This window comes from Scyliorhinus torazame, chromosome 1 (assembly GCF_047496885.1).
Source record: "Scyliorhinus torazame isolate Kashiwa2021f chromosome 1, sScyTor2.1, whole genome shotgun sequence".
NCBI lineage: Eukaryota > Metazoa > Chordata > Chondrichthyes > Carcharhiniformes > Scyliorhinidae > Scyliorhinus > Scyliorhinus torazame.
This window is the reverse complement of record NC_092707.1, coordinates 277,003,802-277,075,890: the sequence shown is the minus strand read 5'-3', so window position 1 is coordinate 277,075,890 and position 72,089 is coordinate 277,003,802. Positions and strand designations below refer to the sequence as shown.

The 72,089-nt window shown below is 48.9% G+C and overlaps 1 long non-coding RNA gene across 1 annotated transcript; it reads left to right on the top strand.

Annotated features, from left to right (window-relative positions):
• The first annotated feature begins 23,949 nt into the window (after positions 1-23,949).
• On the top strand, positions 23,950-67,584 carry LOC140426791 (uncharacterized). Its single transcript, XR_011948358.1, has 4 exons — positions 23,950-24,107; positions 24,489-24,587; positions 45,425-45,465; positions 66,788-67,584. It is a non-coding gene; the product is annotated as an uncharacterized lncRNA (long non-coding RNA).
• The last annotated feature ends 4,505 nt before the right edge of the window (positions 67,585-72,089 follow it).

Genomic DNA, 72,089 nt, shown 5'->3' with positions numbered 1-72,089 from the left:
GAGCATTACGAGCTTTGTGTGGGCAGGGAAAGTTCCGAGAGTAAGGAGGGGGTTCCTTCAGCGCAGTAGGGACAGAGGAGGACTGGCACTACCGAACTTGGGAGATTATTATTGGGCCGCCAATGTGGCAATGATACGTAGATGGATGATGGAGGGTGAGGGAGCGGCGTGGAAAAGGCTGGAGAGAAGGTCCTGGAAAGGGACGAGTCTAGAGGCGCTGGTGACAGCACCGCTACCGCTCTCACCGAAAAAGTACACCACGAACCCGGTGGTGGTGGCAACACTGAACATATGGGGACAGTGGAGGCGACAGAGAGGGGTGCGGGGAGCCCTGGTGGGGTCCCCTATCAGGAACAACCATAGGTTCGCCCCAGGAAGAATGGATGGAGGATTTCAGAGCTGGTACCAGTTGGGAATTAGGAAGGTGGGAGATTTATTTATAGATGGGACTTTTGCGAGCTTGGGAGCACTGGAGGAAAAGTATAAATTACCCCGGGGGAATTTCTTGAGATATATGCAGGTGAGGGCGTTTACTAGACAACAGGTGAGGGAATTTCCGCGGCTCCCGACACAGGGGATACAGGACAGGGTGCTTTCAGGGGTGTGGGTCGGAGAGGGCAAGGTGTCAGAGATTTACAGAGAGATGAGGGAAGAGGGAGAGGAGTCGGTGGGCGAACTAAAAGGAAAGTGGGAAGAAGAACTCGGGGAGGAGATAGAGGAGGGTGTGTGGGCTGATGCCCTAAGCAGGGTAAACTCTTCTTCCTCATGCGCCAGGCTTAGCCTGATTCAATTTAAGGTGCTACATAGAGCACACATAATGGGGGCAAGATTGAGCAGGTTCTTTGGAGTGGAGAACAGATGTGGGAGGTGTGGCGGGAGCCCGGCAAACCACGCACATATGTTTTGGGCGTGCCCGGCACTGGTAGGATATTGGAAGGGAGTGACGGGAGTGATCTCGCAGGTGGTGAATGCCCGGGTCAAACCAAGCTGGGGGTTAGCTCTATTTGGAGTTGCGGAAGAGCCGGGAGTGCAGGAGGCGAAAGAGGCCGATGTCGTGGCCTTTGCGTCCCTCGTAGCCCGGCGCAGGATCCTAGTCATGTGGAAGGAGGCGAAACCCTCCGGACTGGAGGCCTGGGTAAACGATATGGCGGGGTTTATTAAACTGGAGCAGATAAAGTTTGCCCTGAGAGGATCGGCTCAAGGGTTCACCAGGCGGTGGCAGCCATTTCTCGACTACCTAGGGGAACGTTAGAGGGAACACAGATGACCAGCAGCAGCAACCCAGGGGGGAGGAGGTTTAGTTGAGTATAGGTCAATAGAGTATGAGGTTTTGTTACTTGTGTATTATTATTATTATTGTTAAAAAGTTAAAAATTTCTGTTTTGTTATTGTTATCGTTTTGTAAGCGGGAAAAATGTTGCTCAGGGAAAAAAAAATTTCAATAAAATATATATTTTTAAAAACTCTAGTACTCAGTGCCCCGGCCGATGAAGCCAAACATGCCATATGGCTTCTTGACCACCTTATCCACCTACATTGCCACTTTCATGGAACTATGGGCCGAGATTCTCTGACTCGGCGCCGCGATTCTCGCGTCCCCCCACCCTGACATCGGGTTCCCCATTCTCCGGCACCGGTTCTTGGGCACCCGCGGGATTCCCGCTGCACCGATCGGGGTCCGTTGACAGCGCCCCCCCCGGCGATTCTCTGGGCCCCAATGGGCCGAGTGGCCGACGACTTTGGCCGAGTCCCGCCGGCGTGGGCTACTCTGGTCCCACACAGCGTGACCTGGTAGGTGAGTCTGCAGGGGGCCGTCCTGGAGAAGGGGGTGGGGGGATCCGACCCTGGGGGGGGGGGGGCTGGTTCCGTGGGGGCCTATTTTAATCCGCGCCAGGCCCCTGTAGGGCTCCATCATATTGCCCGGGAGCCGGTGCAGAGAAGGGAACCCCCACACATGTGCGGAATCACACCGGCCGTTCCGCGCATGCGCGAACTTGCGCGGGCCATTCTGCGCCGGCTGGAACTGCGGGGACTGCTCCGGCGCCAACCTAGCCTCGTAGGAAGGGGAGCATTCCCCATTATAGGGGACCGTTGACACCGGAGTGGTTGGCGCCGCTTTTCATGCCGGCGTAGGGACATAGCCCATTGGAGAATCCCGCCCATGGACCTGAACACCCAGATCCCCCTGTACATCAATTCTCCTAAGGGTTCTGCCATTTAAAGATCCTTTAGATAGAGGATCTGGATCGGCGCAGGCTTGGAGGGCCGAAGGGCCTGTTCCTGTGTTGTGATTTTTCTTTGTATAATTCACACCAGAATTAGATCTTCCAAAATGCATCACCTCGCATTTGTTCGGATTGAACTCCATCTGTCATTTCTTTGCCCAATCTCCAATCTATCTACATTCTGCTTTGACAAAGAGTCATCGGACTCGAAACGTTAGCTCTGTTCTCTCCCTACAGATGCTGCCAGACCTGCTGAGATTTTCCAGCATTTTCTCTTTCATTCCCAAAATGTTCCCCTTCTGAAACTTTAGTTACCTGGCCAAGCTCATTCCCCAATACCAGGTCCAGTAAGGCCTCTTCCCTGGTTGGACTATCAACATAATGTTTCAAAAACCCTCTTGGACCCACCTAACAAGTTGCTCTCCATCCGAACCCCTGGCACTAAGGGAGTCCCAGTCAATATGGGGGAAATTAAAATCACCCACCACAACAACCCTGCTATTTTCACATAATTCCAGTATCTAACTACATCTGGTCACCTGTATCCCGCTGGCAGTTGGGAGGCCTATAGTACAACCCCAATATTGTGATTGCACCCTTCCTATTCGTGAGCTCTACCCACAATGCCTCACTGCAGGATCCCTCCAAGATGTCCTCCCTCATCACAGCCGCGATATGTTCCCTAACGAGTAATGCAACTCCCCACCTTTTCTGCCCCCCCCACTGTCTCATCTAAAATATCAATATCACAGAACGTTAAGCTGCCAGTCCTGTCCCTCCTTTAACCATGTCTCCAGAAAAGCAACAATATCATAATTCCCCACATTAATCCAGGCTCTGTTCATCCATCTTACCTGTTATACTTCCTGCTTTGAAGCAAACGCACTCCACACCTCCAGACCCACTGAGTTCAGCGACCTCCCCCTGCCTGCTCTCTCTCTTAGTTACATTTGTCTTAGTCTCAGGCTCTTCCCCAGTCCCTATACTTGCTGGCCTGCTGCTCCAGTCCCCCCCCCTGTCTTCTATTTTAAACCCTCCTCAACCACATTAGCAAAGCTCCTGGCCAGGATATTGGTGCCTCTCCAGTTTAGGTGCAATCCGTCCTTCTTGTACAGGTGCCACCTTCCCTGGAATACATCCCAATAATCCACATATCTGAAGCCCTCCCCCCTACACCAGTTCTTTAGCCACATGTTCAACTGTAGTATCTCTCTGTTCCGAGCCTCACTAGCACATGGCACAGGGACGAATCGTGAAATTAGGTCCTGCTTTTTAGCTTACTACCTAACTCCCTGTAATGTCTTTACAGGACCTTGCTGCACTTCCTGCCCATGTCATTTTTACCAATGTGGACAATGATATCTGTCTGTTTGCCATCTCGTTTCAGGGTGCCCTGTACCTGCTCAAAGAAATCCATGACCCTGACACCAAGGAGGCGACACACCATCCTGGAGTCTTTTTTGGGACCACAGAAGTGCCCCTCTGTGCCCCAGACTATCGAATCCCCAATTAGTATTGCTCCGGTATGCCTTGCCTCCCTCCTCTGTGCAGCAGGGCCAGCCATGGTGCCTCCACTCTGGCTGCTGTTGCCGCTGTCATCTGATGGGCTATCGCCCTCATCAGTATCTAAAAGGGCATCCTTGTTGGAGAGGGGGACAGCCATAGGGGACTCCTGCACTGACTGCCTGCCCCGTCTCGCGGTCACCCATCTATCTTCCTGGTTGTGACCACAGCTCCATAACTTCTATCTGTGATACTTTCCGCCATTTGGTTGCTCCGTAGTACCTCCACCTGCTGCTCAAACCAATCCATTCATTCAGTCAGCAAGTGCAGCTGGATACACTTCCTGCAGATGTTAACGTCAGGAATGCTGTCAGCATCCATGATTGGCCACATGTCACAGGCGGAACACCAAGCCCCTCCAACAGTGATGACTAACCCTTTGTTAAATATTAAATTGATTTAATGAAATAAAAACACTCACAAGGGCATACTCGCCAATCAGCCGCCTTCATAAATCCACACTCAAAAGAGTGTCCTTCGCAGGTTTGGTGCTCTCCTAAAGTACCGTCTCGCTCCCTCTTTTTTGGGGGGTTTGAGGAGGAGGGAGGATGGAGACGACAGCAATGTAATGTTTGGGGCTATTCTGTTCTTTGGCAGTGGGTCCTCAACAATCTAGTTCCCAGTTGCGTTGACTGCGCGGATTCTCCCAGAATGCTTCTCAGTACCACCCCTCTGATTTAAAGTACCCAATTCTTTTTTCCAATTAAGGGGCAATTTAGCGTGGTCAATCCACCGACCCTGCACATCTTTGAGTTATGAGGGTGAGACCCACACAGACATGGGGAGAATGTGCAAGCTCCACACGGACAGTGACCCGGGCCAGGATCGAACCCGGGTCCTCAGCGCCATGAGGCAACGGTGCTAACCACTGCGCCACAATGCCACCCGCCCGCTGGTGGATGTTGGTCCTCTTGTTGAGTGAAAGGGTCCTTCTCCTCAATCCCCTTTCAGTGACTGTGCTGATTTCTCCCAGAATGCTTCTCAGTACCACCCTCTGGTGGATCCAGGTGGCCCATAACTGGACCCGACTCCACAAGTGGAGCCTGTCTACCTGCTGGAGGAGGTGAAAGAGGACCCATTCACTTCCGCTCTCCCTGGCGGGAAGAGTGCAAACAATAAAGATGAACGTCCTGCCATATTTAGATCATTGTCCTTCATATTTAGATGACTCCTGATCTTCATCCCCAAATCCTTTTTACTAATGTAGGCAAACTAATCTCGGCCTTCAAGTGGGTGTGATGGAACGCTAGGATCCATAAAACCGTTCAGCAGAGAGGGTGGTGCTCAGGGGACTTAGCACTCCCAAATCTCCTCTTCTACTACTGGGCAGCAAATGTGGAAAGGGTGCGGGATTGACATGGGGATCCGGGGGCGGGGTGGAATGGGTCCAGATCGAAGAGGCCTCCTGTGTTGGGACATCCCTGTGGGCACTGGTAACCGCCCCACTCCCATTCCCCTCAGCCAAGTCCTCGATGAGCCCAGTGGTGATAGCCAGACTGAGTGCCTGGAACCAGCATAGGCACCATTTTAAGCTAAAAGACATGTCCATCTTAGCTCCTATCTGCAAAAACCACGAATTCATTCCGACCAGAATGGATGCCATGTATAAAACCTGGAGAAGGGAGGATGGGGTGTTGAGGGTCAGAGACTTGTAAAGGCTGGTTTAGCTCAGTGGGCTCGACAGCTGGTTTGTGATGCAGAACAAGGCCAGCAGCGCGGGTTCAATTCCAGCCTCCCCGAACAGGCGCCGGAATGTGGTGACTTGGGGCTTTTCACAGTAACTTCATACTTGTGACAATAAAAGGTTATTATTATTATGTAGACGGCAGAATGGCAACCCTGGGGAAATGAGCAGAGATGTTCCAGCTCCCGAAAGGGAACTAGTTCCGATGTTTTCAAATACGGGACTTCCTCCGCAAGGTGGCCCTATTGTTACCCCAGTTACCCAGACACACCCGACTGGACAGACTGTTAGGACAGGGCAAATTAGGGGAGGGAAAATGCGTGGACATATACAGAAGACTGTGAGAGGAGGTATGGGCGAAATGAGAGAGAGTTGGGAGGAAGAACTAGGCATCGAGCTAGGGTTTGGATCCTGCACAGAGTGAACTCCACCACCTCATGCGCGAGGCTCAGCCTGGTGCAACTGAAGGTAGTGCACAAGGCACACCTTGCACACCTGACCATGACTGCATGAGTGAGTGCTTCCCGGAAGTGGAGGACAGATGTAAGCGATGTCGGGTGTCCGGCCAACCACTCCTATATGTTCTGGTCCTGCCCAAGACTCATTGGATTCTGGACCATGTTCTTCGAGGCCATGTCAGAAATCGTGGGGGTTAAGGTCGAGCCATGTCCATTAACGGCAGTCTTTGGGGTGTCAGAACAGCCAGAACTCTTTGCGAGGAGGGCGCCCTGGCCTTCACCTCCCTGATAGCCCGGTGATGATCCCTACTCAGATGGAGGTCAAGCCCAATCCCTCAGACTGACTGGCCGACTTGCGGAATTCCTGAGGCTAGAAAGGATCAAATTTTCCATCGGGGGTCGGAGGAAGTGTTCCACTCCAGGTGGAAGCAGTTCACCGCCATCTTCAAAGACCTGTTTGTGACCAGCAGCGTAACTAGGGAAATGGGGGGTTGGGGTGGGGGCGGGGGGGGGGGGGGAGCCAGCGAAGTGCAGGGAGACAAGGGGGCTGTGGCCAGCATCCATATCAGTACAAAAAAAAAAAAACTCTTTGCATTCCACCCGTTGCACAGGTGCTCACAGGCTATATCACTGTTACGTTGTCCTGCATTTTGTTGAATAAAAATATATTAAACAAAAAATATTCTGGCCCTTTTTACGTCTCTGATTTCAATCACTCCACCATTGTTGCTGTGCCTTCAGCTATCTTGATCCTACACTCTGGAATTCCTGGAATTGCCTCCCTACATCTCTCTGCCTCTCGCCCCTCCCTTCTGACACTCCATAAAACCTACCTCTTTGATTAAGCTTTTGGTCGTCTGACCTAATATCACCTTATTTAACTCGGTATTTTTAATGATAATGATCTGGTGAAATGCTTTGGGATCTTGTACTACATTAAAAGTGCTATTTATACAGATATATGTGCATTGGTGTTTTTCTTGTTGATGAGCGATGTCACTTAATTGCCAGCATCAAGATGGGGAGATTTCACAAACAATTTAATTGGGGTTCTACTTCATCCTTCAGACTTAAAACTACAGAATTATGGACATGACTTGTCAAGGGTTCGACACAGCATGTACAATTGGAAATATTCCATTGTAGTTCAACGGTCTTGGCAGATTACGTTAAATTGAAAGTTCCCCCATTGGGACAACATGAGAATTAACTCTAGGGCCTAGAAATTCTGTGTACCTTGTCTGGTGTAAAATGGGCAGCTTAGCATTCAGTCTGGAAGGAAGGATACACGCTCCTTCATTAGAGAGTGTCGCCTGCCCACCGTATTGGTAAAGGTACATAGATACATCGAATATAGGAGCAGGAGGAGGCCTTTTGACCCTTCGAGCCTGCTCCGCCATTCATCACGATCATGGCTGATCATCCAACTCAACAGCCTACACCTGCTTTCTCCTCATAACCTTTGATCCCATTCACCCCAAGTGCTATATCTAGCTGCCCCTTGAATATATTCAATGTTTTAGCATCAACTACTTCCACATCCCTGCTCCTCTACTCGAAACCTCTTGCAATGAAGGCCAATATACCATTAGCCTTCATACCACCTGCTGCACCCTGCATGCTTACCTTCAGTGACTGGTGCACAAGGACACCCAGGTCCCGCTGCACAATCCCCTCCCAATTTACAACCATTCAGGTAGTAATCTGCCTTCTTGATTTTGCTCCCAAAAGTGAATAACCTCTCACTTATCCAAATTATACTGCATCTGGCGTTGATTAGCCCACTCGCCCAACCTGTCCAGGTCATGCTGTAGGACCTCTGCATCCTCGTCACAGTTCACCCTCCAACCCAACTTGGTATCATCTGCAAACTTTGAGATGTTACATTTTGTTCTCTCAGCCAAATCCTTAATATATATTGTGAATAATTGGGGTCCCAGCACCGATCCCTGTGGCACCCCATTAGTTACTGCCTGCCAATTTGAAAAGGACTCATTGATTCCTACTCTTTGTTTCCTCTCTGCCAACCAGTTTTTTATCCACCTCAATACACTCCACCAGTCCCATGCGCTTTAATCTTGCACAATAATCTCTTATGCGGGACTTTGTCAAACGCCTTCTGAAAATCCCAAATATACCATATCGACTGGCTCCCCCTTGTCAACTGTACTTGTTACATCTTCAAAGAATTCCAACAGATTTGTCAAGCATGATTTCCCCTTCATAAATCCATGCTGACTCTGACTGATCCTGCCACTGGTAGAGGCAGGCAGGCAGGCCACACTTCCCTTGCAACCGGTTATTTCCCACTCAAGCTGAGACAGACATGAGGCACTTTGATTATGCAAATAAGAGGTCTAATAGCCATTTGAAGCCCTCTTTATAAAATTAAAGGAAACATTGTCTACATGTCTAAGCAGTGGTCATTAAAGAAAGTATAGCAGGCGTGCTACCTAAAAGCTAAGCTAGCAGAAGAAATATGTACTTAAATGTGGAGCTGTGTGGTGCCAAGATTGTCACTGTCCCCCTCCTAATCCCTTCCCTCACGCTCCCCATTGGTTCCCTCCCTCTCTCAAAACTGACCCCAATGCCCCCCCCCCCCCCCCCCCCCCCCGACCCCCTCCAGCCACAATTATTTCCTCTGCTCATCCAGGGGATGCTCAACAGGAAATGTAAATGAGGCCAGAAATCCAATATTGAGTTCTGCTTGGGCCTATCTGTTCCATTACAGAGATGGTTCCTCCCTCCCTGTTCCCACCCACAGGCCGGGAATGTTCAGCATGGCACAAACCAATTCCCAGGTTTAGCAGTTTATTTTCCACTAAAGTTCAGGGAGTAGCATTTTCCAATTTGGTTCCAGATTGGGGATTTTGACATCCCTTAAAAAATTTACGTCTGTGTAAAGGGTTATGTTACAGGACTAATGCTCCAGCGATATGAGTTCAAAGCAACATGGCAGTTGGGGGAATTAAATTCAATTAATTAAATAATAATCTGGAATAAAAAGGTAGTTTCAGTAATGGTGGCCATGAAACTACCGGATTATCTGGTTCACTAATCTCCTTTAAGGAAGGAAATTTGCCTTCTTTACCTGGTCTGGCCTACATTGTGACTCTACACCCATTAGGACTGTGGTTCATGTGGAGTTCTTGGGAAGACGCAGAAAGATAGTCGTTACAATTAAGCATTCAGAATCAGAACTGCACGTGCTGTTAAAACATGGATTATTTTTCATTTCCCTCAAGAATCCCTCGAGTGGGACATGTGTGTATGGTATCCTTCAGTGGACAAAATGTGTGTTGAAATTTTCAATACACTACAGTTGACCTTTAACTGCCCTCTGAAACAGCCCAGCAAGCAATTAAGTTGTACTGAAGAAGGTATCTCACCTTCTCAAGGCCAACTAGGGATGGGCACAAATGCAGGCCTTGCAACAGCCCTTGAACAAATAAAAAAAAGATGATTAGGAAAAGAATAATTTCACGAGCTATTTCTTCGAAAAGGAGATGAGTTTCTCATATGAAACAATAATCATTTTCTGGATTAAGTCACATTTGAGGTATACATTTAGGTCTTGTGTTGTCATTGAAATGGAGATGATTAAAGGCCAAATAGGATAAAATTCTGATTGCATGTCGGGTGCAAGCTAACACTTGGTAATAGCTCAGATGCTATCAAGATGGCCTAAAGGGTGCTTCATTCCAAGCGGAATAATTGGGTGGCATTTGGTTGTTTGCCGACTGAACAAGAATAGCTTCTCTCGCCTTACTTGGGCAGAAGTTGCTGTAACACCCAGTGTGGTTCAGTCGATGTAGGGATTGTTCCCATAGAGACCTCCAAGAACACATTCCAACATCACTGATACATTCTGAGGTTTTTCTTTTATCTTCTTTCCAACACACTGCAAGATTTGCAATTTAAATGAAAATCCAGCCAATCAGTCACAAATACTGCAGTTTTCAGTCAGTTTTTCTGTTTGGTCTTCACACATTAAACCCTTGCCCTTTAACAACTCTGGGAGAATAATTTTGTATGGACTGTATTGCTCATAAATCAACAGGGATATTATCTTGGTGTTTTGATAGCATCCCAGCAAAGCACTGCATTCGCCAGATGGATTGAGTGCAGCAAGGGTTAGAGTGATATTCAGCTGTGAGCCTACAGCGTATGATGATAGAGAGATTCTGTTCAGAGCCAACATTTGACATGAGAAAGATAACTGCTGTGCACCAACACAAGAGGTTCTTCCCTGTAACTGATTGTTGGCAAGGCTTTCAAAATCAAAATGAGATAGAACCTGAGCTAAATTGAATCTTCGCTTATTCTGAAGCATCTGATGAAGCGAGCGTATATACCGGATAAAAGTATTGAATGGACAACTGAAATAGTTTTCTGAGCTGATCTGAAATAACTTGTTCCCTCCACCAGTCTAAGGTGTGAACAGCATTAATGGGTGGGTCTGCATCAGAATGAACTGACAGTGAAGATGTGGAGGGTGAAGGTCTGGAGGAATGAAAGCATTTACCGCACAATTCCCCAGAAGAATTAAGAGCTCTTAAAGTTCAAAGTTTAGATTTCCAAAACCGCAGAATTGTTACAACACAGAAGGAAGGAGGCCATTTGGTCCATCGCGTCTGCACTGGCCCTCCGAGTGAGCAATCCACTTAGTGCCATTCTCCTGCCTTCTCCCCATAACCCTGCATATTATTCCTTTTCGAATAATGGTCTTATTCCCTTTTGAATGCCTCAATTCAATCTGCCCTCCATGCTTTTTAACCATGCAAATCTAATATTAATTAGTTTATGCCCAGGAAGAGGTTTGGGTCGATGATATGCTTTTCCTTCAGGGAGTGAAGTTACACAGTGCATAGACAGTGCTATTAATAGGCAATATATGCCCAAACCTCTGACTCAATTGAGTATTGTTAAGTAAAGCACTTTAATCCACACCATTAAATGTGCCTTGTTTAATCCGACAGAATTATCATTGCTCATTCCTTTTTTGGTACAAATTTACCAATGCAAGATAAGAGGGAAACCATTTAGGACTGAGATGAGGAAAAATGTCTGCATTCAGAGGTTTGTGAACCCTTGGAATTCTCTACCCCAGAGGTATATGAATGCCCAATTATTTTGCTTATTTAAGACTGAGAGTGATAGATTCTTGGGAATCAAGGTATATAGGGATAGTGTGGGAAATCAGTTTGATGGAGATGATCAGCCATGATCTTATTGAATGGTGAACAAACTCGAGGAGCCGTAGAGTCATTTCTTAATCCTATTTCCTATGTTCTTGTTTCTAACATAGGACCAGAAGAAGGACATTCAGCCCCTCGAGCCTGTTCCACAATAATCATAACTTGTCTGTACTTTAATTCCATCTACCTGCTTAATTGGTTCTGTAACCCTTAATATCCTTGCCTTAACATTAATCTGTCAATTTCCAATGTGAAAATTTCAATTGACCCCTCCCCCACCCTTGACTGCTTTGTGGGGAAGGGAGTTCTAGATTTCTCATATCCTTTGTGTGAGGAGGTCCTTCCTAGATGACATTCTCTCTGAATAATAATCTTTATTGTCACAAGTAGGCTTACATTGTAATGAAGTTACTGTGAAAATCCCCTAGTCGCCACTCTCCACACCTGTTCGGGTACACAGAGGGAGAATTCAGAATGTCCAAATTACCTAACAGCACGTCTTTCAGGACTAGTGGGAGGAAACCGGAGCACCCGGAGGAAACCCACGCAGGCACGGGAGAATGTGCAGTCTCCACACAGAGAGTGACCCAAGCCGGGAATCGAAGCTGGGACCCAGGCGCTGTGAAGCAACAGTGCTAACCACTGTGCTACCATGCTGCCCTCGGAATGGCTTAGTTCTAATTTTGGGTTCTATATCTTCTGTCCCCCAACCCCCCTCAACCTAGAGGAAATACACTTGGTCGAAAGGACAACAAGCTAGACCCCTGAGCAATACATTATCATTTGATTCAGGAAAACATGATTAGAGGTTACTGTGAAAAGCCCCTAGTCGCCACACTCCACATCTGTTTGGGTACACAGAGCCAGAATTCAGAATGTCCAATTCACCTAACAAGCACGTCTTTCAGGACTTGTGGGAGGAAACTGGAGCGCCCGGAGGAAACCCACGCAGACACGGGGAGAACCTGCAGACTCTGCACCGCAAGTGACCCAAGCCGGGAATTGAATCCGGGACCCTGGTGCTGTGAAGCAACCACTTTGCGACCGTGTTGTGAAAGATCGTGGTCAGAGCAGTGAAAGGACTAACAGTTACTGAATAGAGGGCTAACATGTGATTCAGGTTTTGTAAGGTGATGGAACAGCAAATGTTTTCTCATAATGTTTGGCCTGACTCCATTGTTGACTTGTCATCCTCTTCCTTCCCTCTTGCCAATTTCTTACGCTCATTGTTAATGCTGATCCATCAGTAAGAATCTATCTCTTTCTGAGTCTTTGTTTTGGAGCATGCAGCGTACCAGTGCTATCCTGCCAACTGTTGCTGGGGATGAGTGTAAGATGGTTTGGTGGGCATGCAAAATATTCAATTAATGGAGTGCAAGATGCACTTTACTGAGTGCATAAGGGTTTCCTGGTGGCACCATCAGCTACATTTTTAATAGGTATCGCATATCGCCAAGGATATTCAGCCTATGTCACCCAGGGATAATTGGGAAAACCGTGATTACTGAAAGACAGTGGTATCATCGACACTCTTCAAACTATGCACTGACTGCAGAATTCCTTGATGCTGTCTGCGATATGCACTCAGAATGATATTCTCTACAATTAGTAATGCCTACTGGCATGTGCAGTCAACGCTACTCTAAGATATAAGATTGATGTCTCCTGTGGGCCTCGCCTCCTGTATTGCCCATCCCAAAGTGCCTTTGAGAAGGTGGTGGTGGTCTGCCTTCTTGAACCGCTGTAGTCCATGTGGTGTAGGTACACCTACAGTGCTGTTAGGGAGGGTGTTGCAGGATTTTGATCCAGTGACAGTGACGGAACAGGGGTATATTTCCAAGTCAGGATGGTGAGTAACTTGGAGGGGAAGCTCCCAGATATCTGCTGCCTTTGACCTTGGTGGTAGAGGTCCCAGGTTTTTAGGGTGCTGTTGAAAGAGCCTTGGTGAGTTCTCGCAGTGCGTCTTGTAGATGGTACACACGGCTGCCATTGTGTCGGTGGTGGAGAAAGTGAATGTTTGAGGTGGTGGATCGGTTGCCAATCAAGTGGGCAGTTTTGTCCTAGATGGTGTCAAGCTTCTTGATTGTTGTTGGAGCTGCACTCATCCAGGCAAATGACTGGCTGAAAGGCCTTGTTGATTGAAAAACCTCTTTCTCTATCTGCTGCTGAACTCTCTGCCACCTCTTTCCAATAACTCACCATAGTTGTAGAAAATGTCATCAATACAATCATAGAATTATACATGGGGTGGCATGGTGGCACAGTGGTTAGCACTGCTGCCTTAAAGCACCAGGGACCCTGGTTAGATTTTTGACTTGGGTGACTGTGTAGAGTTTGCACGTTCTTCCCATGTCTGCCTGGGTTTCCTCTGGGTGCTCTGGTTTCCTCCTACAGTCCAAAGATGTGTAGGTTCGGTGGCTTGGCCATGATCAATTGCCCCTTAGTGTCCCAAACTGTGCAGATTAAGTGGGGTTGAGTGGTTAGGACAGGGGAGTGGGCCTAGGTGGAGTGCTCTTTAGGAGGGTTGGTGCAGCCTTGATGGGCCAAATGGCCTCCTTCTGCACTGTGGGGATTCTGTGGATTCTATGGCGAATTAAAGGAATTTACAGAACTGTATGAAGCCATTCAGCCCATCCTGTCTGCACCAGCCGACAAGTAACCATCCAGGGAATCCCACTGTCCAGCTCTCCGCGGTAACTCTGTAGGTTACAGCACCTCGAGCACGTACCTAAGTATTTTTAAATATGATGACACTTTCTGCATCCAGCACCATTTTAGGCAGTGAGCGGCAGATCCTACCCCCCTCTGAGTGAAAAAGACTAACGCCCCCCTCCCCATCCCTGAATCCCCTCTAAACCCCCTGGGCGGGATTCTCCATCGGCTGATGCCGGAATCGGTTTTGACGCCGAAATATTAGCGGCGCCGGTTTCACGCCAAATCGCAATTCTCCAGTGCCTCGACAGCGGTGTTATTGCATTCCACTACACACGTAGAGTAAACACTGCTGGCATATCATTAGTGAGCCTCGCCCAATATTCACCGCGGCCTCCGCGATTCTCGGCCTCCACTAGGGGGAATTCCCGACTGAGAGGTTCACTTGTGCTTTTAAAAATCATGAAACAGGCGCCGTGGCTGATGAGGGAGAGAAAGGAGGTCGAACCAGAGAGGCGCGACCGTGAGCAGCTGGTCCTGGCACTGGCCGGGCTGGCTGGGGGGACGGCTCTGCCAGGGCCGAGAAGGGGGGAGGTGGGGTGTAATGGGGGTAAGGGCCTTGGGGCCGCAATGACCCATCACTGGATTGGGGTGTCCAGGCATGGACTGCCATTGCTGCGGCCTGAAAGGCACCACTGACCCCACCACCCCAGCCCCCACCCTCCACCCCAGCATCCCTGCACGCCTCCATAACACCCCCCCCCCCCCCCCCCCTCCCTCCCCAACCGGCCTCCACCTACTTGCAGGCATCACAGCCCACCCAAGGGCAACACCTACAGTAGCCCCTACAGGGAGGTGCCGGATGGAGCGTACCGCTGGCATGGGCAGTGCCAGCCGATGGTACCCCTGGAAGTAGGAATGAACGCCAGGGCCAGAGGACCCCACAGTGCCGAGCATCAACGGGGCCGGGGGTGCAGAGAGAAGGGGGAAGGGGGACATGGGGGGGGCAGAGTCCGCAGTGCAAACCCGGGGCACTGAGTAGCTCGGTGGGCCCGGTTGGACTCGGGGTTACGCACCATGCTAACATGTCAGCCTTTCACCCCCTGCAGACAATGGTTGCCGCAGCCGTGGGGGATGCCTTGTGGCTGTACGAGCTGGAGCTGCTCAAGGAGGAGGAAGCTGCAGCAACAGAGTGTGCCCCAGAGGAACAGGAGGGAGCTGCTGAGGATGAAGAGCGGCCGTCCAACAGGCCGAGGAGGAGGAGGAGGTGCCACATGAGGCCTCGCGTGTACCGGCAGCGCTTGTTATTCCAGCACCAGCCGGACCGGGCATGTCGTCGAAGACTCTGGCTGAATAGGTGGACAGTGCGACATATCTGATATATGATGGCACACCTGGTATGACAGAGGTATGGGGAGGACACCTGCTCCCGGTGGCTGTCAAGGTGACCGTCGCCCTGAACGGAGTCCGACCAGGCGCCCAGTCGGTACCTGTCCGGGATCTCTCAGAGCTCGGTGCACAGGTGCATCCGTGCCATCACGGAGGCACTATATGCCCAGTCGGCACAATACATCCATTTCAATGTGGACCGAGCCCACCAGGATGGTGGCAGTGGGGCAGTGGCCCCACGTCGGGGCAGTGGGGTGCCCCGGGTCCAGGGGGTGATCGATGGGATGCATGTCCCCCGACGGTCACCTGCACATGACAGGCAGATCTTCACAAACCGACAGGGGTTCCACTCAATGAATGCAGCTGGTGAGTGACCATCAAATGTGCATCATGCACGTCTGCGCCCGATACCCAGGCAATGTGCACGATGCCTTCATCCTGACACATTCGACGATTCCTGGCCTGTTCGAGGGTTGGCTCCTGGGTGACAGGGGGTTTTCCGCTGCGGTTATGGCTGATGATACCTATCCGGAGGCCACAGACCGACATGGAAGCCCGCTACAACGACACACATGTAGCGACCAGGAGCGTGATCAAGCGTTGCTTCGGCCTCCTGAAGATGCAGTTGAGGTGCCTGGACCGCTTTGGAGGGGCCCTCCAGTGCTGGGAGGACCACTCGCATCTTGGTGGCCTGCTGCATCCTCCACAACGTCGCGCAGCAGAGGGGCGATGTGCTGGAGGAGGAGGTTATGGGGGTGGGCGAGGATGGGCAGGCACAGGAGGCTGCACGACGTGTACGTCAGGGCCAACGTGCATGGGGTGCTCCGATCATCTCCAGGTTCACCGACTGGGGGAGGGGGACTGGCCTGGGGCACTGACACTGCATCCCACCCCCCTCACATCCCCCGGCCAACCCCGCTGGCTCCAACCCCTTCTGTGATACAGACCTGACGGACTACAGGGTGTGGGCCCTGGGCTGGCAATAACAGCGGGTCTGGTCCATGGGATGGAGGATTGTGACAACCCGCCCTGCGATGAGGTCTCGTGCTCCTGCCCACTGACTATCTGAGTTATCCCTCCCTGTGAGCCTACCATCCCATCGATTTCCTGGGATGCGCGAGGTGGGGATGGGTTGGCGGGATGCGGGAGGTGGGGGTTGGGGGGGGGAATGGGGTTAGTATACCAGAGTGGCGAGAGCTAGCTAAACTGCTCGGTCCCCGAGCCAATCCCACTCCAACGTCCGCCCAACCCCCTATCCGGCCAGCCCAGACCAGCCCACCCCTCACACCCTTCTGACAAAGCACGAGGCAGGTTGTAACATTGTGCACACGTGTTTAATGTGAATACATATATACAGGTACGTGCCCTAGCCGCAATCACTAGACAGTGCCCTGCACCTGTGCCAACTCGGTGCCTACTTTTCTGACCTTCCAGGCCCGAACACTACGCTCAGGTGATTCCCCAGACGGTACATCAAGAGTGGAGGGGCCTGCTGCAATTCCTACCCTGCAACCTGGGTCCCCTTTGGCGGGCGTTTTCTGGGGCGACTGAGCCTGGATGGGTCTGGCTGCTGCACGGGTGTGCCATGAGGCCTGGTGCTCACCTGTCCTGCCCACTGCCCACCAGATGCGCCAGGGACAGGAGGGGGGGGGAGGGAGTCCGAGATGCTGCGGTGTTCCGGCACCTCCCCTGCTGGAGTCACTGGCATGGGCCCCATCACCTCCTCTTTCCTTGGGGTGCCCGATGGCCCTCGGGCTACTCCATGCGATGGGGGTGCGAGCGGAACTGTCCCCAAGTCTCCCCTGTGCCTGGCACTGCCAGTTCTGGAGGCCTGCTGCCATCTCGACCAGTGTCTGCATGCTCGCGGCCATGGAGCACAGGACATATACCACCGCCATCTGGGACTGCGCCACATCACGCTGGTGACTGTGCCACCACTTTCTGGGTCTGTGCGACATCGGTCAGTGACTGCGCCATCTCCCTCTGGGACTGGGCCACTTCGCTCTGTGTCTGTGCCACGTCAGCCAGCGCCTGGGCAATGCCGCCAATGCTCTCAGCCATGGCCCGCTGTGACTGGGCCACGCTCAGGCTAGAATGCCCAGGTGACTCTGTCCTGGGCCTCAGACTCCGCCTGCACAGAGTGCCCAGGCCTTGGACATGCTGATCCATAACCAAAACCCTCACCCCCAAGGCCTCCACTGTGGACTCCACCTGTGCGGTGTTGGCCTGGGTGGCTCACTTCGTCGACACCACCTCCTGCACCTGCTGTTAGACTCCTCCACCTGCACCTGCAGGTGCTGGATGCTCGCCGTCAACCCCTCATGTAGTCCCTGGCTCTGCAACTGCATCTCCACAATCGATGGACTGTCTGTTCCAGGGGCCTGAAACCCATCTGGACGGCAGCCAATCCCTGGGGTCGGCCCGCCCTCCGACTATCCGCCCCCTTGGGAGTTCTTATCGCCACAAGATGTACTGGAGCATTTGTGTGGTGATGCACGATCAATTACAATTAAAGACGAGGTAGGAACATAACTGAAGGCTTTAATAGACTAGATCTGTTCCCCAGCAGCTTCGGTACAGAATGAGGGCTGCTGGGACGGCACCGATTCTTATACCCCGCCTGTCAGGGCGGAGCTACATACCAAACATCCAATGGTAAACTCCTAGGTTTAATCAATGGTCTTCAGCCTCTTGGGTACTGCAATACCTGATAATACCACATTCCCCCCTGTCAAAAAAGAGTCCGGCGGGGGTGGTGGCCAGTGGTTACAATTGCATCTAACATGGTATCATCAGATATGGAGGTTCCGTGATACCTCCTTACAGAGTTGTCGAGAATATTTACAAGCGTGGAAGATATATACATTCAGTGTTCATTTACAGTTACAGTTACACTGAAGCAGTCGGTCGGGTGGCCTGGTCGTCCTCCTGGATCGTCTGAGCTTCGGTGGTGATTTTGGTGGGGGTCCGGGCGTCTGCGACTCCGGGAGCGTGGCTTCTGCCTCCATGGCAGCTTCGTCACCACTAGACGGCGCTAGTGGGGCAAACGGTTGACACAAGAGGGGGGCGCCTGTAGGGGGCGTCGGTGGGTGGGAGGGCCAAGGCAGGAGCGGCGGGAGGACTGACCCTCCTGTGAGGTGCTGTGGAGGGGTGTGGGGGGGGGGGGGCTAATGGTTCGGGTGCGCGTGGGGTTCCGGCGGGCGCCATGTCCCGAAGGGAGACTGTATCTTGCCGGCCGTCACGGAACGCCACGTAGGCGTACTGGTTCGCGTGCAGCAGGTGGACCCTCTCGACCAACGGGTCCGACTTATGTGCCCGCACGTGCTTCCGGAGCAGGATGGGTCCGGGTGTTGCTAGCCAGGTTGGGAGCGAGGTCCCGGAGGAGGACTTTCTGGGGAAGACAAGGAGACGTTCATGAGGTGTCTGGTTGGTAGTTGTACAGAGCAGTGACCGGATGGTGTGGAGGGCCACCGGGAGGACTTCTTGCCAGCGGGAGACTGGGAGATTCCTGGATCGTAGGGCCAGTAGAACGGTTTTCCAGACCGTTCCGTTCTCCCTCTCTACCTGCCCGTTTCCCCGGGGGTTGTAACTGGTCGTCCTGCTTGAGGCAATGCACCTGTAGAGCAGGAATTGACGCAGTTCGTCGCTCATAAAGGAGGACACCCTATCGCTGTATGTGTAAGCGGTGAAATCGAACAGTGTAAAGATACCCTGGAGGGCCTTGATGACGGTGGTGGCGGTCATGTCTGGGCAGGGGATGGCGAATGGGAACCGGAAGTACTCGTCAATCACATTCAGGACGTACGTGTTGCGGTCGGTGGAGGGGAGGAGGCCTTTGAAGTCCATGCTGAGGCGTTCAAAGGGACGGGAAGCCTTTATCAGGTGCGCCCTCTCTGGCCGGTAGAAGTGCAGTTTGCACTCCGCGCAGATTTGGCAGTCCCTGGTGGCTGTCCTGACCACCTCGATGGAATAGGGCAGGTTGCGTGTCTTAATGAAGTCGAAAAAACGAGTGATCCCCGGGTGGCAGAGGTCCTCGTGGAGGGCTGGGAGGCGGTCCACTTGTGCGGTGGCACATGTGCCGCGGAACAGGGCATCAGGAGGCTCGTTTAGCTTCCCGGGACGATACAAGATCTCGTAGTTGTAGGTGGAGAGTTCCATCCTCCACCGCAAGATCTTGTCGTTTTTTATCTTGCCCCGCTGTGCATTATCGAACATGAACGCCACCGACCATTGGTCAGTGAGGAGAGTGAATCTCCTGCCGGCCAGGTAATGCCTCCAATGTCGCACAGCTTGTGCCTGTTTTTCGACCGAGGAATGCGAATTTCGGAAGCATTTCAGAAGAAGGCCACGGGTCTGCCCGCTTGGTTGAGGGTGGCGGCCAGAGCTACGTCGGACGCATCGCTCTTGACCTAGAAGGGGAGGGACTCATCGATGGCGCGTATCGTGGCCTTTGCAATGTCTGCTTTGATGCGGCTGAAGGCCTGGCGGGCCTCCGTCGACAGGGGGAAGGTTGAGGACTGGATTAGGGGTCGGGCTTTGTCTGCATAGTTAGGGACCCACTGGGCGTAATAACTGAAAAACCCGAGGCAGCGCTTCAGGGCCTTGGGGCAGTGAGGGAGGGGGAACTCCATAAGGGGGCGCATGCACTCAGGGTCGGGGCCTATAACTCCACTTCGCACTACGTAGCCTAGAATGGCTAGACGGTCGGTGCTAAATACGCATTTATCCTTATTATACGTTAAGTTAAGGATTTTCGCGGTCTGGAGGAATTTGCGGAGTTTGGTGTCGTGGTCCTGCTGGTCATGGCCGCAGATGGTGACGTTATCAAGATACGGGAACGTTGCGCGTAAGCCGTACCGGTCAACCATTCGGTCCATCTCGCGTTGGAAGACCGAGACCCCGTTAGTGACATCAAAGGAAACCCTTAAAAAATGATAGAGCCGCCCATCTGCTTCGAAGGTAGTGTATTTGCGGTCACTAGTACGGAGGGGTAGCTGATGGTAGGCGGACTTGAGATCCACCGTGGAGAAGATCTTATATTGCGCGATCCTGTTTCCCAGGTCGGATATGCGGGGGAGATGGTACGCATCCGGCTGCGTAAACTTATTGATGGTCTGACTGTAGTCAATGATCATCCTATGTTTCTCCCCGGTCTTTACCACTACTACTTGAGCTCTCCAGGGACTGTTGCTAACTTCAATGACCCCTTCCCTCAGTAGCCTTTGGACCTCTGACCTGATGAAGGTCCGGTCCTGGGCACTGTACCATCTTCTCCTGGTGGCGACGGGTTTGTAATTCTGGGTGAGGTTCGCAAACAGGGAAGGCGGGTCGACCTTAAGGGTTGTGAGGCCGCAGACAGTAAGGGGGGGTTATAGAGCCACCGAATTTGAAGGTCAGGCTTTGCAAGTTACATTGGAAGTCCAACCCCAGGAGTGTAGCCGCGCAGAGGTGCGGCAGGGCATAAAGGCGGAACTTGTTGAATTTCCTGCCATGGACAGTGAGGTTTGCTAGGCAGAACCCCTTTATCTCCACCGAGTGTGACCCGGAGGCCAGGGAGATTCTTTGGTTTACAGGGTGGGTAACAAGTGAACAGCGCCTTACCGTGTCGGGGTGTATAAAGCTTTCCGTGCTCCCAGAGTCAATCAGGCAGGACATCTCGTGGCCGTTGATGAAGACCGTCGTCGTTGCTGTTGCGAGTGTCCGAGGTCGATTTTGGTCCAGAGGCACCGAGGCCAGATGAAGTAGTTGCGGGTTTTGATCGGGCAGCGTGTAGTCGGTGTGCTGGGGGCTTGGGGCCCCATCCAAGATGGCGTCTCCCATGGGTCGCACATGGTGGTCGGGGATGGACAAAATGGCGGTGGGGATGGACAAAATGGCGGCGCCCATCCGTCAGCGTGTTGTCCAAGGGGCAAGATGGAGGCGCCCGTGGGTCGCACGTGGCCCTAGGATAGGGGGGTGGCGGTGAGTACTAGCCGCCTGGGGCCCGAAGGGAAGGTTGCCGCGGCATGCCACAGCTCGTGCCTGGCAGACCCTGACAAAATGGCCCTTCTTGCCGCACCCTTTGCAGGTGGAGGTGTAGGCCGGACAGCGCTGGCGGGGGTGCTTTGCCTGCCCGCAGAAGAAACAGCGGGGCCTGACGGAGTTAGCGGGCCGTCTTACAGCGCAGTTCTGCGGGGACTCGGGGAAAGTCTGTGGGGCTGCCGCTGCGGGATGCCACGCAGCCCAGGGGGCAGCCGCGCGGTCGGGCACATAGGAATGCGCGTTTCTGGAGGCAACGTCCATGGACCCTGCCAGGGCCCGTGCCTTGCTAAGTCCAAGGGTGTCTTTGGCGGATCTCTGAGTAGCTCATTACCTGCTACGAAGGCATCCCGGATTAGGAGTTCCGTGTGCTCGCTCCCCGAAGCTTGCGGGCAGCCACAGTTTCTGCCCAGCACCAGTAGCGCACGGTCGAACTCCTCCAACGATTCCCCGGGACTTTGCCATCTAGTTGTAAGCAGGTGATGTGCAGAGACCTGATTTACAGGGCGGATATAATGTCCTTTTAACAGTTCGATCGCAGCATCGAAGTCCTCCGCCTCCTCGATAACGGTGTAGATTCCAGGGCTTACCCTTGAGTGCAGGAGATGCAGTTTCTGTTCTCCTGAGGGGGTGCCTCCGGCCGTCTCGAGGTAGCCTTTAAAGCACGCCAGCCAGTGCTTAAATATCGCCGCCGAGTTCTCCGCGTTGGGCTGAGTTGTAGACACTCCGGCTTGATTCGGAGATCCATCCTTTCAGCTGAAGTGTAGTCTATTAAATTGATGCACGATCAATTACGATTAAAGACGAGGTAGTAACATAACTGAAGGCTTTAATAGACTAGAACTGTTCCCCAGCAGCTTCGGTACAGAATGAGGGCTGTTGGGACGGCACCGGTTCTTATACCCTGCCTTTCAGGGCGGAGCTACATACCAAACAGCCAACGGTAAACTCCTAGGTTTAACCAATGGTCTTCAGCCTCTCGGGTACTGCAATACCTGATAATACCACATGTGGTGAGTACCAGATAGTGTCCCAGGAGCCTCTTCACGAAAGTGTTGGAGACAGCTATGACAGGAAATATGTGTCGTCCCCGGCCTGGGTCGCGGGTTGATGGCTCCCGTCCGTGTTGGTATCATCCTCGTCACTACTCAGCACCCAGGGCTCTGGCTGTGGCTGGGGGGCACCCCATCACCAGTATGACCTGCAAGACACAAGGCAAGACACATGATTAGACCAGGGGCCGGGTTCGGGGGGGTGGGGGTGGAGTGGGGGAGGTGGGAGTGTGTGTGGAGCGGGGGTGAGGGTGGTGTTGGAGTGAGGGTGGTGTTGGAGTGAGGGTTGTGTTGAGGTTAGGGTGGTGTTGGGGTTAGGGTGGTGTGAGGATGGTGTGGGGGTGAGGGTGGTGTGTGAGTGAGGGTGATGAGAGGGTGGTGTTGGGGGGTGTGACACACATGTCATGGGGAATTGCAACTCAGCGGGGTCTCACTTCCTCTCCCCACGCCGATCTCCCAAGCGTGGCGAACAGCGACAGCTGGCAGCTTCCTCCCCAGGCCGGGGTACAGGGTTGCCCGCCTCACCTCCACGGCATCCAGCAGCGTCTGAAGCTGGGCATCCATGAATCTTGGTGCTGCTCTCTTTGCTGCCATCGTATTGGCTAGGATGGTGTGCGTGGGGAGTGAAGCGTGTATATGCAGCTACAGCTTGTCAGCCTCCTGAGTGTCAATCGTGAATCCGGCAAATCCGTCACCATTTCTTATTGGAATCGAATATGTCCCACATGGCGCCGGTCACTGTCTGTGCGGAGTCTGCACATTCTCCCCATGTCTGCGTACGTTTCCTCCGGGTGCTCCGGTTTCCTCCTACAGTCCAAAGACGTGCAGGTTAGGTGGACTGGTCATGCTAAATTGCCCTTAGTGTCCAAAAGGTTAGGAGGGGTTATTGGGTTACGGGGATAGGGTGGAAGTGAGAGCTTAAGTAGGTCGGTGCAGACTTGATGGGCCGAATGGCCTCCTTTGGCACTGTATATTCTATGTTCTATGAATCGGTCCAGTTGCGAGGCTGGTTTTGCTATCGTAGAAGTCTGCGAATCCTACCCCGTCATCAACACTTAGTCACAGGAATGGAGAATCCCGCCACTTTACTCTTACCAAATCTATGTCCCCATATAATTTGGATCCCTTGAACAGGAGTAATAGGTCTTTCATCTCTGTCTAGGTCCCTCATAATTTAATGCCCCTCAATTAGGTCTCCCCTTAGCCTCCTCTGTCCCAAAGAAAACAAGCCCAGCCTGTCCGATCTTCCCTCATAACTAAAATTCTCCAATCCTGAGGGAAGATTAGTCAGGGAGACACGAATCAGAAAATCTCCCTCTTTGCCTTTAATTATCCCTTAATAAGCCCTTTGCAAGCTAAGAGATGGTAACATCGGGAATGTTTGGTAGGTAGACTACTCCACACCAAAGACGCAAGAATATGACCATAAATGCATGACTGCTGATAGATGAGTGCATTACACACATTTAGCACAAACATTAACTCTGGCATATTCAGAAAGATCAGCCCATCGTGTATTGAACAGATATCTGTTCCGACCAATGTCCATTTTAGTGAATTTGTAACCTGTTTAAGGAATGATTAACCATATTCATGGCTACACACAGGAAAGCGGAATCATGCATAAGACTGAAAATATCCCTCATCAGCCTCCTCAGAGCTTCTGGCTATATTATCATGTTAATCTTTGATGAATTATCCGCTGGAATGCTGAAGAATTAAACGATCTAGAGTGTGTTTCTCTGGATGATTGCATTGGCTGATAAAATCAGCGGAGCTTTCCTCATAGAATTTCATTGGATCCAGCAGTAAATGTTGACAGCATAATTAAGAATCTGTGCATGTTGATCGTGTTCTCTTAGTCCCAGGTAATGTGCTGGTGCAAATTGCTTAACCACATATGCTACTACAATATGTGTTTCTGATGGCCTGCTATGTGTCTCTATTAGAGTGCAAATTTTGCTCCTGTAATTCACTGCACATTTTACTTAGCTATTACACTGGAATGAGAGCTGGGATCCCACTCGACTTCAGCCTATTAGGCTATCTGCTCAAAGGCAGATGTTTGTCCCCGGAAAGCTGAAACAAAAAGAGTTTTCTGCAGCAGAAATGAGCTCTGTGCCCTCATTACCTCAAAACGCGCGGAACCAACTGAGAGAATGATACCCCACTGGGAAAGTAAGAGAACCTTTTCACCAGGGAAGGTGGGAAAATGTATTTTGATGTATTTTTATGTTAACTGTTTCCAGTGCAGGATTGGACAGAAGGGAATTGATGGAAGCAAGTAGCCGGCACCTTCCAGCAATGATAAAGCATCCACATAAACTACAAAGACTGTTTCCAAGACAGTGGGTAAAACTTTCTGCATTCAATGATGGCAAGTTTGGTGGTGGGGAGAGCATTTACTTTGGTGGGATGGTGATGTCACGGAACCCCATCATATTTCCGCCTCCACCAGAATAAGGTTCCGGGCAGGAAGGCCCATGGCCGACTTTCCAGCTCTGCCGCCAATTGAGGCCCTTTATTGGCCAATTAATGACCACTTAAGAGCTTCTTCCCACCGCCGCTGAGATTGGCCCAGCTGCAAATGGGTCTGTTGGTTTGTGGCATGCACGGCAGGTAAACTTGTGCCTGACCCTCTGAGTCAGGGGGGGGGGCATCAATCAAAGGTGCTCCATACCTGATCGAGGGACTGAACATCGGGAAGGGGTGAGCCCACTGGGAGCCACATCCCGATCTTGCTTATGACCACCACCACCCTTCTCCCAACACCTGCCCCTTCTCTGCCTGAACCTGCAAAACACACCCTTACATTACTTCCTTGTAGCCTGGGTCCTTCGAGATCCTGGGACTCTAGGCGATGTCCTACCGGCAGCAGCCACAGCCTCCTCAATGCACTACTGAGCACAAGAGCTTCTGGCCTCTGGCCAATAGCTCTCACTGGGTGGGACTTCGCTCCGGAGTCTTGATTGTAGGGGTAGACCCATCAGTGGCCTGGCTACTCCTGATTGGTTTTGCGGTTTATCGTAGTATTTGTCAAAATTTGTTTCCCGGGATCCACTTTTACCAACTGGCTGACCTTCGGGACCCATGCTGACCGACCTTTCTGACTCACGCCAACCGACCTGCATGAGCCACGCCAACCAACACACTATTTTCGCCTACCTTTAATGTGACAGGTGAGCCTGCTTGGTCTTCATTATCTCACTTGATTTGTCATTCAATGTTACATTCCTGCTAAGGAGTTCAGCTGATGATTTTAAGATCATCATTTGAAAAAAAATCAAGAGATTTGTCCTCGAACTCGCCATACCTTTGAAGGTTTGAGGGTTTTAAACTTTCATTTGCCTTTGCTTCCCTGCATATAACACACTTGGGCTTTGTAGTGATACATGATCAGACTATGTTGAGCAAGTACAGGCAATTGAAGACTAGATGGCCACACTATCAGGACCTATATAAATGTTTTCCCGCTCTTTCCTGCAGGAGAGTGTGTCAGGATTTCAGGGAGAACAGAAGTGAGAAAGCTAGATAGAAAAAGTGATTAGTTATCAGAGTATTGTATCGTCTTATTTAATAGTTTATTCTGCAGTTGTTTGCTTGTTTTACTAGTTCAGTATTAAGTAAAAAGAACTCATAAGATTATTTTATATTACTCATTAAATTACTTTATCATCACTGGAAGACTACGGCTATATTTCAACAACTCAGCTGGACAAAAAGAGTAATATATATATTACAACATCGTAATATAACATACTACCAGGTGTTTAAATATAACATGGTACCAGGTTAGATTAGGCTTTAAGAAAGACTAGTAAGAAAATTCAAACAAAAAAGACAAAGTTTGGAAGCGACTATTCGACTGGTGAAGTCATTGCAGCAACTGAATCCTCGACTACAAATCGATTTTCAATGGACCAAGTGCAAGCTCCCAGACATTTTAATTGGAGGTTGTTTAAGCAACAATTCCAGCTTTATCTGGAAGCTAGTGATTTAAACATTGCTTCTGAAGCAAGACAAATTGCTTTGCTTCTGTCCTTAGCAGGGCAGCAAGCAATTGAAATCTACAATTCATTTATTTTTGCTGCAGGCGAAGATAAATTAAAGTTTGAACATATAATCATGAAATTCAATGATCATTGCAGAATACAAACTAACAAAATTCTAGAGCGATTTAGATTTCATAAGCGAATGCAAAAAGTTGGAGAATCTGTGAATAACTTCATTACTGATCTAAAATCCTAACTCGGACCTATAATTATGCTGATCTTTATGATTCTAGTGAGAGACCAAATCATCTATGGTATAACAGATGAATCTTTAAAAGAAGCTTTAATACGTCAAAATGATCTTACGTTAAAAATTGCTATTGAAAAATGCATCTCCAGTGAACAAACTAAAAATCAATACTTCGAGTTTTATCTGAAAGAAAAAGGTGCGAAAGTCTACCACAAGGCTGAGAAAATAAACATGGTGTCGCAGGCAGCACAGAAGAAAGTTCGGAATGGCAGCTACCTTGCGCACACATTTTCCAACTCAGGACATGCGCACTTCGCACAGAAATGCGAGATTCCGCAAAAGAGATCTGCGCATGCACGAACGCCACTAATAAGTCACGGTGACAGCGTGATGACGTGTCATAGATGTGGGAACACCCAGTTAAAGGGAAACTGCCCAGCTTTTGGAAAACATTGTTTGAGATGTTCAAAGATGAATCATTTTGCTACTCAGTGCCAGTCATCAGCAAATTATCTCCTTCCTGCACACAAAAAGAATTATAACGTGAGAGCTGTTGAAAAACATGAAAAACTCAATACGCCACATAACTTTTCCCAAGGTGATGAAATTTTCTCTTTAGAAAATACCTTCTTTGTTAGAGTGGTTGAAGCACCAATGAAGGCAGATCTTCAAGCAAGAAAGACTGATCTTCAAGCAACAGAAAAAGGCTTTTCACGCAACTAAGAAAAATCTTCAAGCAACAAAAAATCAAGTCAACGTCGTCAGCAATGAATGGATGATAACTGTTTGTTTCAACGATATCCCAATAATATTCAAGTTAGATATAGGCGCTTCAGAAAATCTTCTCAACTCCAAGGACTCCAAGATGACTACGACATAGTACCTGCAGAATGTTCACTGAAAGATTATAAAGGCAATCAATGGGGACAGCATGTGGCGCAGTGGTTATCATTGGGACTATGGCGCTGAGGACCTGGGTTCGGATCCCGGTCCTGGGTCACTGTCTGTGTGGAGTTTGCACATTCTCCCCATGTCTGCATGGGTTTCACCCCCACAACCCAAAGATGTGCAGGTTAGGTGGATTGGCCACGCTAAATTGCCCCTTAATTGGAAAAAAAATAATTGGGTACTCTGCCATTATTTTTAAAAAATATAAATTTAATCAAATTTTTCCGCATGGCTCGTGTTATTTAAATGCCACCAACAGGGACATTCACAAAAAGATCAGGGGTGAAATTCTCCCCCAACGGCGCGATGTCCGCCGCCAGAGACGGCGCCAATCAGACGGGCATCGCGCCGGCCCAAAGGTGCGGAATGCTCCGCATCTTTGGCGGCCTAGCCCCAACATTGAGGGGCTAGGCCGACGCCGGAGGGATTTCCGCCCCGCCAGCTGGCGGAAATGGCGTTTGTTTCCCCGCCAGCTGGCGCAGAAATGCGGCGCATGCGCGGGAGCGTCAGCGGCCGCTGAAAGTTTCCCGCGCATGCGCAGTGGGGAGAGTCTCTTCCGCCTCCGCCATGGTGGAGGCCGTAGCGGAGGCGGAAGGGAAAGAGTGCCCCCACGGCACAGGCCCGCCCGCGGATCAGTGGGCCCCGATTGCGGGCCAGGCCACCGTGGAGGCACCCCCCGGGGTCAGATCGCCCCGCGCCTCCCCCCCCCCCCCCCCAGGACCCCGGAGCCCGCCCACGCCGCCTGGTCCCGCCGGTAAATACCAGGTTTGATTTACGCCGGCGGGACAGGCAATTTCTGGGTGGGACTTCGGCCCATTCAGGCTGGAGAATTGAACGGGGGGTCCCGCCAACCGGCGCGGCCCGATTCCCGCCCCCGCCCAATCTCCGGTACCGGAGACTTCGGCGGGGGCGGGGGCGGGATTCACGGCGGCCAACGGCCATTCTCCGACCCGGCCGGGGGGTCGGAGAATGACGCCCCAGATTTGAAATAGCGGACGATAACCGATCTTCGCTATTGGGTGCTCAAGATTATAAAGATTTGCAGCTGATTCAGAGGATCTTCCTGAATACATCTGAGACATCTACAATAGAAGATGACATCCAAACACTCTTAAATGAATACCCTGATGTTTTTCATGGCGGGCACATTGCCATATCAATATAAAATTCTTCTTAAAAAAGATGCCAAGCCAGTGAGACATCCACTGAGGCAAATATCAGCACCTCTGACAAAAAGATTGAAAGCTGAACTCACAAGTATAATAACAAAAGTAACACAACCTACTGATTCAGTGAGCTCCCTAGTCTGTGTGAAAAAACCATCGGGTGACATTAGGATATGCATGAATCCTAAAGATCTCAACAGAAATATTCGGCGAGAGCACTACCCAATACCTAAAAGAGAGGAAATCAGCTCAGAAATGGCCAATGCCAAAATATTCACCAAATTAAATGCCTCACAAGGTTTTTGGCAGATGCAGCTTGATGACTCCAGCAAGCTCCTATGCACCTTCAACACACCTTTCGGGAGGTATTGTTTCAATAGAATGCCCTTTGGAATAATTTCTGCATCAGAAATATTTAATCGTATAATGGAACAAATGACAGAGAACATTGAAGATGTTCGTGTTTATGTCGATGACATAATCATCTGGTCTACAACAGCAGAAGAACACATGATACGACTCAGAAAAGTGTTCAAAAGAATACATAAATATGGCTTAAAGCTTAACCAAAGCATGTTTGTCACCTCATCACTGAAATTTCTTGGTGACAACATTAAAGCAAATGGTATCAAACCAGACGATGATAAAATTCAAGCCATCAATACAATGCAGAAACCGAAAGACAAAAAAGCTGTCTTACGCTTTCTTGGATTTGTGAATTTTCTAGGAAAAGTCATCTCAAATCTTTCAAACAGAACAACTGCATTACGTCAGCTCATCAGATAAAACACTTTTTCAATGGACTCAGAGTCACACAGAAGAATGGTTAGATCTGAAACAACAGTTGATCCAGGCTCCAAGCTTGACATTCTTTGACCCGACCAAGCCCACAAAAATTTTGACTGATGCCAATCAGAATGGCATTGGTGCAGTTCTGTTACAACAAGACCATTTCAATAACTGGGTTCCCATTGCCTATGCATCCAGATCAATTACTTCAACTGAGTGCAGGTACGCCCAGATTGAAAAAGAGTGTCTTGGACTTGTCATGTGAGAGTACCTTTAAGAAATGGATGTTTAAGCAATGTACCTTTAAGAAAACAGTGATGTCAGAGAGTGGGTGGAGCTGAGCTCAGTTCAGCCATTTTGAAGTTTCAGTTTTGAGGAAAAGAGCTTGGGGAGTGTCTGTGTTTGCAGTGAGATGGATCTGCTGTGATCTCTGCCATGAAAGACTATCTCTGGATCATTTGGGTGATTTAAACTCATAATAGTAAAGCCTTTAACCTGATGTGTTTCTGTTTAAAGGTGTTAAGTCTCTCTTGGATGTTGAAAGGAATAACTGAAGGATTATTTAGTGTTGTAATAGTTTCGGGGTTATCTTTGAAGTAAGGGGGTGTTAAGAGATCCAATGTTTATTTAAAAGTGTTAAGTTGAGTTCATGGAATAAACATTGTTTTGTGTTTAAAAACCCACGTGTCCATAATTACGGCATCACACCTGGAGAACAAGCCGTGTGCTCGGAAAAGCAACAAATACATTAAAGGGGGAGGTTGGTTGAACTCCATGACACATTTTGTGGTTCTGAAAACGCCTCTCCCATAACAGACTTGTGACTGGAATTACAAAATTCCATGATTATGTATACGGCTAACCAAGATTTACTGTGGACACAGACCATCGTCCACTTGTCAACATTATCGACAAGAATCTTAATGATATGAACCGAGACTACAACGACTTATGATAAATTTGCACAGATATGATTATAATCTTATCTATACTCCAGGTAAAGAGTTAATCATAGCTGACACCCTGTCAAGATCGATGGACACAGGTATCACACAAACAGAATCAATCAATGACATTGATGCTCATCTACAACTTTTCAGAGAAATTACTTCCTGCGTCCGATCCTTTACCAAATACGTGAGGAGACACAGAAGGATGCCATTTTGACCAGAGTAATTCATCACTTGCAGAATGGATGGCCAAAAGGTCATTGTCCACAATACCAGAGTATACAATCTGAACTGACAATTTTAGATGGTATTCTACTGCGACATGACAGAATCGTCATTCCAGAGAGTCTAAAGTCAGAAGTGCTCAGCAAACTTCTTGAAGGCCATCTCGGCATCAAGAATTGCAAACGAAGAGCGAGGCAAGCTGTATATTGACCAGGTATTAATCAAGATATCTCAGACATGATCATGTCATCTTCTATTTGTCAAGAACATCAAAGTCGACAGTGCAAAGAAACATTGCAACAGCATGACATCATAACGTCACCATGGGTGAAAGTAGGTATTGACCTCTTTCATTCATATGGCAAAGATTACATTTTAGCCATTGACTATTATAACATTTTCCAGAAGTCATGAAACTGAATGATCTCACATCCACAGCTGTTATTAAAGCCTGCATACACATCTTTGCAAGACATGGAATCCCTCAAACCATCATATCTGCCAATGGTCTATGTCTCTCTAGCTGTGAATGGAAAGAATTCGCCACAACTTACAATTTCAACCATTTAACCTATAGCCTTCATTTCCCGCTGTCTAACGGAAAGGTTGAAATAGGCGTCCATATAATTAAACAGTTAAGTGAAGCCAGTGACTCACAATCTGATTCTTACTTAGCATTGTTAACTTACAGATCATCACCTTTGACATCAGGATTATCTCCAGCCCAGATATTGTTTAATAGGAACATTAGGACAACATTACCTCAACTACATATTACTGATCCTAATCAACAAGATGCTGTTAAAGAACTTCATCACCAACGTCAAAAACAGAAACAGTACTATGATCTACCCGCCAAGAATCTGAAACCTCTTGCAGCAGATGATACTGTTCACTTCAGACTTTCTGAATGAGGTTGGCCTGACACTGCTCAAATTCTCAGACAAGTGTCATCTAGATCAAATCTGACAAAGACTTCAGATGATGTTCCCATCAGAAGAAATCGTCATGATCTTCTTCAAGTTGAGGTTCACACACAAATTTGCCCTGATCTTGACTTACATCAAACTGTTTCAAGACATGTTGAACAATAACAACAACATTCCATTCCACCACTGAGTAAGAACATTAAAACCTCTATCTCACCACTGAAATTGAGAAGATCAAAAGAAGTAGAAGAAAACCAAATTGACTCAATCTCTGAACTTGAAACTGATTCTAGCATTTGGCTGTACTGTATAACCACTGCATTTCTAATGTAAAATTTTCTTTTGTATCCACAAGAAAATGTTTTAAAAAAGGGGATTGTAGTGATCTCTGTATGTAGTAATACATGATCAGACTACGTTAAGCAAGTACAGGCAATTGAAGACGAGATGGCCACACTATCAGGACCTGTATAAATGTTTCCCGCTCTTTCCTACTGGAGAGTGTCAGGATTGCAGAGAGAACAGAAGTGAGAAAGCTAGACAGAAGAAGTGATTAGTTATCAGAGTATTGTATCGTCTTATTTAATAGTTTAGTCTGCAGTTGTTTGTTTGTTTTACTAGTTCAGTATTAAGTAAAAAGAACTCACTAGTTTATTTTATATTACTCATTAAATTACTTTATCATCACTGGAAGACTCCGGCTATATTTCAACAACTCGGCTAGACAAAAAGAGTAATATATATATTACAACATCGTTAGATAACAGGCTTAGCATCCTGTGGACTCTCCTGAACAGGTTTAGTTGTGAGATCCTGGCCTGTTTGTGTCTCTGGCCTTTTCCATCCTTATTACGAAATGATCCATTTTAAATTCTTCAGTCCTGTTGCTTGCTGGCAACTAGAAAATGGAGGAATTGATTTCGCGCCCAGAGCACGTGGCGTCAGTGCATGGGGCATGTGACCTGACCTCTGCTGCCACTTCTGGCGGGATAACTCCATAGATTTTTTTAAAACTCTGCTCCTGGGATAGTGCGCTGACGTCTGGAGGAGGTGATCCGCTCCATTTGACTCCGGGCCAATCTGAAAAGAGGCAGTGTGGGTCTCCCGCCGATTCTTCAGCCGGCATGTGAACTAGATTCTGCCCTGTGTATCAACAATCTTTATTCCCAAGGACAATGAAACAAGCTGCTAAAGAAAATAGTCACAGCCCGATCACTTGAATCTTCAAGACCCATCTCTAGATTATTTTCGTTCAAAGGTTTTCATTATGAGAACACTTTTTAATAGCATAATAAATATGAGTGGGAGTAGGCCATTCAGCCCTTTGAACTCACGCCGCCACTCAATGAGATCATGGCAGACCATTTCAACATTTTTTTCCTTCACTATCCCTATATCCCTAATATGAAGAAATTTATCAATCTCGGACTTGAACATGCTCAATGACTGAGATTCCACAGTTCTCTGGGGCAAAGAATTCCAAAGATTCACCAACCTCTGACTGAAGAAATTTCCCCTCATCTCAGTCCTAAATGACCTGTGCCTTATTCTGAGACTGTGCCCCCGGTCCTAGACCCCCAGAGTTGGGAGCAGTGTCGTCGAACTCAACTGGTGGAGTCTTAAAGGTCGACGTCTGCCATTTCGGTGTCCTGGGGTTCGTAGCCAATGGTACCAGAGGCAGTGACAGCTGCGGAGGAGGCAGAATATGTGGGGCCAAGGCATCTGGGTGTGGGTCTGGCAGATCGGGGACATGACTACGGAGGTGGTCCAGGTGCCTGTTAGAGTCTTGGCCCTGTGCTTTCACCTTATGCGAGATTGGCCCGGTCTGGGATAGTACCACACCCGGGGTCCATGTGGCTCCGTCGCCAAAATTCCAGACATATATCGAGTCACCCGCCGAAATGTTGTGAGGGGCATATGCCTGGCTGTGTCCGCTTCAGAACTGTCCAGGCCGCATCACACCTTCCCCCAATGCCCAAAAGAACCTGATTCAAACGAGTATGGAGGCGGCACCCCACGAGCAGCTCGGATGGTGCGACCCCACCAGGGCATGTGGCATGGTCCTGTAGCAAGAAACGAACCTGGCTAAACGCGTCGCCAGGGATCCCGTGGTCTGCTTCTTCATTCTATGTTTGAACGTTTGGACTGCATGCTCGGCCAAATTGTTCAAGACCGGATGGTATGGAGAAGTGTGCGTGTGGCGGATTCCATTGGATTGCATGAACAAGCCAAAGTCTGCACTGGGAAAGGCCATGCATTATTAGAAAAAAAGTCAATGCATAGGCGGGACCAAAGTCAACCCGGCCATTCCCACGGGTGGAGGGGTGCTGCTGGTGGCAGCCGTGGTGTTCCTGGCATTGCACACACTGATGGACCGACCTGCCTATGTCGGCATCTATTCTGGGTCACCAGACGTAACTGTGGGACAACATCTTCACCTCGGAAACTCCCGAGTGTCCATTGTGGAGGTCCTGATGAAGTGGGTTGTGCCCTCTTAAAGGTACCGCGGCACGTGTCCCCCAAAGGATGACGACATCCTCGTCACTGAGCTCCTCAATTTTGGATTTGTAAGCCGTCCGGCAAGGTGCGTGTTGGGCCCCATGAAATATAATGTGCCTGACGTGAGACAACTGTGGGTCTGTCTGGGTTCAAGTCCAGATTCGGGAAGCTGTGACGGACAAAGAATCCATGAAATGCAGGGTAACGATAGCCTTACCGGCGAAGCAGGCGTCGTTGGCCTGGTCGGTAGGGGGAGGCAGCTTAGCTCCTCCACGTGGGGAATCTTTGTCCCGGAACGGTGCTCCAATGTGTATTTATAGGAAGCCAGCAGTAGAACCCAATGTTGTATTAGTGCGGAAGCGATGGGGGAAATTGCTTTGTCCTCCTTAAATAGACCCAGCAAAGGCGTGTGGTCCGTTAGCACCGTGAACGCATGGCCATAAATATACTGGTGGCTGCTTTACTCCAAACACTATGGTCAGACCCTCTTTTTCGACTTGGGCGTAGTCATGCTCGCCGTCGGCGAGTGTCCTGGAGGCGAATGCGATTGCATGATCTGACCCGTCATCCATGTGGTGGGCTAAGATGGCCCCCAATCCTGGAAGGCAAGGCAGCACACGTTAACAGGAGCAGCTTGGCAGGGCCGAAATGGGTTAACAAGCGTGACGAATGTTGTGGCTGAACCCAATCCCATGGCTGGCCCTTTTGCAGTAACCGATGGAGGTGGACCATCAGAGTTGCTAAGTTGGGGATGAATTTCCTGTAGTAGTCGATGAGCCCCAGAAATGAACAAAGTTCCGTTGGGCCTTCCAGGACCGGGGTCTGCTGGACCAGGTGGAGGCCATGGTCCACGAGGTATCCCAAATCAGTAACTTCAGCAGTGTGGAACACACATTTCTCCCTTTGCAGGCAAATCCCAGCTGCCTTGAAACGTTGGAGAACCTCATCAAGGTTCTGCAAATGTTCATGGTCAGAGGCCTCCGTAATTAGCATGTCATCCAGGTGGACCACCATGTGCGGCAAACCCCACAGGATATGAAGAAAGTGGCCGCAAGGTCAGGGGCCTCCCTCTTCGGGCTTCTTGGAAGTGGCGCATGGCATGCGGCCGGGTGTCCTAAGGTCAGGATTGCCATCCTTTGGAGCTCCTGGATCCCCTGCTCCATGCTTTTGCAGGAAATAGCAATCTCGGCTGCTCACTGCAAGTCCAAATGGGTTTCTGCTAGGAGCTTCTGTTGGGTAGCTGCGTCGTGGATCCCGCAAACCAAACGGTCTCTCAAAGTTTTGTTTAACGGTGTCCCGAATTCGCAAAATTCAGCGAGTTATCGTAGGCAGGCCAGAAATTCGGTGATGGATATCCCCTGACTTTGGGTAGCTGTGTGAAACTGAAAACAGCAGACAATTATCAGGGGCTTGGGGCTGAAATGTTCCCTGACTAAAGCTACTAAGGCGACGAAAGACGTGTGTCCAGTGCGTTGTGGTAAGTAAGGCTTTTAATTATACTATACATGGCGCCTCCGCAAGCCGGGAGCAGGATGACCATCCACCATTCATTATCGACTATGGCATTTGTTCTAAAACAGTATTGAGCATCCACTCAACGTATTGCCCCCAGTCTTCTGTACCTGCATCGAATGGCTCCAGTTTCCCTATATATGGCATGTCTGCTGGCTGAAGAACGACCGCTTGAGACCTTTAAAAAGTGGTCCGAGATCACAGCACTTGGCACTGACGGCAGCTTCAATTGGTCCCCGTCGTCAGTGTAGAATCCGCACAGAGTGACCACAAGGAAATGATAGGTAGGATGCAAAAACTGGGTTTATTGACATATGTAAACTAGACTACTCCACTCTCCGAAGGGTTCTCTTGCCCTGACCTTTACATAGGTCAGAGGTTTTGTACCCACAGGCTCCCCTCGTGAAGGGGGAGGGGGGGCCTCCCAAGGGGCCCTCCCATTACCAGGGAAGTTTGTACTCAGCAGAGGTCACGGGGACCTGATAGTCCACACCCCATGACCTCCGTGGATGTTGTAACAGGTGGCAGATGGGAAAATTGGATCGTTTCCCGCTGGCCTCAATGGCAGGTTTTCGTGACTGATTGTCCGCCTCTTGCCTCATTAAATATGCTTCAACAGGAAACATGTCATAAGGTGGGCGACCTCACGGTGGCCTAACTGACCATTGCAGCGGGTGCCATACTTAAACTGCACCCGCACACAACCTTCTCAATATCTGTGGCCCAAGATTGCTGCCATGGAGTGATGGCCCCCCAAAGGGAAGAAGACTGAAGCCCCCAAGATTAGCGGCACATCACTGGGTCACCTTTTAGATCTAGCCACCAAGGATCGCTGAAAGGTGCTCTACACTTGTGATGGCAGAAGGAGATCCAAAAACCTTGCAACTGTGGCTTGGGAGAGAGGGCCAGTGATAAGAGATCAGCTATCCAGTGCAGGAAGAAGATGAATGATCCCATCGGTTCTGACAGGGTAAGTCAACCATGTGGTCAGTCTGAACTCACATGCTCACAACCCGATCATCGGCAGTGCAGACCCAAATGAGGATCCTTCACCAGTTGCGCCTTCACACAGCGACACAGAGTGTATTGTTATGTTTTGGAGTCTGCTGCCATACACTAATTATCTCTACTCTCTTTACTAGGCACCAGAGCCAAATGTCCTACAAACACGAGGAGATAGCTCCTCATCTCCAGAGGACACCTCAAACTAGAATCCAGCCTACACACAGCTGGAAGGTTCTGTCACAGTGCTCACCCACACCCTCCAGCAGCGCAGAGACGCACATCTCGGTGGGATCTAGATCTAGAGTTGGCTCAGCATCTGGTGAGCACAGCACAGGCTCTGCTCCACAGCAGGCGGGGCAGCTGGAGGCAAGGATTCTGCTCAACCACAGTCACCTGAAGAGCCTGTGGACTTGGCCCTAACGCAAATGTTAGAGCTGCAGCCACAGTCACTGGAACATCAGGCAGGCTTGGCAGATTGCACTGTACAATGGAGGAGTCCAACCATGTTTGTTCTGAGGTCATTTTGCCAGCATGCCAACGCACTGAGGTCAACTCTGGTAGGATGGCAGCCGGAATGGAGGCCTTGGCCCAGGACATTTCACCTATGCTGCTGCGGGAGTTGCATTCCCTTGTTGCAGGCATTGGTGTCATCCCGCAGTGGCTACACGCTAGGGGCCAGGGCACCCGATCTCATTCCACGTGTCCCTCCTCCTGAAGGAGACAGTCAGGGGCCCTCAGGCATTCATAGGGATGAGGACCAGTAGCTGGAGACCCCAGGGCATGGGACTCTCCAGCTGATCCCCATTCCTCCTGTCTGTGATCCCATCACCTTGAGCTCCACCCTCCAGGTCAAGGAGGGTGCACCTGCCGCACAGCATGAGAACCAAAATAGGCCGTGGCCCTCTAGCTCTCTGCCCTTCAGAGGGCACTCACCAAAGCCTTCACAGACTGGGTGTTGCTGTGGAGGCCGAGAATGCATCAAGACTTAGCAGTCAAGTTAGGAAGATGAATAAATACTGGAGCACAATCATTGCACGAGTGTTCACCATAATTTCCACCAATGTAAATAAAACTGCACCCAATCCACGTCTTCTCTTGTGCAAGCCTCCTCTGTATGCTGCGCTGGGTGATGGTCAATCAGCTCTCACACATGTTCCCTCCCCAAATCATCACGCGTGTCACATTTGGTGGCTCAGGTCAATGTTGTGTGCAGTCATCTCACAACAGTTTGTGGCGTTTCTCAGTTAATTCCTGACATCAGTGAAGGCCTACCTTCAATGTAAATTGTGCCTGTTCAAGGCTTCTTTTTGACATGCTCTGCAGGATCAAGTGATGTTCATTCCTGGCTCCGTAAGATGGAGGCTCATCTACATTGTGGGAAGATAAAGGTGTTCCGTCGAAGGATTGAGTAGATGTGAATGGAGTCGGATAATCTTTCCTTGATCTCCATGAGCTCTCTATCAACAGTGAGGATGTTCACCCTGTCAGCCCACCTTCTGGGCTCTTCTGCACCCATGTCTGCCTTCACCGTTGTTGACTCTCTGAGTGAAAATCTGCACAGCTCCCCAATATTAGTGCACACTTTCCCACCTCAATGTTTCTGAGCTCTGACCCTCGCTGACACATCTGTGTCCTGGTATTCCAAGCTACAGAATTACTTTGGGGTTGTCTGCATTGCACACACAAAGCTATCATGGACATGTAGAGATGCACCGCTGAGACATAACTTCAGAAATGTGTGCCCTCACCCAAACCTTCAGCGAGCTTTGTGATGCCCAGTTCATGGGGTGATACGTTTGGGTCACTTGAAATGTTAAGCCTGATCTCAAATCGCATACGTTAGTGAGATAGAATGACAATGCTGAGGGTGGAAATGGGATAGGAATGAGGTGGAATGCAGCTGGTGTGTGCCTATTATTAACAACAATGCTGAACCTTGACGGTTCCATGGTCTGTCTGCATTTTCAGATTAGCTAGGGCCATAGCTGACCATCAGGGAAAATTATAGTGTCAAAGGGGAGGCATGTTCCCCTCTACCGACATCCCATGGCCCCTCATACCCTTCATACCAAGCTATAGCGCTTTCATGACCATTCATTTACTATGCATTCTGTACAGAGCTAATGAACTCTACAGTAACAATATGCGTTAAAAAATAATTACTAAAACAATAATTCATTCGTAACTTTCTACTTTATTAAGACAAAAGTACCTTTTTACTCCAATCATATAAAAATGGCAATCATCCAAACAGTGTCAAGTATCAATAGCAGAGACTGCAAGCACTTGAAACATCTTTATCTTGTGTCAATGTGCATTGTGAAATTGACAGAAGAGATCACTGATCAAGAATTGTCAATCAAGCAATGATTTCCCTGGGGTGCATCTATTTCTACAGAGTAAAGCGTGCCCAGGCTCACAGCCAAGTGTCATTATGCATTCTAGGCTGAGAGTTCAGACATCCATTAAACTGTTGAAACAGCTGTGCCCTATGGAAAACATTGTTTCTGTGCAATCTGTCCCACGCAATCTGAGGCAAACTGCTTGAGAGGGCACAAGAGATACAGGAATTGAAAAGCTGGTCACTCTGTATGCAATTGTATATATAAAGTACATTTTGTGGACAATAACTACAAAGAGTCTCGTATCATTGTAAACCAGAGATCGAAAGAGATTGAAATCTAACCGGCGTGATCAAATGTAAGATGTCAGCTTTAATGTCTGGTCAGGTGAAGAGTGAGGAATTGGTAGTGCCTGTGGAGCTATGTCTCAGCTCATGCCATTGAGAAGACCAGAGAAAAGTCAAATGAAAGGCGGCCACTGGAATAAACAGAAGTTAACAAGATGATCATAGATGTGGGGTGGGATTCTCTGTTTCTGAGACTAAGGGTTGATGCCAACGCAGAATCCGTGGACTTTTATGACAGAGAAACTGGCGCCGCACCTGGACCAATTCTGCTACCGCTGAGGGGCTAGCACCGGTGCCACACGGAACACAATCGATTCCAATGAAAAATGGTGCGAGATTCGCCGGGTCCGTGAGCAACACTCGGGAGGCTGACAAGCTTCAGCCGCACATGCACATTACACTCCCTACACACACTTATCCCACCCAAAAAGATGGCGCTGGTTGTGCTGGGGTGCGCCCATTCAGCTAATGGGTCGGCCAGGGCCAGAGGGCACCCATGGTGGTACCCTGGGGGGACACCTATACGACCCGTGACACTAGGTTCAAAGTGGGCTGTTAGCGGTATGCGCAACTGCACGGCTGCCTTGCTGGCTGCGGCAATGGTGTTTCATGCCGGTCCACCCCGATCCCACAGCCCACCTCCTGGCCACCCCACACTACTCCCCCGGCCCTGGCAGAAGCCCCCGGCCAGCGACACAACTGTCAGCAAACTATGGTGATGTTGGACACCGCCCGTACCCCCTCTCTCTCCCTCAGCAGCCACCACGCGGTTTCACGATTTTTAAAAGCACAAGTGAATCACGCTGTCGGGAACTTGGCCCCTCGGAGGCGGAGAACCGCGGAGGCCCTGGAGAATACCGGGGCGGGCCCCGCTAATGATATGCAAACAGTGTCTACTGTATGTGTGTTCCAGTATGCATTGACACCATTGTCGAGGTGCTGGAGCATTGCGATTTGACATCGAAACGGAGCCTGGCACGATTTTAGTGTCATAGCTATGAGGAGAGGTTGAATAAACTCGGTTTGTTCTCACTGGAACGATGGAGGTTGAGGGGCAACCTGATAGAGGTCTACAATATTATGAGGGGCATAGACAGAGTGGATAGTCAGAGGCTTTTCCCCAGTGTAGAGGGGTCAATTACTAGGGGGCATAGGTTTAAGGTGAGAGGGGCAAGGTTTAGAGTAGATGTACGAGGCAAGTTTTTTACGCAGAGAGTAGTGAGTGCCTGGAACTCGCTGCCGGAGGAGGTGGTGGAAGCAGGGACGATAGTGACATTTAAGGGGCATCTTGACAAATACATGAATAGGATGGGAATAGAGGGATATGGAGCCCGGAAGTGTAGAAGATTTTAGTTTAGACGGGCAGCATGGTCGGCACAGGCATGGAGGGCCCAAGGGCCTGTTCCTGTGCTGTACTTTTCTTTGTTCCTTGTATAACCGATTCTCCGCCCAATATTCTTTTCCAATTTTGGCATCGACGAGCGGAGAATCCCGCCTGTGATCTATAAAAACCCAGCTGCAGAGCCACACTATAACCGTAAAGTAAACAACTAGTAAGACTGTCAGAGAAGAGTAAAGGACGTTAAAAATATGCAATTAAAATCATAGAATAGAATGACTACAGTGCAGAAGAAGGCCATTCAGCCGATCGAGTCTGCACCGACTCTTGGAAAGATTTCCCTACCTAGGCCCACGGCCCGACCCTGCCGCCAAAACCAGCCCCAAGGGGCTGTTTAGCACAGGGCTAAATAGCTGGCTTTTAAAGCAGACCAAGGCTGGCCAGCAGCACGGTTCAATTCCCGTACCAGCCTCCCTGAACAGGCGCCGGAATGTGGCGACTAGGGGCTTTTCACAGTAACTTCATTTGAAGCCTACTTGTGACAATAAGCGATTTTAATTTTCAGTTTTTCATTTCATAATCCAGTAATCCCACCTAACCATTTGGACACTAAGGGGTAATTTAGCGTGGCCAATCCACCTAACCTGCACATCTTTGGATTGTGGGTGGAAACCGGAGCACCCGGAGGAAACCCACGCAGACACGGGGAGAAAGTGCAAACCCCATGCAGGCAGTCACCCAAGGCTGGAATTGAACGTGGGTACCTGGCATTGTGAAGCAGCTGTGCTAACCACTGTGCCGTCATGAAGCTGAGGCTGAGGGCAAGACAATTAATGAATCTGTTGAATGGCTGCTTCCCAAAGCAGCTGCTAGAGACAACACGAGCAATAAGGTTCCGCTCCAAAAAAATCCAAGGTAAATTCTCGGACTTCAAGCTGAAAGGGCTTAATGCAAGTAAGGAGAGATGGTATTTATCGAGAGGTCTTGTGCTGTAGTGGGTAACGTCCCTGCCTCTGAATCAGAAGCTGTGAGTTTGAGTTCCGCCCAGGACTTGATGACCAAGAAGATCCGTCCATAACATGGCCAAACAGGTTGAGTATTAACCTGCAAGACCTTCTGATGTGCCTATGGCAGGCGGTAAGATTGGGAGAATTTCCTGGTCAGCCATCTTCAGAAGGCAACGGCAAGCTGCTGCTGAACTTTGCCAAGCATTACCATGGACCAAAACAGAAGTCTATGGTCACCAATCCCTTTCAGAGCATTGGTATCTGAAGAGAGATAGTATTTATCCAGAATGCTGAGAGACAAGGATGGCCACTTCATTAGAAGGGAAACAATGGACACCAGGAATGTTCCAGTAACTTGGAGGTGGATTAACATGTGTTGAAAGGGTGACAAACGGCAATACAGATGTATTCATCTTACATGAATTCCATATAATGGAATTGATTATCAGCAACAAATTTAATAAAATCTTTACAGACATTCATGGAAACAGTAGTCAATGTGGCTTTAAATGGAACTGATGCTAATGGACCAAAATCCCCATTGATTTCTCTGAGGGAGAGATAATCCAATCTGACTGCAGTAAACCCCACAATATTGAGCACTTAAACTTTGAAAACGTGCTTCCTAAAGTTTCATATAAAATGTTATTAATTAAGCTCAAAGCTGTGGGAATTCAGAGCAAAATTGGGTTAAAAAAACTGGTTGTGTGGCAGATGGCAATGGTTTGAGAAGCAATCCCTGTGATAGGGTGCTAGGCATCGAGTGAGGTGCGTCTGTGCTCAGCATTGCCACCACTACTGTGTACATCAACCTGAATCCAGAGACTCCATGCAAATTGGTTAGAAAAAAAGAGAAAATCAGAGGAGGCAGCTCGGAAATGACAGAATGGGGCGAAACATAATGCTTGATTGGGCCATGATGCAAGTATTGCACACTGGGAGAAGTATGGGTGACACACATACTCCATGAACAGTGCTGACAAAGCTAAGGATGAGTTTGAAGGAAAACCAGGAACCTTAGTTGATGAAGTGCTCAACATCACCAACCAATATAAATCAGCAAACAACATAGCAAATAAAATGTTAAAACTAAATAGCCCAGGACAACATTGGCCAAGTCAGGAGAGGTCACAACAAAACTGGGCCATGTCCCATCCAGATTGTACATTGAGTACTGTGTCTGGACCTGGAAGAAAGAGGATAGGAGAGTAGAGAGGCAGGGAACTGTAAGTGGAAACATAAGCCGACCTCACCACTGTACTATCAGCGACTGTTAATGGGTGAGAACATTGAAGAAACTAGTGCATTCTGACCCTGTAATAATGGAGTTGTCCCTCCTTCCCACGGAAATATAATTACAATGTATCTAGTATGGTTTAATTTATACCATGTCATGCACAAATGGCCGGGGGGGGGGGGTGAAGGCTGGATCAGGGTATTGAATTTGATGATCAGCCATGATCATAATGAATGGCGGAGCAGGTTGAAGGGCCAAATGGCTTACTCCTGCTTCTATTTTCTATGTTTATATGTCCCTTTTTTTTGCTGTAAGATTATGTTGTAAACTTGTGTAGGAATCATCAACTTTGAGGTAATGTGTGAAGTACTCATTTCTATATCTTTTCACTGCCTCACCAATTGGATATTGAAGTATGAGCATGTGTTGTATTTAATGGCATTGATACCTTGGACTTTCCAACATCATTACTTCTGCAGCATCTTCTTGTTTCCATCTACCTTGAAAGCCGAATTGGGTTTCCAAACTTAGGCCGAAAATTCTGGTTGCAGCCGAATGCAAGCATCCGTTGGTCTGTCTGAGGGGGTACATTAAATGCTGGGATCTTGTTGAAATTACTCAGATGTGCACCCCGTACTATTCACCAAACTCCATCCCATTTGATGGGGGGGGGGAAACCAATGGGGGTGGGGAGGGTGTGAGCATATGTGATGACCCTTAAAGGTGGAGGAGCGCATGTTAATGGGGGTGGGGGGGGGGTTCACTATCGCTGCATGTCCATACTGGACACCCAGGTTCTCAGATGTCACACTGGGGAGGGCGGGTCTCAGCCCTTCATGGAAGACTGCGGGATAGCGGTAATGTCACTGGGTAGTAATCTTGTGACCCAAGCTAATACTTCAGGGGTTCAAATCTCACCAGAGCAGCTGCTGGAATCTTAATTCAATTACTTTAAAAGATCCCAAATATAAAGCTGGTCTCAGTAATGGTGACCATGAAACCATCATTGATTGTCTAAAAACTAATCTGGTTCACCAATGTGCTTGATGAAAGAAAATCTGCCTCCCTTACCTGGCCTGGTGTTAGGGTCCTTCCTGATTATTCCCTTATTTCCCCTTTCTCTATTTTTGCAGTTATAATTTTTGATCCATGGATGCTTAATGAACATGTACCTTTAATTTAAGCAACCATGAGAATGAGGAATTAAAGAAGTTGCAGCATAGTATATGGTGCTAGCTTTGGACAACATAACTCAGATTCTGTGGCACCCATGTGATGAGGTGGGACTTGATTCGATTTGTTGGCTGGTGGCTAATGAATTGGCCAAAGGGCTGTATTTTGCCCAGTAACAGGGGTTGATTGGATCCTGCCTGAGTGGGATGATTTCCAGGGACGTAAGGAAAGCAGAGTTGAGACCAGGACATGCAGAGACAAGGATCTGCGCTCTCTCTCCCTCGGGCTTTCTCCATAATGGCTGTGAGCTGCTGTATTTCTGAAACTGCAGAGACCTGAATGAATCTACAGTGAAAACCATGACAGATTGCAAAGCAGAAATCTCAACCTGATAGTCTGCTTTGAAGGACAATGTGCTGGAAACAACCATCTGAAACAAACACTCTTGGGTGGGATTCTCCATTGCGCCACATCTGTTTTCTGGTACGGCCCCCACCCCCCACCCCCCAACTGGCAGCGGGTTCCTCCGTTTCATCAGTAGGCCAAAGGGATTCCCATATTGAGCACCCCAACACTGTTGGGAAATCTGTGGGCGTGAGTGTGCTGCCGGCGAAGCGCAGAATCATGCCGACGGAGAACCAAGCCCCTTATCTTTTACGTTTACTTATTGGGCGGGATTCTCCCCTACCCGGCGGGGAGGGGTGTGAACCACTCTGGCATCGGGCCGCCCGGAAGGTGCGGGATCCTCTGCACCTTCAGAGGCTAGGCCGGCGCCGGCGGGTTTGGCGCCGTGCCAGCTGGCGCCGAAGGGCATCCGCTGGCTGGCGCATGTGCAGGAGTGCCAGCGTGTGCTGGCGTCATCCCAGTGCATACACAGGGTGTTTCTTCCCCGCGCCGACCATGGCGGACTGTTACACTGGCCGGCGCGGAGGGAAAGAGTGCCCCCACGGCACAGGCCCGCCCGTGGATCAGTGGGCCCCGATTGCGGGCCAGGCCACCGTGGGCCACGCCCCCCCCGGGGCCAGATCCCCCCCCCCCCGCAGTGCCAGGTCCCGCCAGTACGGACCCTGTGTATTTTACGCCGGCGGGACCCACTGAAAACGGGCGGCCACTCGGCCCATCGCGTGCCGGAGAATCGCCGGGGGGGCTGCTGCCAATGGCCCCCGACCGGCGCGGTGTGATTCCCGCCCCCGCCTAAAAACCGGTGCCGGAGAATCCGGCAGCCGGCGTTGGGGCAGGATTCACGCCGCCCCCCCCCCCCCTCCGGCGATTCTCCGGCCGGGCAGGGGGATGGAGAATCCCACCCATTATTTTCACCCCTCTCTTCCCCTCTGTGTTTGTTTGTCTTGTGTGTGCACGTGTAGAGGGTGGGCGGATTAGGAATTAGATGCTAGCTAACCAATTGTATTTGCTGCATATTTCATTATAGTTCTTGTTATTAATAAAAAGTAATTGTGCTTAATTTTACAAACTAGGTGACTCTAATCATTGGACAGTCAAGGGCCAAAGACATCAGGTATTTTTCTGAGAATTATTTGTTAATTCAGTTGTGTTGCGATTCAGGGTCAAGGGGGGCTGGAATTGACTACGTACTAGCCCAGGGTGTCGTAACACTGGCCTACATGTGACTCCAGATCCTCAGCAATCCGGTTGACTCTTAGCTGCTCTCTGAAATGGCCAAGCAAAACACTCAGTTCAAGGGTAATTAAAGAGAGGCAACAAATGTTGCCCTTGCCAGTAACACCCACATCTCATGAAATAATAAAAGCAAGTACATGTGATGGGACAGAAAGCTCTCCCGATAATACCATGGCCACTATTAGGGAACGGCCGCAAAGGAAGTTAATAAAAGGAACTTCAATCCAACGACATGGTTGCAATGCTGAAAGAAATTCAATGGCCTCGCCATACTTAATGTTTAACTGTCCCTTTACACCTGATACAGGCACAGAGCTATTGTATTTCTAGGTGTACATTCCATAGCCTGAAAGGGCTGTCAAAAAACTCTGTTGATTATTAAAATATTGGAAATTAATCCTCCATGAGCAGGTTAGAGATACCTCTCCTCACTCCAGCACTCCCCTCTACCAACATCACCATGGAAACTGCGTCAAAATCTGTACATTCGATTCTATCTAAAAAACTGTAACAAAAAGTGAAAGGTTATGGTGTCTGAAAAGAAAAGCTATTTGGATTAAAGCATTAGAAATTAATTGTTCCACTGCCTCTCCAATTGTTTTTGGAACACTTAGCTGCAAATTAATTCAACTGCTCCATTTAACACAAATCGGTTGGAAATGTGCGCATAATGGCAGCTGTGGAGATCGACAATTGACATTAAAGTTAAGGTTATTCTGTCAGCAGTGGCAGGGATTAAATACTGGAAACAATTATGTATTTCTTCCCTTGGCATTGACTGCAAGGAGGCTATGCTAAACCTTTCTAAAATCACCAGTTTGGCCTCAGCTGGAGAGCTGTGTCCAATTTGTGGCATCGCACTTTAGCAATGTGGTGGGGATAGAGCAGAGCAGATTAACTGGAATGGTAACGGGGATGAGGGCCTTCAATAATGTGGAGAGACTGGAGAAGTTGGAGCCATTCTCCTTCACAAAATCACAGTATTTCCTCAGTGCAGAAAGAGGCCATTTGGCCCATTTTGTTTGCTCCTTAGAGCAGAGGAGGCTATGATTTACCAGAAGGTGTTCAAAATTATGAGGGCCTTTGCTGGAGCAAATAGAGAGAAACTGTTTCTATTGGCCAGAGTGTCAGTAACCAGAGCACGCAGATTTGAGATAACTGACACCAGGACGGGGAGGAAAAGACATTTTCCATGCAGCCAGTTCCTGTGATAGTTAATATGCTGCCTGAAACCTAGTAGAAACAAATTCAATAGGAACTGTCAAAAAGGAGTTGGATAGATGCAAGAATAGGAAAGATCTGCGGGGCGCTGGGGAAAGAGCGGGTTGGGGGTGAGGTGTGGAGCAGTAGTGGGACTAATTAGACAGCTTGTTTGAAAAGCTGGTGTAGGCAGGGTGGGCTGAATGAGTTCCTGCTTGTGGTATTATCAGAACGGTCAGCATTGCAAGGGTTAATGTAGTGTCGAGAGTAGCCACCAGAGGGAGCTACAGTTACAACTATATATGATGCTAGACCTTAGGGGAGGAGTGTATGCAGGAGTTAGCTAGTGAAGGTCAGAAGAGCAGATAGTGAAACTAAGGTTAGATTATAGTTTCTACCAGTAGTGAGATTAGCTGTAGATGAATGTAGTTAGATGTTATTGATCAATTGTGTATTCTTCAGGACTATGTGTCAAATCCCAGTTTAGTAGTGTAAATAAAATCATAGCTTTGTTTAAGTTAAAGCTATTTTGTGGCCTTTGTAAACACTACGTCAACCATCCTGAAATAAGCAACACAAAGAACATCATACTGCTTTGCTGCAAAATCCTATGATCCTAGAACTGGGACACTGTCTCAGAGGCACCAGTTACACAGCAGCAACAAGTATTTGTTTTTCAAATCCAGACAGTGGATACCAACAAATAACAACTGTGGGATCTTTGTAGTTGTGTCCATTCAGTTCCTCACCTGATGCTCACATACTCCAGTTTCTGGCAGAACCCGCAGGCATCATTGAGAAGCAGGAAGCTGGCTTAATTTGAACCCTCTGCAGGTCAGGCCCACGAAGGCCAATTTTCGGCATGCGAATGCACAACATTATAGAACAACTTGGGTGTGGTTGCTGTAACGGAGATTTGGTCAAAAAAGGAACAGGATTGGCAGCTAAATATACTGGGATATAGATGTTTTAGGTGAGACAGGAAGGAAGGTAAAAGAGTTGGGGGAATTGCAATACTGGTAAGGGAACATATTACAGCTGTACAGAGGGAGGACACCGTGGAAAAGTCAAGTAACGAGGCACTGTGGGTAGAGCTCAGAAACAGGAAAGGGGCAGTCATTATGATGGGGCTGTACTATAGGCCTCCCAACAGCCCATGGGAAGTTGAAGAACATATATGTAAGCAGATTCTGGATAGATGTAGAAATAATAGGGTTGTTGCAGTGTGAGAGTTTAATTTTCCTCATATTGACTGGAAATCCCTTTGGGCTAGGGGTCTGGATGGTGAGGAATTTGTTAAGTGTGTCCAATAAGGTTTTTTGGAACATTATGTGGATAGTCCGACTAGAGAGGGGGCTATATTGGACCTAGTACTAGGGAACGATCCCGGCCAGGTCATCAAAGTTGCAGTGGGAGAACATGTGGCGAATAGTGACCACAATTCTGTACGTTTTCGGATACTCATGGAAAAGGACGAGTGTTGGCCTAGGTGTAGCCATCTGAGATGGTCACCTGCAAAGGACCATGGGAATTATGGCCAACCCAGGACTCAGACAGATACAGAGCTTGTGTGTATTTGCAACCCAGATAGCTAGACCTGATCAAAACCCCCGCTCGTTTGCATTCTAATGGCCAATTTCCCCAGAACAATAGGACTGCAATCAAGAAACCGATACAGCCACAGACTGATCGGCGCCACTCCCTTTACTCAGAGAGCCCACCCGCCAAGGTCAATGACCGCTAAGGACCCGCCCAGCCACCAAGGCATCCGCCCCTTTATTGGCCAAAATCGAAGGCAGTGATCAAAGCCTGTCGAATTATTGGGTCCAAGATTAAGGACCGCCGCAAAGAGCGCCAAACTCAGAAGGATAAAAAGGGATACAGCCATGTGTTCTGCGTCTTTTGGACCCGGCCTGTGCCAGCCTCCTTTGACTCCGACCTGTGCCAGCCCAACTGCAGCATAACAACCAGACAGCCAAGTTCAAGACCAACGATCGCTACCTGACTGCTGAGCCCAGCAGAGACAGAGCCACTTCTTCAAACCAGCCACGTGATCACGATAAAGGCCTTATCCACTTGCACAGTGCCGGTCACCTGAAGTTAAGTCTAGGTTATTGTAGTTGATAGGTGTAGTTTAACTTGTAGTATATTATACTTGCATGTCGAAGTAACCCTTGTGTGTAAATAAACCATCTTTGAACTTGAACTGACTAACTGGTTGTGTGGTCCACAGTATTGGCGATGCTGTTGGGACATAACATCATATCATAAAAAGAGCCTCAGTATCATATTGGCGACTCTAAAGAGCAACATTAACCATGGGCGACCAGGGAAATTGAGAATATTGTCAAAAAGAAAAAAGATGCATATGTGAGGTACAGGCAACTAAAAACAGATAAAGCACTTGAGGAATACAAGGAAAGTAGAAAAGAGCTCAAGCAGGGAGTCAGGAGGGCAAAAAGGGGTCACAAACTATCCTTGGCAGACAGGATTAAGGAGAATCCCAAGGCATTTTATACGTATATTACGAACAAGAGGGTAGCTAGAGAAACAATTTCCCACTCAAGGACAAAGGAGGGAAATTATGTGTAGAACCAGAGGAAATAGGTGAGGTCCTTAATGAATATTTTGGATTGGTATTCACAAAGGAAAGGGACACATTGATTGGTGGTGTCTCAGAGGGATGTGTCAACACTTTAGAACAGGTCGTTATTACAAAGAAGGAAGTGTTAGGTGTGTTAAAAAGCATTAAGGTAGACAAACCCCCAGGGCCAGATACCATCTATCCCAGATTACTGAGGGAGGCAAGAGATGAAATCATTGGGCCTCTGACAGAAATCTTTGTGTCCTCATTGGCCACAGGAGAGAACCCAGAGGATCGAAGGATAGCCAATGTTGTACCGTTATTTAACAAGGGTTGTAAGGATAATCCGAGTAATTATTGGCCAGTGAGCTTGATGTCAGTGATAGTGAAATTGTCGGAAAAGGTTCTCAGAGATAGGGGGCATGATTCTCTGACCCCCCCCCCCCCCCCCACCGCGTCGGAGAATCGCCGGGGGCTGGCGTGAATCCCGCCCCCCCTGTGTCCCGAATTCTCCACCACCAGAGATTTGGCGGGGGTGGGAATCGCGCCGTGCCAGTCGGCAGGGGCGGGAATCGCGCCGCGCCGGTCGGTGGGCCCACCCCCGGCGATTCTCCGGCCCACGATGGGCCGAAGTCCAGCCGCTGTCAAGCCTCTCCCGCCGGCGTGGATTAATCCACCTTTTGAACGGCGGGACAAGGCGGCGCGGGCGGGCTCCGGGGTCCTGGGGGGGGGGGGGGGTGTGGCGTGGGGCGATCTGGCCCCGGGGGGTGCCCCCACGGTGGCCTGGCCCGCGATCGGGGCCCACCGATCCTCGGGCTGGCCTGTGCCGTGATGGCACTCTTTTCCTTCCGCCTTCGCCATGGTCTTCACTATGGCGGAGGCGGAAGAGACCCCCTCCCCTGCGCATGCGTGGGGATGACGTCAGCAGCCGCTGATGCTCCCGCGCATGCGTCGCCCGGCGAAGACCTTTCGGCGCCGGCTGGCGTGGCGCCAAAGGCCTTTCCCTCCAGCCGGCGGAGCGGAAACCACTCCGGCTCGGGCCTAGCCCCTCAAGATGAGGGCTTGGCCCTAAAGGTGCGGAGAATTCCGCACCTTTGGGGTGGCCTGACGCCGGAGTAGTTCCCGCCACTCCATTACGCCGGAACACCCCGCCCCGCCGGGTAGGGGAGAATCCCGCCCAGGATCTCTGCACATTTGGAAGTGAATGGTCTTATTAGCGACAGGCAGCATGGTTTTGTGCGAGGGAGGTCATGTCTCACTAATTTGATTGAATTTTTTGAGGAGGTGACAAATATGATTGACGTGGGAAGGGCTGTGGATGTTGTCTACATGGACTTTAGGAAAGCAATTGATAAGGTCCCTCATGGCAGGCTGGTGCAAAATATTAGATCACATGGGGTCAGGGTGAACTAGCCGGATGGATCCAGAACTGGCTTGGCCATAGAAGACAGAGGGTAACAGTGGAAGGGTATTTTTCCGATTGGAGGTCTGTAACTAGTGATGTTCCTCAGGGATCAGTTTTGGGACCTCTGCTCTTTGTAATGTACATAAATGGCTTGGAAGAAAACATAGCAGGTCTGATTAGCAAGTTTGCGGATGATACTAAGATTGCAGGAGTTGCGGATAGTGATGAAGATTGTCAGATAATACAACAGGATATAGATAGGCTGCAAAATTGGGCAGAGAAACGGCAGATGGAATTTGACCCGGACAAATGCGAGGTGATGCATTTTGGCAGCTGTAAAATAAATGGCAGAACCATCAGGAGCATTGAGACACAGAAAGATCTGGGCGTGCAGGTGCACAGATCCTTAAAAGTGGCAGCACAGGGCCTTTGTGTTCGAACCTTAGGAGGGATTATTTGTTTGTTTTCACTTGCCTTTGTTTTGACTGTTTGCACTAAGAGCGGGAGAGGGGAATCAGTGGGGGTAGGATGCTAAGTGCCATGGGCGGGGGCTGCCAGGCTAGCTGGACGGGCTAGGTCACGGAAGCAAAGTGGGGTTGAGCTGAAGATCGATGTGGGGGGGGAGTGGGAGTGAGGGGGTTGGGTGGGTGGGGGGGGGGGGGGGGGGATTATACTGCTGGCAGGGAGGGGACTTTCAAAGTGGAGGAGGAGGAGGGTTGATGACGGTAGTTGCCCGAGGGCGGGCCAGGGGAGTTGCGGGACATGGGCTGCAGACTGGCCTAGGAGAGGTCATGATTGATCGGCAGGGGAGGGGGCCCCCCCTCGACCAGGCTGGTTACGTGGAACATTCGGGGACTGAATGGGCCAGTCAAAAGGGCCCGTGCATTCGCGCACTTAAGGCAACTGAAGGCGGACGTGGCCATGTTGCAGGAGACACATCTGAAGGTGGGGGATCAGATTAGGCTAAGGAAGGGATGGGTTGGGCAGGTGTTCCTTTCGGGGTTAGACTTTAAAACAAGGGGGGTGCCGATCTTGGTTAATAAATGGTGGCATTCGATGTGGGGAATATAGAAGCGGACCCGGGGGGTAGATATGTTATGGTTATTGGGAAGCTGGAGGGAATGGCCGTGGTATTGGTAAATATATATGCCCCGAACTGGGATGATGTTGAGTTTGTTAGACGGGTGCTGGGGAAGATACCGGACCTAGATTCGCATCGACTGATTATGGGGGGGACTTCAACACAGTCCTTGATCCAAGGCTGGACCGGTCGAGTTCTAGGTCTGGGAAGGTATCAGCTATGGCTAAGGAGCTCCTGGGGTTCATGGAGCACATGGCGGGGGGACGGGTCGATCTGTGGAGATTCGGGAGACCGAGGTGTGATGAGTTTTCATTCTACTCCCATGTGGATTCCCATGTGGATTCCCGGATAGACTTCTTTGTCAAGGACAAAACCCTGCTGGCTGAGGTAGTAAACACTGAATATTCAACAGTAGTGGTGTCAGACCACTGGGTGCACTTGCAGGTTAGCAAAGGAAAGGCCCAGCGCCTGCAATGGAGGTTGGATGTGGGGTTGTTAGCGGAGGAGGAGGTGTGTGAACAGGTGAGGGAGGCCATTCGGGGATATATAGGGATCGATGACACAGGTGAGGTTTCGGTGGGGGTGGTCCGGGAGGCACTGAAGGCGGTTATTAGGGGGGAATTTATCTCAATTCGGGCACATAAAGAGAAGGCCGAGCGGGCGGAGTTGGACAGACGGGTAGGTGAAATTTTACAGGTGAACAGGAGGTATGCGGAGTCTACGGATGACGGGCTTTTGAAGGAGCGTCAGAAACTGCAACTGGAATTTGGGCTCCTGTCCACAGGTAAGAAGGAGGGACAACTTAGGAGGGTAAAGGGGCGGTGTATGAATATGGGGAAAAAGCCAGCAGGATGCTGGCGCACCAGCTGTGGAAACAGGAGGCGGCGAGAGAGATTGGGAAAGTGAAGGGTACAGGGGTGAACTTGGTTCTGGATCCGGCGGGGGTGAGCAACACGTTTCGAGAGTTTTATAGTAAATTGTATAAATCGGAACTCCCAGCCGGGGAGGAGGCTATGAAGCGATTTTGGGGGGGGGGCTGGAGTTCCCGAGGATAGATGAGGAGTTGGTGGAGGATTTGGGAGCCCCAATTGGACTTGGGGAGGTTATAGACGGGTTGGGGGCGATGCAATCGGGTAAAGCCCCAGGACCAGACGGATACCCGGTTGAGTTTTATAAACGTTTTCTGGGCTGTTGGGGCTGCTCCTGGTAAAGACTTTCAATGAGTCCAAGGAGCTGGGAGTGCTCTTCCCCAACGTTATCGCAGGCATCGATTTCCCTTATTTTGAAGCGGGATAAGGATCCGGAGAGCTGTGGTTCATAGAGGCCGATCGCCCTGCTAAATGTGGATGCGAAATTGCTGGCACAAATCCTGGCCACACGCACAGAGGATTGTTGTCCTGGGGTAATAGGGGAGGACCAGATGGGATTCGTTAAGGGATGACACCTGACGTCCAACATTAGGCGGCTCCGAAATGTAATAATGATGCCTGCGGAGGAGCGCGTGGTTGAGGTGGTGGTGGCCATGGATGCAGAAAAAGCCTTTGATCGGGTGGAGTGGAAGTACCTGTGGGATTTCCTGGGAAGGTTTGGGTTTGGACAAGGATTTGTGGATTGGGTCCAGTTGCTATATCAGGCATCGGTGGCGAATGCAAGGACAAACCGTGTTCGATCAGAATAATTTTGCCTGTGCCAGGGGACGAGACAGGGGTGTCCACTCTCTCCACTACTGCTTGCCCTGGCCATAGAGCGTTTGGCAATGGCGCTGAGAGCATCGAACATTTGGCGGGGGATAGTGAGAGGGAGAGTGGAACATAGGGTCTCACTCTATACAAACGATTTGCTCCTTTATATAACAGACCCGTTGGGGGGAATTGCAGGAATAATGGGGATACTCAAGGATACCCAGGTTACAAACTGAATATGGGCAGAGTGAGGTTTTTGCGATCCAGACAAGGGGGCAAGAGAGGAGACTGAGGGAGATGTTCAAAGTGGTTGGAGGAGTTTTAGAAACCTGGGGATTCAAGTGGCACGGGACTGGGGGCAGCTTCATAAACTAAATTTGGGCAGGTTGATTGAGCAAATGAAAGGGGACTTCCATAGGTGGGAAGTGCTCCCGCTGCCATTGGCGGGGAGGGTAGACTGTGAAAATGACAGTCCTCCCAAGATTGCTGTTCGTGTTTCAATGAATTCCAATCTTCATCCCCAAGGCATTTTTCAGCAAGATGAATCCGACGATCTCAGGTTTATATGGGCCGGGAGAGCCCCGAGGGTGAAGGAGGTCCTTCTTGAACGGGGGCACGGGGAGGGGGGCTTGGCCCTTCCGAACTTTATTAATTACTACTGGGCGGCTAATATATCGATGGTTAGGAAATGGGTAGTGGGGGAGGGTCGGTGTGGGAGCGAGTGTAGGCCGTTCTCGCCGGCTCGGTACTCCACAAGCCCAGTGGTAGTGGCAGCCCTGAGAGTGTGGGGCAATGGAGGCAGCACATGAGTCTGGAGGGGGAATCGGTGTGGTCACCGATCTGTGATAATCACCGGTTTGCTCTGGGAGGGCTGGACGGGGCTTCAGGAGGTGGCAGCGGGCAGGGATCGAGAGACTTGGGGGTCTCTTCATTGAGGAGGGTTTCCCGAGTCTGGAGGAGCTAGAGGAGGAGTTTGAGTTGCTGGGTGGGAACGGGTTCCGGGACCTGCAGTGCAGGATTTTGTTCGGAGCCAGGTCCCGGGTTTCCCTCGCCTCCCACTAAGGGGACTACAGGATAAGGTGATGTCTAAAACAGGGGTTGGGTAGGGGAAGGTCTCGGAAATATCTAAGGAACTGATGGAATGGGAAGGGGTTCCAATTGGGGAGGTGAAGAGGAAGTGGGAGGAAGAGCTGGGAGGGAAGTTGGAAGTCGGGCTATGGGAGAAGGCCCTGAGGAGAGTCAATGCATCTTGGCCGTGTGCCAGGCTCAGCCTGATCCAGTTCAAGGTAGTCCACAGGGCTCATATGACTGTGGCCCGGATGAGTAGGTTTTTTGAGGAGGTGGAGGACAGGTGTGGGAGGTGCGGGGGAAGTCCTGCGAACCATGTACATATGATTTGGGCGTGTCCGAGGTTGAGGGGATTTTGGCAGGGATTCGCAGATCTCATGTCAGAGGTCCTGGAAGTGAGGGTGACTCTGAATCCAGAGGTGGCAATATTTGGAGTGTCGGAAGATCCGGGAGCCCAGGGGGAGAGAGAGGCTGATGTTTTGGCCTTTGCCTCCCTGGTGGCCCGGAGACGGATTCTGTTGGGATGGAGGGACTCGGAGCCTCCAAAGTCCGGAGTTTGGGTCAGTGACATGGCAGGGTTTCTTAGGTTAGAGAAAATTAAGTTCGCCTTTAGGGGTTCAGTACAGGGGTTCATTCGAAGGTGGCAGCCATTCATTGACTTCTTCCAGGAGAATTGACCGTCAGCAGGGGGAGGAGGGTGGGGGAAGGGGCGGCATGGAAGTGATGAATAAGGGCAGGGAATCTAATGTATGGGTAGTCAGGGTTTAGGGTTGGGGGGATTGGGTATGTTACTGTGGGGTTTTTGCATGTCTTGGATCTCTCTGTTGTTTCAAATGTGAAAATGTGTTAAAATTATAAATGCCTCAATAAAATATTTTCTAAAAATAAATGTGGCAGCACAGGTGGAAATGGTGGTAAAGAAAGCACATGGCATGCTTACATTCATAGGACAGGGTATTGAGTATAAAAGCTTGAAAATTATGTTACAGTTCTCTAGAACTTTGGTTAGACCACATTTGGAATACTGTGTCCAATTCTGGTCACCGCACTACCAGAAGGACGTGGAGGCTTTGGAGAGAGTACCAGGATGTTGCCTGGTATGGAGGGTATTAGCGATGAGAAGAGATTGAATAAACTGGGATTGTTCTCCCTCGAGGGACGGAGGCTGAGGGGAGACCTGATAGAAGTTTATAAAATTATTAGGGATATAGATAGGGTGAACAGTTGGAAGCTTTTTCCCAGGGCGGAAATGACAATTACAAGGGGGCACAAGTTCAACGTGAGGGGGGAAAGGTTCAGTGGAGATGTGCGGGGCAAGTTTTTTACACAGAGGGTGGTGGTGGCCTGGAATGCACTGCCAAGTGAGATAGTTGAGGCAGATACGTTGGCGACCTTTAAGACTTATCTGGATAGGCACATGAACAGACGGGGTATAGAAGAATACAGGTGGTTGGTCTAGATAGGACACGTGATCGGCACAGGCTTGGAGGGCCGAAGGGCCTGTGACTGTGCTGCACTGTTCTGTATTCTTTGTATTACAGCATAGAAACAGGCCATTCAAACCAATAATTATGTGCTAAACAATTGAACCAGGGGCTCTGAGAGTAGTTCCGATTCATCCTTCAGCTTCTAAGCACCAATGATTGAAAATTATCAGATATATCAATGTTCAAAGTCAACTCAGAGCTTAATATTTCAAACAAAGTATTTTACAGCAATAGCAAAATGTAGGTTAAATTATGGCTTCTCATTAAACCACGCTGGCAAGTTGTATAAATTAAGACATCATACTAAAGTGTTTGTCACGGGATACAAAGTTGACTATTTGAAAGAAATGTTTTAAGTTATGAATTTTGTGCAGTTAAAAATAATTTCCATTGACAGGAATTCCTGAGCACTTTTAGAAAATACAGTCAAGAGTTCTGCCTTTCCTGAATTCCAAAGCTCTAAGTTATATAAGACCATAAGACATAGGAGCGGAAGTAAGGCCCTACGAGTCCACTCCACCATTCCAATCATGGCTAATTTCAACTCCATTTACTCGCTCTCTCTCCATAGCCCTTAATTCCTCAAGAAATCAAGAATTTATCAACTTCTGTCTTAAAGACACTCAACGTCCCGGCCTCCACCACCCTCTGTGGCAATGAATTCCACAGACCCACCACTCTCTGGCTGAAGAAATTTCTCCTCATCTCTGTTCTAAAGTGACTCCCTTTTATTCTAAGGCTCTGCCCCCGGGTCCTAGTCTCCCCTGCTAATGGAAACAACTTCCCTACGTCCACCCTATCTAAACCATTCATTATCTTGTAAGTTTCTATTAGATCTCCCCTCAACCTCCTAAACTCCAATGAATATAATCCCAAAATCCTCAGACGTTCATCATATGTTAGGCCTACCATTCCTGGGATCATCCGTGTGAATCTCCGCTGGACCCGCTCCAGTGCCAGTATGTCCTTCCTGAGGTGTGGGGCCCAAAATTGCTCACAGTATTCTAAATGGGGCCTAACTAATGCTTTATAAAGCTTCAGAAGTACATCCCTGCTTTTATATTCCAAGCCTCTTGAGATAAATGACAACATTGCATTTGCTTTCTTAATTACGGACTCAACCTGCAAGTTTACCTTAAGAGAATCCTGGACTAGGACTCCCAAGTCCCTTATATATATGACCCCTGCCATTAAGTGTGGCTAACTAATTCATAGAATCTCTACAGTGCAGAAAGGGGCCATTCACCCCTCCGGGTGTGCACCAACCCTCCGAAAGAGCATCCAATCCAGGCCCACTTCTCACCCTATTCCTGTAACCCCACCTAACCTGTATATGTTTGGACTGTGGGAGGAAACTGGAGCACCCGGAGGAAGCTAAACAGATATGGAGAGAGTGCAAACTCCACACAGACAGTCACCCAATGCCAAATTGAACCCGGGTCCCTAGTTATGTAAAGCAGCAGTGTTAACCACTGTGCACCGTTTCGCCATTAGCTGCACGGAGCTTACATTTGGTTGAAGTATGGGCTATGGAAACCTAGAGAGTTTGCCCTCAACAACTTGCATTTATATAGCGCCTTTAATGTAGTAAAACATCCCATGGCACTTCACAGGAGTGTTATAAAATAAAATATGACTCTGAGACATGTGATATTAGGACAAATGGTCAAAAGTTTGGTCAAATTGGTAAGTTTTAAAGAGCTTCTTAAAGATGGAGGGAGAGAGTTAGAGAGGCGGAGAGGCTTAGGGGTGGAATTACAGTGTTTAGGGACTAGGCAATGCCACCAATAGTGGAGCCACTAAAATTGGGTTTACGCAAGAGGCCAGAATCAGAGGAGCGCAGGAGGAGGGTCACATTGGGTCCTGCAGTACAACTGGCAGCCTGATTCAAGATTCACCGATACTCCACAAATTTCCCAGATGGTCAGGAAACCCATCAGTAAAAGGGAGGTTAAGAACTGGTGATTCCAAAAGGTAAGATGCTCTTTCAGCTTATATTGTGAATTTGAACAGGGTTCACTATTACAAAAGCTTGGGAATGCTGCAATTCCAGTGAAGTGCTCTGGCCCGTGCACCGATTTAGAAAAGAAAGACTTGATTTATACAGTACCTTTTAAGACCACAGGATGTCTCAAAGCACTTTACAATCAATCAGATACTTTCTGAAGCGTAGTCATTTTTGTAACATAGGAAACACCGCAGCCAGTTTGTGCACAGCAAGTTCCCACAGACAGCAATGTGATGATGACCGGATAATCCCTTTTTGTGATGGTGACTGAGGGATAAATATTTTCTCGGACACCAGGAAGAATTCCCACTCTCTCCTTCAAAATAGTGCCATGTGATCTTTTATGCCCACATGAGAGGCAGACATGGTTTAATGAATGTCCCATCTCTGACAATGTGGAACTCCCTCAGTAATTCATTGGAGGGTCAGCTCAGATTTTTTCGCACAAGTCCTGGAGTGGTCTTGACTCCACAACCGAGTGACTCAGGGGCTGAAGTATCATTCTGTTTCTAACTTAAAGGAGCCTCACAAATGGCAACTGGGTAGAAAATATTCGCCATAATATTCCCAGAGAGGGAGATCACGTACATCTATGTTATCAAGTACCATGATGTGTAAAAGAAGACAACATATTTACATTAAAAATGCCAATTTGGCAGATCAGTAAATTTGGGGAATAAAATTATTTCCTTGAGGAGTTTTTAGAACTTAGAGTAGCATGCACCACCTTAAACATCCACTCCCTCCAACACCGATGCACAATGGCAGCAGTGTTACCACAACAGCGCCTTCCCAACCTGTGACCTTGACCACCTTAGAAAGACAAGGGCAGCAAGTGCATGGAAACACCACCACCTGCATGTTTCCCCTCCAAGCCACATAACATCTCGACTTGGAACTGTATCACTGTTCCTTCGCTGTCGCTGGGTCAAAGTCCTGGAACTCCCTCCCTACCAGCACTGTGGGTGTACCGACACCACATGTACTGCAGCGGTTCAAGAAGGCGGCTCACCACCACCTTCTCAAGGGAAATCAGGGATGAGCAATAAATGCTGCCATAGCCAGCAATGCTCACATCCCGTCAGAGAATAAAAAGAAACCAACTGAATTAAATTTAATACATGGTATGGCACACAAGGCAAGCTTAAACATAAATACAAACATTCTTAAGAGGTGATATCCTATTTAGCACCTGTGCACTAAGCTAGTAATCTCACCATACTCAACCATAGGTCTTGCAGGGGTTAAAAAGCTGAAAAAGGCTCTGAGATTAGCTTCGTACTAGCTCTCGTTCGCTCCTGAATAGTCACTGACTTTCAAAACTACATCAGTTTTAACTGCTGCTGATCAATATTACATGAAATTGGATGTAATATTACTTTGGAAGTTGGTGCCTACACCATTTAATTTTAGTCTTAATAAAGGAAACATCAAAGAAACAATTGCACTCTTCTATTACTCAACTAAAGCAGATTAAACCTACAATTTGATTAACAACCAGCAACACTTGAGAACATCTTGGCAACAGCAGTGAACACCAATTATCTTTAAAGAGGGTTTTCTAGTAAGTACATGTAATTATACAACAAAAGCACGACTGATATTATTTCATCTCCTGCCATGTTGTTCCTCAGAGGGCCTGGGCTGCAGGATAGAATGTGCCTCTTGCAAACTCCACTGGGAGAAGAAAAGATATTTGGAGCCAGTTTGCTGAGTAGGCATCTTGTTTTTATTGTGAATATTTTATTGGATATTTTATTTTTAGGTATGGTCAGGAATGGAATAAAGAACTGGGTGGGTTTATGCGGGAAGGCGTATTTTTGAGTAAGCTGTTGGGCACTGGGTGGTCCCCAGTGTTGCCAACACTGAAAACACGTTTACAATTTACAAAGAGATATTTTGAACAAAGCGTGAGATGTGCTACAGATAATAATGCAGAGACTTGCAAACCATTACAAACTGGGGCGAGTGAGTGCTGGCGGTATTTTGGCTGAAAGGTTATTGGGTAGAATTCTTTTGATTAAAGCTGCAACTGGTGCTGGAGGTTTGGTGTATAATGATTGATAATCATAAAATCAGAAAGTAACCCGGAAATTGAAATTAAATATAAAACAGATAAGGACATTCATTGGGGAAGGGGAAAAGAACTTAAACAATGATTCAGCAGATAGAACATAGAACATAGAAAAATACAGCACAGAACAGGCCCTTCGGCCCACAATGTTGTGCCGAAGTTTTGTCCTAGATTAAGAACAAATTAATTTACACCCCATCATTCTACCGTAATCCATGTACCTATCCAATAGCCACTGAAGGTCCCTAATGTTTCCGACTCAACTACTTCCACAGGCAGTGCATTCCATGCCCCCACTACTCTCTGGGTAAAGAACCTACCTCTCACATCCCCCTATATCTTCCACCATTCACCTTAAATTTATGTCCCCTTGTAATGGTTTGTTCCACCCGGGGAAAAAGTCTCTGACTGTCTACTCTATCTATTCCCCTGATCATCTTATAAACCTCTATCAAGTCGCCCCTCATCCTTCTCCGTTCTAATGATAAAAGGCCTAGCACCCTCAACCTTTCCTCATAAGACCTACTCTCCACTCCAGGCAACATCCTGGTAAATCTCCTTTGCACCTTTTCCAAAGCTTCCACATCCTTCCTAAAATGAGACGACCAGAACTGTACACAGTACTCCAAATGTGGCCTTATCAAGGTTTTGTACAACTCCATCATCACCTCACAGCTCTTAAATTCAATCCCTCTGCTAATGAACGCTAGCACACCATAGGCCTTCTTCACAGCTCTATCCACTTGAGTGGCAACTTTCAAAGATCTATGAACATAGACCCCAAGATCTCTCTGCTCCTCCACATTGCCAAGCACCCTACAGTTAACCCTGTATTCCGCATTCATATTTGTCCTTCCAAAATGGACAACCTCACACTTTTCAGGGTTAAACTCCATCTGCCACTTCTCAGCCCAACTCTGCATCCTATCTATGTCTCTTTGCAGCCGCCAACAGCCCTCCTCACTATCCACAACTCCACCAATCTTTGTATCGTCTGCAAATTTACTGACCCACCCTTCAACTCCCTCATCCAAGTCATTAATGAAAATCACAAACAGCAGAGGACCCAGAACTGATCCCTGCGGTACGCCACCGGTAACTGGGCTCCAGGCTGAATATTTGCCATCCACCACCACTCTCTGACTTCTATCGGTTAGCCAGTTTGTTATCCAACTGGCCAAATTTCCCACTATCCCATGCCTCCTTACTTTCTGCATAAGCCTACCATGGGGAACCTTATCAAATGCCTTACTAAAATACATGTACACTACATCCACTGCTTTACCTTCATCCACGTGCTTGGTCACCTCCTCAAAGAATTCAATAAGATTGTGAGGTAAGACCTACCCCATACAAATCTGTGCTGACTATCCCTAATCAAGTCTTTCCAGATGCTCAGAAATCCTATCCCTCAGTACCCTTTCCATTACTTTGCCTATCACCGAAGTAAGACTAACTAGCCTGTAATTCCCAGGGTTATCCCTATTCCCTTTTTTGAACAGGGGCACGACATTCGCCACTCTCCAATCCCCTGGTGCCCCCCCTGTTGACAGTGAGGACAAAAAGATAATTGCCAACGGCTCTGCAATTTCATCTCTTGCTTCCCATAGAATCCCTGGATAGATCCCGTCAGGCCCGGGGGACTTGTCTATCCTCAAGTTTTTCAAAATGCCCAACACATCTTCCTTCCTAACAAGTATTTCCTCGAGCTGACCAGTCTGTTTCACACTGTCCTCTCCAACAATATGGCCCCTCTCATTTGTAAATACTGAAGAAAAGTACTCGTTCAAGGCCTCTCCCATCTCTTCAGACTCGATACACAATCTCCCGCTACTGTCCTTGATCGGACCTACCCTCGCTCTAGTCATTCTCATATTTCTCACATATGTGTAAAAGGCCTTGGGGTTTCCCCTGATCCTACCCGCCAAAGATTGTTCATGCCCTCACTTAACTCTCATAATCCCTTTCTTCAGTTCCCTTCTGGGTATTTTGTATCCCTCTAGCACCCTGTTTGAACCTTGTTTCCTCAGCCTTACATAAGTATCCTTCTTCCTTTTAACAAGACATTCAACCTCTCTTGTCAACCATGGTTCCCTCACTCAACCATCTCTTCCCTGTCTGACAGAGACATACATATTGCGGCTGTTTAGCACAGGGCTAAATCGCTGGCTTTGAAAGCAGACCAAGGCAGGCCAGCAGCACGGTTCAATTCCCGTACCAGCCTCCCCAAGCAGGTGCCGGAATGTGGTGACTAGGGGCTTTTCACAGTAACTTAATTTGAAGCCTACTTGTGACAATAAGTGATTTTCATCAAGGACACGTAGTATCTGTTCCTTGAACAAGTTCCACATTTCAATTGTGTCCTTCCATGACAGCCTATGTTCCCAACTTATGCACTTACCTTTCCCCCAATTGTAAACCTTGCCCTGTTGCACGCACCTATCCCTCTCCATTACTAAAGTGAAAGTCACAGAATTGTGGTCACGATCTCCAAAATGCTCTCCCATTAACAAATCTATCACTTGCCCTGATTCATTACCAAGTACCAAATCCAATATGGCCTCCCCTCTGGTCGGACAATCTACATACTGTGTTAGAAAAACTTCCTGGACACACTGCACAAATACCACCACATCCAAACTATTTTATCGAAAGAGTTTCCACTCAATATTTGGGAAGTTGAAGTCACCCATAACTACTACCCTGTGACTTCTGCACCTTTCCAAAATCTGTTTCCCAATCTATTCCTCCACATCTCTGCTGCTATTGGGGGGCCTATAGAAAACTCCCAACAAGGTGACTGCTTTCCTATTTCTGACTTCAACCCATACTACCTCAGTAGGCAGATCCTCCTCAAACTGCCTTTCTGCAGCTGTTACACTATCTCTAATTAACAATGCAACCCCCCACCTCTTTTACCACCCTCCCTACTCTTATTGAAATATCTATAACCAGGAACCTCCAACAACCATTTCTGCCCCTCTTCTATCCAAGTTTCCGTGAAGGCCACCACATCGTAGTCCCATGCCTAAAGTTCACCCACCTTATTCCTGATGCTTCTTGCGTTGAAGTACACTTCAACCCATCTCCGTGCCTGCAAGTACTCTCCTTTGTCAGTGTTACCTTCCCCACTGCCTCACTACACGCTTTGACGTCCTGAACATCGGTTACCTTAGTTGCTGGACTACAAATCCGGTTACCATTCCCCTGCCAAATTAGTTTAAACCCTCCCGAAGAGTACTAGAAAACCTCCCTCCCAGGATATTGGTGCTACTCTGGTTCGGATGCAACCCGTCCTGCTTGTACAGGTCCCACCTTCTCCAGAATGCGCTCCAATTATCCAAATAACTGAAGCCCTCCCTCCTACACCATTCCTGCAGCCACGTGTTTAACTGCACTCTCTCCCTATTCCTAGCCTCGCTATCACGTGGCACCGGCAACAAACCAAGAGATGACAACTCTGCCTGTTCTGGCTTTTAACTTCCAGCCTAACTCCCTAAACTCGTTTATTACATGCAAATATTTGTGATGGATGCAACATGCGTGACAGAGAAGAAGTTCTTGCTGTGGAGATTTATTTTTGTCTTTGCACATTTTCCCTGGTTCACATTCTCTTGTGCTGTGCTACCTGGCTGAGAAAAAGAACAAGATGTCATCCTGAACTCTACCGACTGTCCAGCTGGTAGACTTTACTAGGCGGAGGCGAACTGTTTCTCGCCAGCTCTCAATAATCTGCCTATTCTGCCTGGGCGGCATGGTAGGACAGTAGTTAGCACTGTTGCTTCACAGTGCCAGGGTCCCAGGTTCAGTTCCCGGCTTGGGTCAGTGTCTGTGTGGCGTCTGCACGTTCTCCCCGTGTCTGCGTGAGTTTCCTCCGGGTGCTCCGGTTTCCTCCCACAAGTCCCGAAAGACGTGCTTGTTAGGTGAATTGGACATTCTGAATTCTCCCTCTGTGTACCCGAACAGTCGCCGGAACGTGGCGAATAAGGGCTTTCACATGAACTTCATTGTAGTATTAATGTAAGCCTACATGTGACAATAAAGATTATTATTATTATTCTTTTTCATAGGCCGTCACTCGGGATTGAGGATGATTTGCTTCCACTCTGGTTTGATGGATTCTGAGATGTGGGCAATGAAGTGGCAGATGAAATACAATGTGGAAAAGTGGGGTTATGCACTTTGGAAGGAGGAATTTAGGCATAGACTATTTTCTAAATGGGGAAATGCTTCGGAAATCAGAAGCACAAAGGGACTTGGGAGTCCTTGTTCACGATTCTCTTAAGGTTAACGTGCAGGTTCAGTCGGCAGTTAAGAAGGCAAATGCAATGTTAGCATTCATGTCAAGAGGGCTAGAATACAAGACCAGGGATGTACTTCTGAGGCTCTATAAGGCTCTGGTCAGACCCCATTTAGAGTATTGTGTGCAGTTTTGGGCCCCGTATCTAAGGAAGGATGTGCTGGCCTTGGAAAGGGTCCAGAGGAGGTTCACAAGAATGATCCCTGGAGTGAAGAACTTGTCATTTGAGGGACGTTTGAGGACTCTGGGTCTGTACTTGTTGGAGTTTAGAAGGATGAGGGGGGATCTTATTGAAACTTACAAGATACTGCAAGGCCTGGATAGAGTGGACGTGGAGAGGATGTTTACACTTGTAGGAGAAACTGGAACCAGAGGACACCATCTCAGACTAAAGGGACAATCCTTTAAAACAGAGATGAGGAGGAATTTCTTCAGCCAGAGGGTGGTGAATCTGTGGAACTCTTTTCCGCAGAAGGCTGTGGAGGCCAATTCATTGAGTGTCTTTAAGACAGAGATAAATAGGTTCATGATTAATAAGGGTATCAGCGGTTATGGGGAGAAGGCAGGAGAATGGGGATGAGAAAATATCAGCCCTGATTGAATGGCAGAGCAGACTCGATGGGCCGAATGGCCTAATTCTGCTCCTATGTATGTCTTATAAGTCCAATGCACGATCTGCAGACTCTACCACGTGAAGCAGGTGTTGCTTGAAGGCTTGGCTAGATGGGTTGTTTGGAGGGTTTTGTGCTCCTGTCTAACACCTTGACTTAACCGTTATACATTCCTGGTGAAGTCACTGGATGCCTTGCTGAATAAACCATTTTGGTTTGTCACAAGGTAGGGGCTCCCATGAGTTGACAGGTATGTTTGACGTCTTCAAGGATGCTTTGAGGACATCCCTCGAGTTTTTCTGCATTCCTCCTGAGAGTCTTCTGCTGTGTTCAGGTTCCAATGTAGAACCTGCTTATTAATGTCTCACAATGGCCTCACAACGTGAATTAACATCCATCTTTCTTTATTATAATAATAATAATAATCGCCAATTGTCACAAGTAGGCTTCAATGAAGTTACTGTGAAAAGCCCCTAGTCGTCACATTCCGGCGTCTGTTCGGGGAGGCCAGTATGGGAATTGAGCCCGCGCTGCTGGCATTGTTCTGCATTGCAAGCCAGCTATTTAGCCCACTGTGCTAAACCAGCCCCTCGAGGATTTCTCAATCCTCAGTTTCTTTGAGGATTCTTAAATTACACAGAATATAGGCACCATTGGTAAGGACAGTATTTATTTAACGTGGTGGTGAGTCACCTTAACATAGAATTCCTACAGTGCAGAAGGAGGCCATTCAGCCCATCGATGTCTGCCCTGACCCACTAAATGAGCAACCTAACTGGCTCACCTTCTTCAATATGAATGAATAGCTTGCTATGTCTTTTCCAACGGTCAGTTCAGAGTCTTTTTGCAAATAAATTTAGACTGCCCAATTCATTTTTTTCCAATTAAGGGGCAATTTAGCGTGGCCAATCCACCTGACCTGCACATCTTTGGGTTGTGGGGGCAAAACCCATGCAAACACGTGGAGAATGTGCAAACTCCACACGGACAGTGACCCAGAGTCGTGATCGAACCTGGGACCTCGGTGCCACTGTGCTGCCTGTCAGTTCAGAGTCAACCACACTGCAGAGGGTCTGGATTTAGATAAGTACAGTAGACTTCCTTCCCTTAAGGATTATGATAATTTTTAATGGCAATCCAATTGTTTCATAGTCACCGGGGCAACCTTGCTGAAGCATCAGAGGTCTTGCCTCGCTGGGGGCCAGCAAAAGACTGACACTGCCGCTTTCCAGGAAGGCCAGCCAGACCACAGGCCAATGAAGTAGTGGTGAGGCCACCAGCGGCCTTCCCCTGGAATCAAGACCCCGGGGGAATGCAGACATTCTGTGATTGCAGGGACATTTTAAAACCCGTGTAAATTAACCAGTTGCACACTTAGAAACTAGTGTCATCTCTGCATTGCTCTAAAATATACAACAGAGGACACAATCTCTGAGGTATTATTGGTCAATGCCATGCAACACCAAGTAGTCTCAATCATGATTTAGAAAGTTTGCTGTTCAGGACAATCATTGGAGCTGCTTATCAGAAATTGTTTCTAATACACGAGTCATTTATTCAAACAAGATTATTTTTTGTAATAAAAATGCTAAATGCTGTTCAGACTCAGCAGATCTGGCAGCATCTGTGGTGAATGAAAGAGTTAACATTTTGAGTCCATATGACTCTTCTACAGAAGTTTCTGTATCTATTTTGTACAGGCGAATGATCCTAGTACATCCCTCGGAAGGTCCTTCTCATCCGCATTCCACACAAGATGACAGGCCAGCATGAAGATCACAACGGAATTGCTCGAGGGCAGTAACAACAGACGGCGGATAGAAGGCAGAAGGAAAGGGGCCAGAAGCAAAATCACGGTTACTGTGTAAAGTGTTCATGGTGGGATTAAATTTAATCACTTTTTATAGAGTGGCTGGTATCTCAAGGAGACACACGGTGCATTGGCACTGACCTGCATGGCTAGTTGTAAGATCTCAAGGGACATTGGCCGTCTGTTACTTGGATATTCAGATAGCACATACACAGGATAACATATTCTGACCTAATTGTTCACTCAACCGTGCTAAACTGCTCAACATTGTCAGAATGGAAACATAAAGGACAGGGAGTTACAAATTGCTGAGTAAAAGAAAGGGCCTCATCTATGGGGGAATTGGAGTTCTTTAGATTTTTTTTAGACCGGAGGCAATATCTCCTTAAAAATAATTAATTGGCAGATGATTTTTCTCCCACCGAGATTCCCTGGGTCTCCCACTGTAATTCAGCTGAGAAAGCAAGGGGTTTCACCCAGAGACATGGCATAAATGGCCATTTTCAACAACGCACACCTGTTTCCGTAAGAAGAGAAGAAATAGGAGCAGGAGTTTTTTGATTTGATTTATTATTGTCACATGTATTGTATACAGTGAAAAGTATTGTTTCTTGCATGCTGTACAAACAATGCATATCGTACATAGGGAAGGAAGGAGAGACTGCAGAATATAATGTTACAGTTATAGCAAGGTATAGAGAAAAGATCAACTTTCTACGAGGTAGGTCCATTCAAATGTCTGATGGCAGTCGGGAAGAAGCTGTTCTTGAGTCGGTTGGTACGTGACCTCAAATTTTGGTATCTTTTCCTGACAGAAGAAGGTGGAAGAGAGTATGTCCGGGGTGCGTGGGGTCCTTAACCATGCTGGCTGCCTTTCTGAGGCAGCGGGAATTATAGATAGAGTCAATGGATGGGAGGCTGGTTTGCGTGATGGACTGGGCTACATTCACGACCTATTGTAATTTCCTGCGGTCTTGGGCAGAGCATGCTCCATACCAAGCTGTGATACAACCCAAAAGAATGCTTTCTATGGTGCATCTGTAGAAGTTGGTGAGGGTCGTAGCTGACATGCCAAATTTCCTTAGCCTTCTGAGAAAGTAGAGTCGTTGGTGGGCTTTCTTAACAATAGTGTCGGCATGGGGGGACCAGGACAGGCTGTTGGTGATCTGTACACCTAAAAACTTGAAGCTTTCGACCCTTTCTACTTTGTTCCCATTGCTGTAGACAGGGGCATGTTCTCCACTACGCTTCCTGAAGTCGATGACAATCTCCTTCGTTTTGTTGACATTGAGGGAGAGATTATTGTCGTCGCACCAATTCACCAGATTCTCTATCTCATTCCCATACTCTGTCTCGTCATTGTTTGAAATCCGACCCACGATGGTGGTGTTATAGGGCAGCATGGTAGCATAGTGGTTAGCACAATTGCTTCACAGCTCCAGGATCCCAGGTTCGATTCCAGGCTTGGGTCGCTGTCTGTGAGGAGTCTGCACATTCTCCCCGTGTGTGCGTGGGTTTTCTCCGGGTGCTCCGGTTTCCTCCCACAGTCCAAAGATGTGCAGGTTAGGTGGATTGGCCATGCTAAATTGCCCTTAGTGTTCAAAATTGCCCTTAGTGTTGGGCGGGGTTACTGGGTTATGGGGATAGGGTGGAGGTGTTGGCTTGGGTAGGGTGCTCTTTCCAAGAGCCGGTGCAGACTCGATGGGCTGAATGTAAATTCTATGAAATCAGCAAATTTGAAAATAGAGTTGGAGGGGAATTTGACCACACAGTCATAGGTGTATGAGTAGTATAGTAGTGGGCTGAGGACACAGCCTTGTGGGGCACCGGTGTTGAGGATGATCGTCGAGGAGGTGTTGTTGCCTATCTTTACTGATTGTGGGTTAGAAAGCTCAGGATCCAGTCACAGAGGGAGGAGCCGAGGCCAAGGCCACGGAGTTTGGAGATGAGTTTCGTAGGAATGATGGTGTTGGAGGCTGAGCTGTAGTCGATAAATAGGAGTCTGACATAGGTGTCTTTGTTATCTAGGTGTTCCAGGGTAGAGTGCAGGGCCATGGAGATGGTGTCTGTTGTGGACCTGTTGCAGCGGTAGGCGAACTGTAGTGGATCAATACAATCCGGGAGGCTGGAGTTGATTCGTGCCATGATTAACCTTTCGAAGCACTTCATGATGATGGATGTCAGAGCCACTGGACGATAGTCATTAAGGCACGCTGCTTGAAGTTTTTTTGGTACAGGGATGATGGTCGTCTTCTTGAAGCAGATAGGGACTTCAGATTGTTGTAAAGAGAGGTTGAAGATGTCTGCGAATACCCCCGCCAGCTGATCCGCGCAAGACCTGAGTGCTCGTTCGGGTACCCCATCCGGGCCAGTGGCTTTCCGTGGGTTGACCTTCGAGAAGGCTGCTCTGACGTCTGCAGTGGTGATCTCAGATACAAGTTCATCCGCGGCTTCTGGGGTGGAGGGCCCGCTCTCGCTGACCTCTTGCTCACAGCGGGCCACACCGAGTAGACCACACTGCCCTTTAAGCCTGCTCCGCCATTCAGATACAATAGTTGGCTGATCTTCTGCCTCAATTCCACTTTCCTGGGATCCTCTTCGTGAATCCATGGGTGGTCAAAAATCTACCTCAGGCTTGAAAATATTCAACAATGGAGCATCCCCAACCCTCTGGATAGAAACTTCCAAAGATTCACAACCCTTTGAATGAAGAAATGTCTCTTCATCTCAACCCTCAGCGATTGGCCCCCTTATCCTGAGTCTGTGCCCCTGTGCTGTCGCATCCTCAGCCAGGGGAAAACAGCCACTCAATGTCCACCCTTTCCACCCCATTCTGAATCTTGTCAACAAGGTCACCTCTATTCCTTTAACTCCAAAGAGTATAGGCCCGATTTACTCTGCCTCTCGTCATAGGACAACTGTCTCATCCCAGGCACCAATTCATTTAACCTTTTCTGTCCCACCTTTAATGCAAGCATGTACTTCCTTAGATATGGAGACGAAAACTTTGGACTGTTCTCCAGTTGTAGTCTCACCAAAGCCCTATGCAATTGTAGCAAGATCTCTTTATTCTTGTACTTGGATCCCCTTGCAATAAAGGCCAACATGTAGTTTGCCTTCCTAAATGCTCATTGTACCTTTATGCTCTCTTTCTGGGCTTAATTTAACTAAGAGAAAACAGAGTCCATCCTTGGCAAGAGTCGCTATTTAACGGCACTCTGTTTTTCAGCACCTAACGGGGAATGCCCCGCCGAGACCGCACTTAGCTGCATATCCTGCACTGAAGAGCTCCAACGAGCAGAGCTCCACAGAATAAGAAGCGAAATGGCGACCTGATCTGTCGACGCCCCAATGCAGGGCCCGGACCTCTCAAAGCCCCAACTCACCTGTTGGAGGGTCCACGAGACCCCCGCACCCTACCACATAGCAGCAGAGCACCCCAAGGCCCGATCCACATGTGAGCAAAATGCCAGCTTGGCATCGTGGCACTGCCAGCCTGGGTGTGCCACCTTGGCAACCTGGCAGTGCCAGGCTGGCACCCAGGTAGCACTGCCAGGGTGACACTACCAGGGTGATGGGTTGGTAGTGCTGAGGTGCCAGGGTGCTAGCCCACCAGAGACCGACCACCCGAGGGCCTCCGATCGCCTGAGAGAAACTCCCTCCCCCCCCCCCCCCCCCCCCCCACACACAAAGTGCTGTTTCGCCTGATACCCTGGTTTGTGGGATCCAGTGCTAAATGGTGCCCAGCTGGGTCTCCTCAGCGAGATGGATAGATGCTGGTTGTCCGTTCGATCCTTTTAAACTTTTAAGTTCGAGCTTATAAACTCTTTTAGCTATGCAAGTGTCGGTCCCGCCCACTGTGGGCAGTATCCAGATCGCGATTGTCATGATATTCAAACACACATCACAACACACACATCATGATAGACAGACCAACAGACCAATTAGCACACATAACACGACAGCCAATCACAGACAAGAGCAGACACAGTATAAGACAAGAAACACGACACCTGCTGGCCAGTCCATCTGGAGACAGGACAAGGCCAGGACCTCATTAACAAGACACTCACACAGTCACCACGTGCTGAGTACCAAGACAGATGTGTAAATAACTAGTTGGAATAAAACTGCGTTGTACCAATCGCAACCGTGTTGGTTCGTCTGTACCTCAGAGCACCCAACACCACAGCGATGTCTCGTGGGATCTCGTTAGATCTCGCAAGGCGCTGTGGCGTTCGCGAGCGGAGCCGCATTAAAGATCTTCCTGCTGGTCCGCGAAATCGCGGTCTTTTTCCGGTGGGGGGGGGTGTTCCCCCGTATTTTTTTAAAAGTCGATACGGGTGTCTACCTTTTGTACTTGTGAGAAGAACGAGAACCCCTTTTCTCCCAGGTGCAGGAACCTCCATGGATCCACCGCCCCCATCTGTTCCATGAAAGCTCCTAGTTCCCGAGCCATGCCAGTCTTTTGATGAGTTTGTTAGATCGAACAAACTGGGGGAGGAACAGCTCCAACAGCCATGAAAGCCACAGGGATGGAAAAGAAAGGAAATTGGAACAAAGAGCACAAACAGAGACAATAAGATCATGAACTGTACACATGTATTTGGTGTTTTGGCGGTACTGTGCTGCCTCGCTTCCAGTCTTGTTTCTTCTCTCAATGCGATAGGGAGGAGCGGAGCAAGGGAGACAAAAGCAGACAGGAGGGCGAGACAAGGGCTGGTAAGAGGAAGATAAAACAGGGCCAGGGCAGGGCAAGTGCTGGGGGGGGGGAACCACCATGCTAGCGAGAAGGGCCAACACGGGAGGGCAGGAAGAAAGGAGGGCCGCGGCGTGCCTCTCAGGGGAGAGGGAGCGCCTGGCACAAAGAGAAGGGGGAACGGGGTAGAAGGGGGGAAGAACACGGGGGGCAGCAGAGGGACAGGGGCTGGGGGGAGGGAGAGGAGTCGGGGGGAGAGCGCAGAACAAAAGAGAAGCAAAGAGAAGGGTGAGGTAGAGAAGCAATACAGACATAGGCCTCGGCAGGCATGAAACAGGACGAGGAACCAAATGGCGCCACAAAAAGCCACTCGGGCGGGCTTCAGGCGAAGAGAGATCCCGGGGTGCAGGGGCGCATCCACGTGGTGTACACATAGCTGGTGGCCATGTTGGCTGCCCCCTGGACAAAGGGAAACCCCAGAGCGCTGGGGCCG